Source organism: Coffea arabica, chromosome 8e (assembly GCF_036785885.1).
Source record: "Coffea arabica cultivar ET-39 chromosome 8e, Coffea Arabica ET-39 HiFi, whole genome shotgun sequence".
In the NCBI taxonomy this organism is placed as follows: domain Eukaryota; kingdom Viridiplantae; phylum Streptophyta; class Magnoliopsida; order Gentianales; family Rubiaceae; genus Coffea; species Coffea arabica.
In genome coordinates, this window is record NC_092324.1 from 32,076,280 (window position 1) to 32,148,368 (window position 72,089).

The 72,089-nt window shown below is 35.8% G+C and overlaps 1 protein-coding gene and 1 long non-coding RNA gene across 2 annotated transcripts; one reads left to right on the top strand and one right to left on the bottom strand.

Moving 5' to 3' along the window:
• Positions 1-24,796: 24,796 nt before the first annotated feature.
• LOC113703441 (uncharacterized) lies at positions 24,797-29,236 on the bottom strand. Its single transcript, XR_003451453.2, has 3 exons — positions 28,789-29,236; positions 26,288-26,366; positions 24,797-24,971 (listed from the first exon to the last, which is right to left on the bottom strand). It is a non-coding gene; the product is annotated as an uncharacterized lncRNA (long non-coding RNA).
• Positions 29,237-54,362: 25,126 nt separating this feature from the next.
• On the top strand, positions 54,363-54,968 carry LOC113704717 (uncharacterized). The gene has a single exon (XM_027226593.2). It carries the CDS (start codon positions 54,363-54,365, stop codon positions 54,966-54,968), a length of 606 nt encoding a protein of 201 aa, XP_027082394.2.
• The last annotated feature ends 17,121 nt before the right edge of the window (positions 54,969-72,089 follow it).

Here is a 72,089-nt window from a genome sequence, read left to right on the forward strand (position 1 = left end):
CACGCCTAGTGGCGATGCAAATGAAAATGCCTTGACAATCGGTCAGTGGGATTAAACCCGAGCCTGCCGTGATGAACTTGATTTGATTTTTGATTTTGATTTTTGATGTTTTTTGATTTTTTTTTATTTTTCTGACTTTTGATTTTTGATTTTTTTGGATTTTTCTGATTTTTTATTTTTCTTTTCTTCTTTTTTTCTCTTCTTTTCTTTTTTTGATTTTTCTTGTTCTTTTTTTTTTTGTTTTTTGTTTTTTTGATTTTTTCATTTGGGGGAATCTTCTCAAAATAATTTGCCACAATTTCCACCAATTATTGTGCAGCCGATCATTTGATTTGCATTACAGCAGGTTTCTCCCCCTTAAGGCCTTGATTCGCAAAATTCTGACTTACGCTTCTTCATCGATTTCAAGCAATGGATTCCTGTATAGGGGGCTTAACAAAGTACACATGCACTTAAACTTCTCTCTTTTCTTGCTTTTTGGTCTTTTCCTGATTTTTCTGATTGAGGGAAACTTGTCAAAATAATTTACCCCAGTCTCCACCAATTATTGTGCAACCGATCATTTGATTTGCATTATGGCAGGGTTGCTCCTCCTTAAAACTTTGATTCACCTCTTCTTTGGTCTGAACCCTTCAATTCTTGGGTGAGACTCCACAGTCATATGAAAATTGCCCCAATATGTTGTTATTGGACCATTGGACCTTTTATTTTTTCTCCCTTTCTTCGGCATCGGCCTTCCATATCACCAGACGCTTTTTTGTCGATTTCAGCCATAAATACCTGCACAGGGGACTTACCAAAGTATGACATGCACTTAAATTTCATGAAAAGAGTAGCGTTGATTGATTTGAAAATGTATTATTTGATTTTTGGACGAAAACCTCAAATGTGTTACAAAAACATTTTTTCCCAATGTGGGCCCAATTTGCAAAATCTTGTAAACGAAAATTTGCCCCAATATGGGCCTATTTTACAAAATCCCTCAAATGAAAATTTGCCCCAGTGTGGGCTTATTTTTGTGAAAACCTCACAAATAAAAATTTGCCCCAATATGGGCTCATTTTACAAAATCCTTCAAATGAAAATTTGCCCCAGTGTGGGCCCATTTAATTGCAAAAAAAATTGTTTGGATGACACTCCATTTATTTGAATAATGTAAGAAACTGTGTTTCCTATACAATGTGAAGAAATCTAAGCGTCTTGCTTAAACTCATACAAAAAATTTCATGATGAATTTCTCAAAATAATACCAAATTACAAGGATTCCTTCCTCATTTTAGCATCGATGCTTAGAGTAATGGGCCACCACTTTTTGTTAGGTCGTCTTTCAGGACCAAACAAGGGATCTTATTTCTGATTTTGAGGTGGCTAAGGAAAATGAGAAATCGAGATTTGTCTTGTTTTTGTGCCCAAATTGTATGTAATGCATTCAATGTCACATCTTAGTGAAAGCAAAGAGTTTGTCACCCTTATTTCTTAAGAAAATTTAGTCAACATATAAGCTTTAGGCTTGCAACGTGTGGGCAGAAACGACAGCTAAACATGTGAAAACAAGTTATAGCCGTATGATCACAAATAATTGAGGGACTCCTCAGAAGCATAGCCCTCACTTCAAGTTGTCATGAAGGATAAGTCAACGATGGACTTTATGAGCTTGTAATGTGGCTTGAAACGATAGTTAAAGAGTAAGACTTTCAAGGACATTGCACTGGAGATCGCATTTTTCCAAAAATTGCCCTAATCTTGGACTCCAAGATCTGGAACTTTGTTTGACTTTTATCACCACTCAACAGGGACTTTACCATCGAATCTTTTGTATTTGCATTTACTTTCTTGTCTTTTCCTTTCTTTTCTTTTCTTTTCAAAGGTGCCCTTGTGGTTTTCAGATGATGAGTACTATCGACCTCCAACAAATCAATTCAGAAATACATTCAAAAATTTTCTGGCATCAGTATAGGAGCATCACTTGCCAATTAGAAAATTTCTTTGGCAGAGATATTGCAAAGAACAGAAGTCAGGACTTTCGGTTTTTGTAATGGGGTCAGGTGAGGTGCTATAAAAGTTAAGGCTTGAAAGCGGATTTTTCGAAGTGGTTTAAATGATCGGAGATCGCATTATTGTGCCAACTCTCTTTTTGGGGTTAAATTATAACTTGCCCCGGTTTATTCTCAATTTGAGACTCTTTTCTTTTCCATTTCTTCTCTTTTGATTGATTTTTCCTTTGGCTTTTTGCCATTCTTTTGAACTTTTTCAAAAATTTGCCCCAGTTTATGCTCAACCGAGGTTCTCTTTTCTTTTGATTTTGTTGCTTTATCACTTTTCACCTCTTGGGACTTTTCTTTCTTTTTCAACTCAAACTTGTCCCCAGTGTGGGGTTTGCGATTCTCAGGGTTTGTCAAACAAAATATTTACTCTGAAGGCTCAAAAGGGATAACTAGAGATAGAATGTTAAATTGAAAAAGAAGAGGGCCTGACTTTTATTCCGTTCCTTACATTAACTTTGAAAGGAAACTTTCATTAATGCGAAATTTCTTGCCTGTATCTGAATTAACTGACTGAGGAAGACGCTTGTTCATCCATATAGGTGAAAACATAGGCGATCCGCCGGACAAAATTCTTCCTTTTCTTTTCACTTTTTTCTTCTCAAAATTGAAGCCCAGATATAATCAAATTTCCCCAAATTGCGGTTCACTCTTTTCTTTTAATTTTAGCATTTTTGCTTTTTCTCTTCTCTTTTTGAAATTTCTCCAATCTCCTTCCCCAATGTGGGGGGCGATCATAAGTGCTTTGAAAAGAACCACCAATTTTAGCTCAAATGAGGATGCAAGGGGTAAATAGTGTTTAGATTGTAGAAACGATGGCCAAAACATCATTCTTACACCTCATGACAACCAAAGTAACGAAATGCTCATTGAGAATCCATTCCCTTTTGATATTTGAAAATTTTCCAATGTAGGGTAGTGAGCTTTAAAACTCTTATCTGAAACGAAATTATTCTTTTAAAGGCTCAAATGGGAGAGCAAATGATAAAAGGTGTATGGATAGAGAAACGAATGCTTGAAGTATCATTCCAAATTTTCAACACAAACAAGGATAATGCACATTTTTTTGCTTTCACTTAGATGTGAATTGAATCTAATTAGACCCCATGGACATTTTTCCAAGCAAAGGTTGCCCAAATTTGCAATTTATCAATCAATGTGACTGATTTTATTTTTGGGGTCAATAGAAGTGAGAAAATATGAATTGTACATTGAAGGAGAAAAGGTATCTCATTGGGTCTTTTGAGTGACCTCTTTTAATTTTGAGCACTCTTATTGTGTGGCTCGGATCACCAATCTAGTGCATGCAAGGACTTTAGAAAGCATACACTTGTGAATTTTCAGGCTGGAGGTTGAGGAAATCTCAATTTAGTTGTATTTCTTAAAATTCATCATTAAATCTCCAATGAGCAAAAGCAAAGAATGAAATGTACATGAATATACAAAACAATAATTGTCCAGAACTTTATTGCTGACAAAGTTTAAAACAAAATTTCTCGTTCAATTATAATACAAATGAGAAGAGAAAACTTCTAAAAAGCTCCACATATATACACTTTTTGTTTCTTTTGGAACAAGAATGTATTAACAAATCCAATATACAGAATTTTCTTTGAAAAACAATTATGAAATCTCTTAGAAGCTCCTAGCCTAGAGCTTTCAGATGGATCTTTCATGTTTCCATTGTTGGATCTGCCCAAGAATCAAATAATACTTGTAATTTTCACACTTTATTAGATCAGAATTGTTATCAAATATAGAAAAATATTTTCACCCTATTGAAATATTTTTCATGAATGCAGGGGAAAGGGAAAAAATAAAAGAAAAATACCCAAAATTAGTAGGCAAGACTACAAAATCGGTATGCATGTCCTATGGGGGGAACCCTTTTTGTGCCAAGGGTAGGCCTAGAATGAGAATGCAATCCTCTAGGGTAGGCACCATACCATACCTGATGAATCCGATCAACTGATTGAGTGAAAAAAATGATTTGAAAAATTGGCCAATTGGAGTGAGAAGAGACATTTGTCTTAAAAATGAGGACAAAGTCCGAATGGATTGCTTGTTTTGATCGACACATGATGTGAGAAAGAGCTTGCTCTTGAAAGGATTGCAATGTATTGACTAAGTCATTCAGTGAACTTTAGACTTAAACCCTAAAAAGGAATAAGCGGGTCAAGAGGATAGGATGAAATTGACGATTTATTCAAAATTGACTAGATTACCTTAAAAAGGGTAAAATGATCAAATGTATTGAATGAAATTTGAATATTTATTCAAAATTGAATGGATAACCCTAAAAATGAATTAAACTTATCAAATGAATTGAATGAAATCAATTGATCAAACAGATCGAGTGAAATGATGATTTATTCAAAACCAACCGAATTGCCCTAAAAATAGGTAAATCGGTCAAATGGATCGAACGAAATTGATGATTTATTCAAAAATCGACCGGATGACCCTAAAAAGGGTAAATTGGTCAAATGAATTGATGATTTAAAAAATGAATGAATTGACAGAATGGATTGGATGAAATTGATAAATAACTTGATCAAATGAATTGAATGGAATTGATGATTTATTCAAAAATGGACCGGATGACCCTAGAAAAGGGTAAATTGATCAAATGATAGTTTATTCAAAATTGATTATAAATTGACAAAATGGATCGATTGAATCGTCCGGCCATTGGTGGTTTCAAAAAATTAGTCTATGAGCCTTCTAAAATCACGATTTGACCTCAATTTATTAATTGTTTCAACGATAAGGAATTATTTGTGAATTTCTTCAAATTAATGTCCTTTACGCAAGGGATTTTTACCAGTTAGGTTTAAAAATGGCCAAAAAGTGATTATTAGACGCTCATATTCTAATGTGCAAAAGTTGCTTTATTCTCTTCAAAAAGATCGGATCCTTACCTTATCTTGTGCACTACCCCTCGGATGGTACGAGAAAGGTAAACGTGCAAGTCTCATTGGATTATATATCCGAGACATGGGGTGGCTTATTCCTAACATGGAATTGCCTAAATGGCGTTCCTTCTAAGGTTTAATGCATGATGCCATTTATTAAAGCGATGTAAATATGCGACAAAGATGGCCTAAAGGACATAAATAATGCATTGGGGGGAAAAGGTCTAAAAATGTAAATGTACTTATTGAAAATTAAGTGTGATGACTGAAATTTAAACATGTGAGTTATCTAGTGGGTAAGTCACTAAAAGAGTGCCAAAGAGGTCTCTTATTGCTAAGGCACATGAATGCAAGCCAAGAAAACAATGAAATGGTTAGTGCAATTGATAGTACATATAACATATTGGGAGCAATTAAGAAAAGAAATACAATAAAAGCAAATAAAAGGGGTGGAACCCCTTCCCTCGTGCCTAATGTGCTTAAAAAGGGTGAGCCTGACTCTAACCTAGGAAAACTCTAACATGGATGCATGAGGTTGGGGCTCACTAATGCAACTAGACTCGATAAGGCTTCGGCTCCCAAGCCTTCAGACCTAAAGGCAAAGGGTCATCACTCCCAAGGCCTTCGATCGGTGGCTCGAGTAATCCCTTAGGTAGCGCTATGGACGCAGTGCACACCATCCGCCTACCCAAGGCAATCGATCCTAATCCTACAAGGAGGTGTGGGATAGCGCCCACGAAAAAGAAATAAAATGGGATAGCAGTAAATAAACGTGCACGTATGAAATGTTCCCTATTTTGAGGGAAGGGGTTGAGAACCAACGCGAGGCTCTAAAGGTGACACACCCCCCCAAATGCAATGCAAAGCGCGAGATAAAACAAGTAAAACATACATCCAAACAACCAACCATACATACGTGAGTGAGGGAGTAGTTTGATACGCGCGTGAGGCAAAAGGTCCTAAAATAGAAAATGCAACCCTAATATCCAAATGTTATGCATAATAAGGGTAGAAAACGGAAAAGAATGGCTAAATCAAATGCTTGGACCCACTTAGGAGGTCCCCAGTGGAGTCGCGCCCCACTTTTTGAAAGGTGTGAAAGTAGTGTGTGAGATATGTATGTGAACGTGTGTGAAAGTGAAAAATAAAAAGCCGTGGGATTGTGAAATGCGACGGTTTGGCCAAATAAAGTTCAAAAAGGGTTTTTTGGATGAAAAATGGAATCGCCACTTGGTATAGAATTAGGGTGTACCAAGTCATCCAAAAATGATTTTTCTTTTTTAACGAAAAAGTAAACAAACCCTTTTAAAGAACTTTTAGGTCTACGCAACCAAAGAAAGGGATCGGAGGTCACATTTGATAAGGGAGAAGGCAAAGGCAAAGCCTAAGGCACTCCCTTATCCTAACCAAAGCTAGTTGCGTGACTTAGCCCCACTTTTCCTAATTCTTCTACCCAAAATATGCGTTGCATGTTGGATATGACTAATGGATATGAAAAGGAAAGAAAAATGCAATCCTAAATGTAAAATGTCTCTTATGAGGCTTTTTGGTCCCAACCACATGAGTTGTGATGGCCAATAAGGAAAGCCCTCATAGAGGTCATGAACAATGCAAATGAAGACTCAAATATGAGTGTAAGTGTGCAAATGTAAGAAAAGTGCAATTGTGCAAATGTAAGAAAAGTGCAAGTGTGCCAATTGAGAAAATAAAGGTGTTTGTGTGCTAATGGATGAAAATATGGTAGTATATACATATAAGTACGATTGTGTGCAATTTGTGAGGTAGAAAAAATAAATGATAAAAGAAGAAAAATGTGCAAACATGGCATGTGGATTGAGAAAAATATAAGTAGTGAAAGAATGTGGATAAAGAAAGTGAGGAAGTGATGTGATAAAATGAGAATGTATGAACCTAAAGGAATGCATCAAGTCGGGTACGGGAATGACTCCTAACTTCACGACTTTGATTTTCCCTTTGATTAGAAGGAAGAACTAGCGTGCTAAGGCTATTTTGTAGCCACACTCGCTCGTTTCCCTTATCGGAAGGGGACTCTCAAGCAAATGTACTCTATGACTAGCATGAGGATGCAAAAACCAAAAATGAAGGGGAAAGGATTGGAGGAGCATGCCAAATGCTAGAAAACTAAGAAAAATGCATGAAATGTAGTGAAACATGCAATTATGAACTAGCGAGGGAGATCCCTAAGGGTCTAGCATTGGATTAGCCCATATCTAGGAATTCCTACTAGCGTTGGACTAGTGGAATACGGGACAATGAGCCACAACTAGCGTTGGACTAGTGTGGTGACGTGCATTCATCCATCATATTCATTTACGACTATAGAAAGCAAGTAGACATGCAAATCACCTATAAACACGTAGCACATAACACTTAGCATGCTCGACTAAATGCAAGAACCTAATAAAGCAAATTAACACGGAGCAACAAAAACAACCAAGCTAGTGAACCTTTTACATTGGCTAACTAAAACAAATGGGGAAGGGGAAAAGTTGAATAAAAATGCTCTCCAAGCCCTATCTATTACAAGCCAAGAGGTGTACACATACCCCATAAATAAAGAATGAAAAAGACTTAATAAAGCAAAAGTAAATGAAATAAATGAAAGGAATTAAAGAAAAGCCAAGAAAGCAAAGTAGACATGCAATTCTCACTTAGCACGTTGGATCACATTGGGGAGAGACGAAAAAGATAAAAGAAATTATACCTCCCCGTTTGTGATGCTAGTAAAGTGAACAAGACTTAACTTGGGCTAAAGTCACCAGAGAAAGAGATAACTTGAGATAAAACCCATCAAAGCAAGGGATTAATGCACCACTTTAATTAATGAATAATCACATGAAAATGGGGATAAGCAAGAAATTGAGTCAATCCAAGGCGTTTAAAGGAAGGTGAACAACCCGTGCAGCATTAAAACAAGTAATGACTTAAATGCGAAAACTAAAGACATTTAAGGGGTCAAATTGATTGAATTTTTCAATTGCTTGGGCCATAGTAAAACAAAGGGAGACTTGGTGGGCCAACGTGTAGTTTTAGAAAGTTATTTCATGCAATCTTCATGCAAGCACGTGAGAAACATTCTGCAATCAAGTTTCAGCAAGCTATGAAGCCTTCGGCAATTTCCAACTTTCTTGCTGCAGTTTCCTTAGCAATCTATTGAATACAGGTATTCATGCAATCAAATTAAATAACAAAAGGCTGATTGATTTGTTAACCAAACTGAAAATACTTGATCTTAGAGCCAAAAGAGAAACCACAGCATACATCCAGATAAGGCTTGCAACAAGCTAATGTTCATTTTCCAGCAAGCATTGAATCATGATTCAAGTGTTTTAGGAACTCAAACATGCAAACTGAAACCAATCTTCTACTGCCCCTTTCCACACAAGATTAACTAGCAAATTAGGATGGCCAAAGCTTGGTGAGTGGTTGCGGAGAAGAAAACAGCAAAGCAGATGCTGCAGCCTTTGCTCTGCTGCAAATTTTGCAGCTTCATACTCGCATGGATGAAATGCCGAAAACATTGTACAAAACTCATTATTTAGTCACCAAACTCACACACATCTCCCAAACATCAATTTTAGCAGGGAGGAAACAAAAGAAATGCAGCAAAGAAAGCATCAACATTCACTTAAGATGTTGAACCAAAACATTCGAGAAAACATCTCAACTCTCGGACCATGAAGCAAAGAAAGAACTAGACATCTACACAGGGCGTTCCGAGACAACATCTAGCAATCATGAAGGCTTATACGCAAATATCAACCAAATATGAAATAAATCATAAGCTTCAAACAAGCCAAAACTTGAACAAGCAAAGGAAACAAATCTGTCCAGGCTGCTGCAACAACTCTTAATCACAAAAACATTCCAGAACCAGGCGACAGATTTGCTTGCTATATCACAACTGAATTCTACTTCAAAACATGGCTTTACCTCATGGCGTACATGCACACGGTATCCCAATCAAATAGCAACAAATCAAACACTTCAAACAATATGAAAACTTCAGCAGCCGAAAGTGCAGGCCTGCTGCCTTTTTATTTCCAAACTCAAATTTCAGACTCCAATACACGAAGTTTGGTCCTAACATTTCTCAATCCAACATTCAAACTTTAAAAGAAGTAACATAACACATAACTTTGACATCTAAACAAGTAAAAAAAAACATAGCATGGAAATAAGCAAATCTTGGAGAAAACTTTCAAATGTGTTCATGATATCCTAGCTAATCAACAAGCAAAAATCAGATTATTAAACCCGACAGCAATTTAACAGCCCAAAGAAAAGAAAAGCTGCTGCAACAAGCCAAAACATTCAAACTTGTTGCAGCAAAACTTCCAAACGGATTCCAAAGACTCTAACAGACCCAAGCTATGCAAATAGGGACCAAAGATACAGCCCTTGGCTCGCTAGATTGCAGAAAGCCATGATCTTCCAACCAAAGAGCAAGCAAACTATCACACAAACGCTATCTTCAGCAACCGAAAAGAACAAAAACTAAAAAAAACAAAATACTGCCACAAATCTAAAGGGTCAATCTTGCTGCAGCCAACCCTTAGTCTAAAGATCTTAGCACAAGACTCAAGACCATACTTACAAAACAACCTCAACATCAGCTATCAAAGCACCGAACAACATCCAGGTTTCTCACAGTCCCATCATTAATAGAAACTATCTATAAAGCAAAACAAAAAGAAAGCCTTACAGTCACGTTCTTGGTAAAGCTCTCGGCAATAATGGTGGTGATGAATTCCTCGTCCGTGGTTTTTCTTTCCGCCGTTACACACAGATTCTCCCCACAATTCCTCTCTTTTTCTCCTGAAACTCTTTCTTTTCCGTTCTTTTCCTCTAACTATCTCTCTCGCTTCCTTGTTTTCTCCCTCAGCCCTGCCGTCATTCTCCTCTCAAACCCTCAGCTCCTCTCTTACTTTCTCGCTTTGCCCATAGCTTTCCGTGTCCTTTTCTTTTCATCGGCCATTCTCCCTATCTCTCAGACTCACTGTTTTCTTCCTTGCCTTTCGCTGTTTTTTTCCCGCCGTCAGGCACACTCCCCCCTCCTCATTCTCTCAAACTCAGTCGCCCTTTTTTTCATCAGCCGTCACCAACCTTTGTCCAGTTTTCTTTCTCTCCCTTTCGAGCTTGCTATCTCACCCGCAACTGTTAGCTCCTTCGTTGCTGTTTTCGTTTCTTCTCCACCTCCACTCTCTCTCGGTTTCTCCCTTGAAGCTCTCTCTCTGGCTTAGTCTCCTCAGCCGTTGTTCATTCTATTCTTCAGCCGTCAAAACTCTCAGCAATTGTTACCAACCAACCCCCCCTCTTCTGCCGCTGTTTTTTCCTTTTATATGGAAACCTATATCTCTAGACCCTCACCTCAATGGTGAGGATGAAAGGTTTTTTCCTACCCTATCCTCCAGCCATTCGATCCATTGAGCCAAGAATCCTCCGGCCCTCTCTTGTGAGAAATGATTTTTTATGCCGCATGCATGTGCGGCTCTTTTCCTTTTTTTTTTTTTAAATCACTTAATTAAACAATAATATAAAAAAAATGACAATTTAAACGTAAATAAAATGTACAAACTAGCAACAAAAAGATGAAACAAAAACTAAGATTTTTCCTGTATTTTTCTCTCTTTTTCCGATTAATAAACAGTAAAAGGAAATAAACATATTTTATGAATGATTTTCTTTTTTGACAAATTTCATGCCGAAAAGACTTATAATAAAACCAAACAGCTAGAAGGGCGAAAAATGAATGCAAAAAATAAATCTAAAATAATAGATAATAGCTAATGATAATCTAAAAATACTGAAATGCTATACAAATGCTAAAAGCTTAAGAACTAAAATCATGGAATTGAAATAAAAATGGATTTATTTAAAAATTTGGTGTCTACAGTTTGCCCCTCTTTGTCTGAGTTTTGAAAAAATTTGAGACAAAGAAATAGACACCAAATACCTACCTGTGTTATTTGGCCGCAAACTGCTCAAACAATTGAGGACTGACCCGTTTTAAACAAAATTTTAAAATGGAATTGACTCAGACAAGAAATTTAAAGCGGGACTGACCCGAACAAGAAATTGAAAACGGGATAGACCCGAACAAGAAATTTAAAACGGGATAGACCCGAACAAGAAATTTAAAACGGGATAGACTCGAACAGGAAATTTAAAACGGGATAGACCTGAACAAGAAATTTAAAACGGGATAAACTCGAACAGGAAATTTAAAACGGGATAGACCCGAATAGGAAATTTAAAACGGGATAGACCCGAACAGGAATTTAAAACGGGATAGACACGAACAAGAAATTTAAAACGGGATAGACCCGAACAGGAATTTAAAACGGGATAGACCCGAACAGGAAATTTAAAACGGGATAAACCCGAATATGAAATTTAAAACGGGATAGACCCGAACAGGAAATTTAAAACGGGATAGACCCGAACAGGAATTTAAAACGGGATAGACCCGAACAGGAAATTTGAAACGGGATAGAGCCGAACAGGAATTTAAAACGGGATAGACCCGAACGAGAAATTTAAAACGGGATAGACCCGAACGAGAAATTTAAAACGGGATAGACCCGAACGAGAAATTTAAAACGGGATAGACCCGAACAGGAATTTAAAACGGGACTGGCCCGAACAGGAAATTTAAAATGGGACTGGCCCGAACAGGAAATTTAAAACGGGACTGGCTCGAACAAGAATTTAAAACGGGACAGACCCGAACAAGAATTTAAAACGGGACTGACCCGAACAAGAAATTTAAATGGGATAGACCCACGGGATAGACCCGGACAGAAATTTAAATGGGATAGACCCACGAGATAGACCCGGACAGAAATTTAAAAATCGATGAAGTGAAGTGAAATGAAGTGTTAATGGGACTGACCCATGTTTATTAGTGACAATGTAAATGAAATGCTCACCAGTGGGACTGACCCACGTTCACTGGCAGTGAAAATGAAAACGCTCACTAGTGGGACTGACCCACGGCTAGTGACGATGCAAATGAAAAATGCTCACTAGTGGGACTGACCCACGCCTAGTGGCGATGCAAATGAAAATGCCTTGACAATCGGTATGTGGGATTAAACCCGAGCTTGCCGTGATGAACTTGATTTGATTTTTGATTTTGATTTTTGATTTTGATTTTTGATGTTTTTTGATTTTTTTTTATTTTTCTGACTTTTGATTTTTGATTTTTTTGGATTTTTCTGATTTTTTATTTTTCTTTTCTTCTTTTTTTCTCTTCTTTTCTTTTTTTGATTTTTCTTGTTCTTCTTTTTTTTTTGTTTTTTGTTTTTTTGATTTTTTCATTTGGGGGAATCTTCTCAAAATAATTTGCCCCAATTTCCACCAATTATTGTGCAGCCGATCATTTGATTTGCATTACAGCAGGTTTCTCCCCCTTAAGGCCTTGATTCGCAAAATTCTGACTTACGCTTCTTCATCGATTTCAAGCAATGGATTCCTGTATAGGGGGCTTAACAAAGTACACATGCACTTAAACTTCTCTCTTTTCTTGCTTTTTGGTCTTTTCCTGATTTTTCTGATTGAGGGAAACTTGTCAAAATAATTTACCCCAGTCTCCACCAATTATTGTGCAACCGATCATTTGATTTGCATTATGGCAGGGTTGCTCCTCCTTAAAACTTTGATTCACCTCTTCTTTGGTCTGAACCCTTCAATTCTTGGGTGAGACTCCACAGTCATATGAAAATTACCCCAATATGTTGTTATTGGACCATTGGACCTTTTATTTTTTCTCCCTTTCTTCGGCATCGGCCTTCCATATCACCAGACGCTTTTTTGTCGATTTCAGCCATAAATACCTGCACAGGGGACTTACCAAAGTATGACATGCACTTAAATTTCATGAAAAGAGTAGCGTTGATTGATTTGAAAATGTATTATTTGATTTTTGGACGAAAACCTCAAATGTGTTACAAAAACATTTTTTCCCAATGTGGGCCCAATTTGCGAAATCTTGTAAACGAAAATTTGCCCCAATATGGGCCTATTTTACAAAATCCCTCAAATGAAAATTTGCCCCAGTGTGGGCTTATTTTTGTGAAAACCTCACAAATAAAAATTTGCCCCAATATGGGCTCATTTTACAAAATCCCTCAAATGAAAATTTGCCCCAGTGTGGGCCCATTTAATTGCAAAAAAAATTGTTTGGATGACACTCCATTTATTTGAATAATGTAAGAAACTGTGTTTCCTATACAATGTGAAGAAATCTAAGCGTCTTGCTTAAACTCATACAAAAAATTTCATGATGAATTTCTCAAAATAATACCAAATTACAAGGATTCCTTCCTCATTTTAGCATCGATGCTTAGAGTAATGGGCCACCACTTTTTGTTAGGTCGTCATTCAGGACCAAACAAGGGATCTTATTTCTGATTTTGAGGTGGCTAAGGAAAATGAGAAATCGAGATTTGTCTTGTTTTTGTGCCCAAATTGTATGTAATGCATTCAATGTCACATCTTAGTGAAAGCAAAGAGTTTGTCACCCTTATTTCTTAAGAAAACTTAGTCAACATATAAGCTTTAGGCTTGCAACGTGTGGGCAGAAACGACAGCTAAACATGTGAAAACAAGTTATAGCCGTATGATCACAAATAATTGAGGGACTCCTCAGAAGCATAGCCCTCACTTCAAGTTGTCATGAAGGATAAGTCAACGATGGACTTTATGAGCTTGTAATGTGACTTGAAACGATAGTTAAAGAATAAGACTTTCAAGGACATTGTACTGGAGATCGCATTTTTCCAAAAATTGCCCTAATCTTGGACTCCAAGATCTGGAACTTTGTTTGACTTTTATCACCACTCAACAGGGACTTTACCATCGAATCTTTTGTATTTGCATTTACTTTCTTGCCTTTTCCTTTTCCTTTCTTTTCTTTTCTTTTCAAAGGTGCCCTTGTGGTTTTCAGATGATGAGTACTATCGACCTCCAACAAATCAATTCAGAAATACATTCAAAAATTTTCTGGCATCAGTATAGGATCATCACTTGCCAATTAGAAAATTTCTTTGGCAGAGATATTGCAAAGAACAGAAGTGAGGACTTTCGGTTTTTGTAATGGGGTCAGGTGAGGTGCTATAAAAGTTAAGGCTTGAAAGCGGATTTTTCGAAGTGGTTTAAATGATCGGAGATCGCATTATTGTGCCAACTCTCTTTTTGGGGTTAAATCATAACTTGCCCCAGTTTATTCTCAATTTGAGGCTCTTTTCTTTTCCATTTCTTCTCTTTTGATTGATTTTTCCTTTGGCTTTTTGCCATTCCTTTGAACTTTTTCAAAAATTTGCCCCAGTTTATGCTCAACCGAGGTTCTCTTTTCTTTTGATTTTGTTGCTTTATCACTTTTCACCTCTTGGGACTTTTCTTTCTTTTTCAACTCAAACTTGTCCCCAGTGTGGGGTTTGCGATTCTCAGGGTTTGTCAAACAAAATATTTACTCTGAAGGCTCAAAAGGGATAACTAGAGATAGAATGTTAAATTGGAAAAGAAGAGGGCCTGACTTTTATTCCGTTCCTTACATTAACTCTGAAAGGAAACTTTCATTAATGCGAAATTTCTTGCCTGTATCTGAATTAACTGACTGAGGAAGACGCTTGTTCATCCATATAGGTGAAAACATAGGCGATCCGCCGGACAAAATTCTTCCTTTTCTTTTCACTTTCTTCTTCTCAAAATTGAAGCCCAGATATAATCAAATTTCCCCAAATTGCGGTTCCCTCTTTTCTTTTAATTTTAGCATTTTTGCTTTTTCTCTTCTCTTTTTGAAATTTCTCCAATCTCCTTCCCCAATATGGGGGGCGATCATAAGTGCTTTGAAAAGAACCACCAATTTTAGCTCAAATGAGGATGCAAGGGGTAAATAGTGTTTAGATTGTAGAAACGATGGCCAAAACATTATTCTTACACCTCATGACAACCAAAGTAACGAAATGCTCATTGAGAATCCATTCCCTTTTGATATTTGAAAATTTTCCAATGTAGGGTAGTGAGCTTTAAGACTCTTATCTGAAACGAAATTATTCTTTTAAAGGCTCAAATGGGAGAGCAAATGATAAAAGGTGTATGGATAGAGAAACGAATGTTTGAAGTATCATTCCAAATTTTCAACACAAACAAGGATAATGCACATTTTTTTGCTTTCACTTAGATGTGAATTGAATCTAATTAGACCCCATGGACATTTTTCCAAGCAAAGGTTGCCCAAATTTGTAATTTATCAATCAATGTGACTGATTTTATTTTGGGGTCAATAGAAGTGAGAAAATATGAATTGTACATTGAAGGAGAAAAGGTATCTCATTGGGCCTTTTGAGTGACCTCTTTTAATTTTGAGCACTCTTATTGTGTGGCTCGGATCACCAATCTAGTGCACGCAAGGACTTTAAAAGCATACACTTGTGAATTTTCAGGCTGGAGGTTGAGGAAATCTCAATTTAGTTGTATTTCTTAAAATTCATCATTAAATCTCCAATGAGCAAAAGCAAAGAATGAAATGTACATGAATATACAAAACAATAATTGTCCAGAACTTTATTGCTGACAAAGTTTAAAACAAAATTTCTCGTTCAATTATAATACAAATGAGAAGAGAAAACTTCTAAAAAACTCCACATATATACACTTTTTGTTTCTTTTGGAACAAGAATGTATTAACAAATCCAATATACAGAATTTTCTTTGAAAAACAATTATGAAATCTCTTAGAAGCTCCTAGCCTAGAGCTTTCAGATGGATCTTTCATGTTTCCATTGTTGGATCTGCTCAAGAATCAAATAATACTTGTAATTTTCACACTTTATTAGATCAGAATTGTTATCAAATATAGAAAAATATTTTCACCCTATTGAAACATTTTTCATGAATGCAGGGGAAAGGGGAAAAATAAAAGAAAAATATCCAAAGTTAGTAGGCAAGACTACAAAATCGGTATGCATGTCCTATGGGGGGAACCCTTTTTGTGCCAAGGGTAGGCCTAGATTGAGAATGCAATCCTCTAGGGTAGGCACCATACCATACCTGATGAATCCGGTCAACTGATTGAGTGAAAAAAATGATTTGAAAAATTGGCCAATTGGAGTGAGAAGAGACATTTGTCTTAAAAATGAGAACAAAGTCCGAATGGATTGTTTGTTTTGATCGACACATGATGTGAGAAAGAGCTTGCTCTTGAAAGGATTGCAATGTCTTGACTAAGTCATTCAGTGAACTTTAGACTTAAACCCTAAAAAGGAATAAGCGGGTCAAGAGGATAGGATGAAATTGACGATTTATTCAAAATTGACTAGATTACCTTAAAAAGGGTAAAATGATCAAATGTATTGAATGAAATTTGAATATTTATTCAAAATTGAATGGATAACCCTAAAAATGAATTAAACTTATCAAATGAATTGAATGAAATCAATTGATCAAACAGATCGAGTGAAATGATGATTTATTCAAAACCAACCGAATTGCCCTAAAAATAGGTAAATCGGTCAAATGGATCGAACGAAATTGATGATTTATTCAAAAATCGACCGGATGACCCTAAAAAGGGTAAATTGGTCAAATGAATTGATGATTTAAAAAATGAATGAATTGACAGAATGGATTGGATGAAATTGATAAATAACTTGATCAAATGAATTGAATGGAATTGATGATTTATTCAAAAATGGACCGGATGACCCTAGAAAAGGGTAAATTGATCAAATGATAGTTTATTCAAAATTGATTATAAATTGACAAAATGGATCGATTGAATCGTCCGGCCATTGGTGGTTTCAAAAAATTAGTCTATGAGCCTTCTAAAATCACGATTTGACCTCAATTTATTAATTGTTTCAACGATAAGGAATTATTTGTGAATTTCTTCAAATTAATGTCCTTTACGCAAGGGATTTTTACCAGTTAGGTTTAAAAATGGCCAAAAAGTGATTATTAGACGCTCATATTCTAATGTGCAAAAGTTGCTTTATTCTCTTCAAAAAGATCGGATCCTTACCTTATCTTGTGCACTACCCCTCGGATGGTACGAGAAAGGTAAACGTGCAAGTCTCATTGGATTATATATCCGAGACATGGGGTGGCTTATTCCTAACATGGAATTGCCTAAATGGCGTTCCTTCTAAGGTTTAATGCATGATGCCATTTATTAAAGCGATGTAAATATGCGACAAAGATGGCCTAAAGGACATAAATAATGCATTGGGGGGAAAAGGTCTAAAAATGTAAATGTACTTATTGAAAATTAAGTGTGATGACTGAAATTTAAACATGTGAGTTATCTAGTGGGTAAGTCACTAAAAGAGTGCCAAAGAGGTCTTTTATTGCTAAGGCACATGAATGCAAGCCAAGAAAACAATGAAATGGTTAGTGCAATTGATAGTACATATAACATATTGGGAGCAATTAAGAAAAGAAATACAATAAAAGTAAATAAAAGGGGTGGAACCCCTTCCCTCGTGCCTAATGTGCTTAAAAAGGGTGAGGCTGACTCTAACCTAGGAAAACTCTAACATGGATGCATGAGGTTGGGGCTCACTAATGCAACTAGACTCGATAAGGCTTCGGCTCCCAAGCCTTCAGACCTAAAGGCAAAGGGTCATCACTCCCAAGGCCTTCGATCGGTGGCTCGAGTAATCCCTTAGGTAGCGCTATGGACGCAGTGCACACCATCCGCCTACCCAAGGCAATCGATCCTAATCCTACAAGGAGGTGTGGGATGGCGCCCACGAAAAAGAAATAAAATGGGATAACAGTAAATAAACGTGCACGTATGAAGTGTTCCCTATTTTGAGGGAAGGGGTTGAGAACCAACGCGAGGCTCTAAAGGTGACACACCCCCCCAAAATGCAATGCAAAGCGCGAGATAAAACAAGTAAAACATACATCCAAACAACCAACCATACATACGTGAGTGAGGGAGTAGTTTGATACGCGCGTGAGGCAAAAGGTCCTAAAATAGAAAATGCAACCCTAATATCCAAATGCTATGCATAATAAGGGTAGAAAACGGAAAAGAATGGCTAAATCAAATGCTTGGACCCACTTAGGAGGTCCCCAGTGGAGTCGCGCCCCACTTTTTGAAAGGTGTGAAAGTAGTGTGTGAGATATGTATGTGAACGTGTGTGAAAGTGAAAAATAAAAAGCCGTGGGATTGTGAAATGCGACGGTTTGGCCAAATAAAGTTCAAAAAGGGTTTTTTGGATGAAAAATGGAGTCGCCACTTGGTATAGAATTAAGGTGTACCAAGTCACCCAAAAATGATTTTTGTTTTTGAACGAAAAAGTAAACAAACCCTTTTAAAGAACTTTTAGGCCTACGCAACCAAAGAAAGGGATCGGGGGTCACATTTGATAAGGGAGAAGGCAAAGGCAAAGCCTAAGGCACTCCCTTACCCTAGCCAAAGCTAGTTGCGTGACTTAGCCCCACTTTTCCTAATTCTTCTACCCAAAATATGCGTTGCATGTTGGATATGACTAATGGATATGAAAAGGAAAGAAAAATGCAATCCTAAATCTAAAATGTCTCTTATGAGGATTTTTGGTCCCAACCACATGAGTTGTGATGCCCAATAAGGAAAGCCCTCATAGAGGTCATGAACAATACAAATGAAGACTCAAATATGAGTGTAAGTGTGCAAATGTAAGAAAAGTGCAAGTGTGCAAATGTAAGAAAAGTGCAAGTGTGCCAATTGAGAAAATAAAGGTGTTTGTGTGCTAATGGATGAAAATATGGTAGTATATACATATAAGTACGATTGTGTGCAATTTGTGAGGTAGAAAAAATAAATGATAAAAGAAGAAAAATGTGCAAACATGGCATGTGGATTGAGAAAAATATAAGTAGTGAAAGAATGTGGATAAAGAAAGTGAGGAAGTGATGTGATAAAATGAGAATGTATGAACCTAAAGGAATGCATCAAGTCGGGTACGGGAATGACTCCTAACTTCACGACTTTGATTTTTCCTTTGATTAGAAGGAAGAACTAGCGTGCTAAGGCTATTTTGTAGCCACACTCGCTCGTTTCCCTTATCGGAAGGGGACTCTCAAGCAAATGTACTCTATGACTAGCATGAGGATGCAAAAACCTAAAATGAAGGGGAAAGGATTGGAGGAGCATGCCAAATGCTAGAAAACTAAGAAAAATGCATGAAATGTAGTGAAACATACAATTATGAACTAGCGAGGGAGATCCCTAAGGGTCTAGCATTGGACTAGCCCATATTTAGGAATTCCTACTAGCGTTGGACTAGTGGAATACGGGACAATGAGCCACAACTAGCGTTGGACTAGTGTGGTGACGTGCATTCATCCATCATATTCATTTACAACTATAGAAAGCAAGTAGACATGCAAATCACCTATAAACACGTAGCACATAACACTTAGCATGCTCGACTAAATGCAAGAACCTAATAAAGCAAATTAACACGGAGCAACAAAAACAACCAAGCTAGTGAACCTATTACATTGGCTAACTAAAACAAATGGGGAAGGGGAAAAGTTGAATAAAAATGCTCTCCAAGCCCTATCTATTACAAGCCAAGAGGTGTACACATACCCCATAAATAAAGAATGAAAAAGACTTAATAAAGCAAAAGTAAATGAAATAAATGAAAGGAATTAAAGAAAAGCCAAGAAAGCAAAGTAGACATGCAATTCTCACTTAGCACGTTGGATCACATTGGGGAGAGACGAAAAAGATAAAAGAAATTATACCTCCCCGTTTGTGATGCTAGTAAAGTGAACAAGACTTAACTTGGGCTAAAGTCACCAGAGAAAGAGATAACTTGAGATAAAACCCATCAAAGCAAGGGATTAATGCACCACTTTAATTAATGAATAATCACATGAAAATGGGGATAAGCAAGAAATTGAGTCAATCCAAGGCGTTTAAAGGAAGGTGAACAACCCGTGCAGCATTAAAACAAGTAATGACTTAAATGCGAAAACTAAAGACATTTAAGGGGTCAAATTGATTGAATTTTTCAATTGCTTGGGCCATAGTAAAACAAAGGGAGACTTGGTGGGCCAACGTGTAGTTTTAGAAAGTTATTTCATGCAATCTTCATGCAAGGACGTGAGAAACATTCTGCAATCAAGTTTCAGCAAGCTATGAAGCCTTCGGCAATTTCCAACTTTCTTGCTGCAGTTTCCTTAGCAATCTATTGAATATAGGTATTCATGCAATCAAATTAAATAACAAAAGGCTGATTGATTTGTTAACCAAACTGAAAATACTTGATCTTAGAGCCAAAAGAGAAACCACAGCATACATCCAGATAAGGCTTGCAACAAGCTAATGTTCATTTTCCAGCAAGCATTGAATCATGATTCAAGTGTTTTAGGAACTCAAACATGCAAACTGAAACCAATCTTCTACTGCCCCTTTCCACACAAGATTAACTAGCAAATTAGGATGGCCAAAGCTTGGTGAGTGGTTGCGGAGAAGAAAACAGCAAAGCAGATGCTGCAGCCTTTGCTCTGCTGCAAATTTTGCAGCTTCATACTCGCATGGATGAAATGCCGAAAACATTGTACAAAACTCATTATTTAGTCACCAAACTCACACACATCTCCCAAACATCAATTTTAGCAGGGAGGAAACAAAAGAAATGCAGCAAAGAAAGCATCAACATTCACTTAAGATGTTGAACCAAAACATTCGAGAAAACATCTCAACTCTCGGACCATGAAGCAAAGAAAGAACTAGACATCTACACAGGGCGTTCCGAGACAACATCTAGCAATCATGAAGGCTTATACGCAAATATCAACCAAATATGAAATAAATCATAAGCTTCAAACAAGCCAAAACTTGAACAAGCAAAGGAAACAAATCTGTCCAGGCTGCTGCAACAACTCTTAATCACAAAAACATTCCAGAACCAGGCGACAGATTTGCTTGCTATATCACAACTGAATTCTACTTCAAAACATGGCTTTACCTCATGGCGTACATGCACACGGTATCCCAATCAAATAGCAACAAATCAAACACTTCAAACAATATGAAAACTTCAGCAGCCGAAAGTGCAGGCCTGCTGTCTTTTTATTTCCAAACTCAAATTTCAGACTCCAATACACGAAGTTTGGTCCTAACATTTCTCAATCCAACATTCAAACTTTAAAAGAAGTAACATAACACAAAACTTTGACATCTAAACAAGTAAAAAAAAAACATAGCATGGAAATATGCAAATCTTGGAGAAAACTTTCAAATGTGTTCATGATATCCTAGCTAATCAACAAGCAAAAATCAGATTATTAAACCCGACAGCAATTTAACAGCCCAAAGAAAAGAAAAGCTGCTGCAACAAGCCAAAACATTCAAACTTGTTGCAACAAAACTTCCAAACGGATTCCAAAGACTCTAACAGACCCAAGCTATGCAAATAGGGACCAAAGATACAGCCCTTGGCTCGCTAGATTGCAGAAAGCCATGATCTTCCAACCAAAAAGCAAACAAACTATCACACAAACGCTATCTTCAGCAACCGAAAAGAACAAAAACTAAAAAAACCAAAATACTGCCACAAATCTAAAAGGTCAATCTTGCTGCAGCCAACCCTTAGTCTAAAGATCTTAGCACAAGACTCAAGACCATACTTACAAAACAACCTCAACAACAGCGATCAAAGCACCGAACAACATCCAGGTTTCTCACAGTCCCATCATTAATAGAAACTATCTATAAAGCAAAACAAAAAGAAAGCCTTACAGTCACGTTCTTGGTAAAGCTCTCGGCAATAATGGTGGTGATGAATTCCTCGTCCGTGATTTTTCTTTCCGCCGTTACACACAGATTCTCCCCACAATTCCTCTCTTTTTCTCCTGAAACTCTTTCTTTTCCGTTCTTTTCCTCTAACTATCTCTCTCGCTTCCCTGTTTTCTCCCTCAGCCCTGCCGTCATTCTCCTCTCAAACCCTCAGCTCCTCTCTTTCCTTCTCGCTTTGCCCATAGCTTTCCGTGTCCTTTTCTTTTCATCGGCCATTCTCCCTATCTCTCAGACTCACTGTTTTCTTCCTTGCCTTTCGCTGTTTTTTTCCCGCCGTCAGGCACACTCCCCCCTCCTCATTCTCTCAAACTCAGTCGCCCCTTTTTTCATCAGCCGTCACCAACCTTTGTCCAGTTTTCTTTCTCTCCCTTTCGCGCTTGCTATCTCACCCGCAACTGTTAGCTCCTTCGTTGCTGTTTTCGTTTCTTCTCCACCTCCACTCTCTCTCGGTTTCTCCCTTGAAGCTCTCTCTCTGGCTTAGTCTCCTCAGCCGTTGTTCATTCTATTCTTCAGCCGTCAAAACTCTCAGCAATTGTTACCAACCAACCCCCTCTCTTCTGTCGCTGTTTTTTCCTTTTATATGGAAACCTATATCTCTAAACCCTCACCTCAATGGTGAGGATGAAAGATTTTTTCCTACCCTATCCTCCAGCCATTCGATCCATTGAGCCAAGAATCCTCCAGCCCTCTCTTGTGAAAAATGATTTTTTATGCCGCATGCATGTGCGGCTCTTTTCCTTTTTTTTTTTTTAAATCACTTAATTAAACAATAATATAAAAAAATGACAATTTAAACGTAAATAAAATGTACAAACTAGCAACAAAAAGATGAAACAAAAACTAAGATTTTTCCTGTATTTTTCTCTCGTTTTCCGATTAATAAACTGTAAAAGGAAATAAACATATTTTATGAATGATTTTCTTTTTTGACAAATTTCATGCCGAAAAGACTTATAATAAAACCAAACAGCTAGAAGGGCGAAAAATGAATGCAAAAAATAAAATCTAAAATAATAGATAATAGCTAATGATAATCTAAAAATACTGAAATGCTATACAAATGCTAAAAGCTTAAGAACTAAAATCATGGAATTAAAATAAAAATGGATTTATTTAAAAATTTGGTGTTTATAGTTTGCCCCTCTTTGTCTGAGTTTTGAAAAAACTTGAGACAAAGAAGTAGACACCAAATACCTACCTGTGTTATTTGGCCGCAAACTGCTCAAACAATTGAGGACTGACCCGTTTTAAACAAAATTTTAAAATGGAATTGACTCAGACAAGAAATTTAAAGCGGGACTGACCCGAACAAGAAATTGAAAACGGGATAGACCCGAACAGGAATTTAAAACGGGATAGACCCGAACAAGAAATTTAAAACGGGATAGACCCGAACAAGAAATTTAAAACGGGATAGACCCGAAGAGGAATATAAAACGGGATAGATCCGAACAGTAATTTAAAACGGGATAGACCCGGACAAGAAATTTGAAACGGGATAGACCCGAACAGGAATTTAAAACGGGATAGACCCGAACAAGAATTTAAAACGGGATAGACCCGAACAAGAAATTTAAAACGGGATAAACTCGAACAGGAAATTTAAAACGGGATAGACCTGAACAAGAAACAAGAAATTTAAAACGGGATAGACCCGAACAAGAAATTTAAAACGGGATAGACCCGAACAGGAAATTTAAAACGGGATAGACCCGAACAGGAATTTAAAACGGGATAGACCCGAACAAGAAATTTAAAACGGGATATACCCGAACAGGAATTTAAAACGGGATATACCCGAACAAGAAATTTAAAACGGGATAGACCCGAACAAGAAATTTAAAACGGGATAGACACGAACAGGAATTTAAAACGGGATAGACCCGAACAAGAAATTTAAAACGGGATATACCCGAACAGGAATTTAAAACGGGATATACCCGAACAAGAAATTTAAAACGGGATAGACCCGAACAAGAAATTTAAAACGGGATAGACCCGAATGAGAAATTTAAAACGGGATAGACCCGAACAGGAATTTAAAACGGGACTGGCCCGAACAGGAAATTTAAAACGGGACTGGCTCGAACAAGAATTTAAAATGGGACTGACCCGAACAAGAATTTAAAACGGGACTGACCCGAACAAGAAATTTAAATGGGATAGACCCGGACAGAAATTTAAATGGGATAGACCCACGAGATAGATCCGGACAGAAATTTAAAAATCGATGAAGTGAAGTGAAATGAAGTGTTAATGGGACTGACCCATTTTTATTAATGACAATGTAAATGAAATGCTCACCAGTGGGACTGACCCACGTCCAGTGGCAGTGAAAATGAAAACGCTCACTAGTGGGACTGACCCACGGCTAGTGACGATGCAAATGAAAAATGCTCACTAGTGGGACTGACCCACGGCTAGTGGCGATGCAAATGAAAATACCTTGACAATCGGTCAGTGGGATTAAACCCGAGCCTGCCGTGATGAACTTGATTTGATTTTTGATTTTGATTTTTGATGTTTTTTGATTTTTTTTGATTTTTCTGACTTTTGATTTTTGATTTTTTTGGATTTTTCTGATTTTTTAATTTTCTTTTCTTCTTTTTTTCTCTTCTTTTCTTTTTTTGATTTTTCTTGTTCTTCTTTTTTTTTGTTTTTTGTTTTTTTGATTTTTCCATTTGGGGGAATCTTCTCAAAATAATTTGCCCCAATTTCCACCAATTATTGTGCAGCCGATCATTTGGTTTGCATTACAGCAGGTTTGTGGCGACCCCACTTCCCTCTAAGGCGAACCAGAGGGTTGGCGGGCCGTCTGCCCAGCTCTCGCCAGGACTCACGCAAGCAGCTAGCAAAAGTCCTTCCGAAGTATAACCTAATCTATTGCAACATCGTTTCCCTCCAAATAGGCCGGTCTCTAGAATCACATTAACTTCAGAGATAGCAGTGCCTTAAGATAGCTAACGTCGATTCTTAAAATACCTTCCCGATTACAACCCAAGAAACAAAACATATAACTCAAATACATCCTTATAAGCCAAGTAACAAATTTCATACAAGCCACATACAAATTCAAGGGTTACACTTTTCCAGCCACCTGTGGCGACCCGAAACAAAAGCTACATTGTTTAATTCAAACTACATGCTTAAAGTACAAGTAGATCTCAAGTCTTCCTCAGTTGTCAGAACCTGTAAAAGAAAACCACAACGTGGGATGAGCTACACAGCCCAGTGAGGTTCCAAAATGCTGTAACAGTTCAAATAGGTCAAGTAAATTATGCATATCGTATGCATGATTCTAGATTACACAATGGCATGTTACCATGAGGTGATAATCATTACACGGGTAATTGCTACTTTGAAAACACATGTAGAACTAGTACTTTTGGAATGAATGGCCATATAAATATATTTTCATAAATTTTCAGTCAAACAAATAGTGGCTCGTCCGACTAGAAGGACATTACAAGGATTGCTTCATCTCAGAGGTTAATGCTCATGAGGAGTCTTACCCGAGAATGCCAACTAGGAGAGCAATAACATTATTAATAGCAAAGCAAACACAAAAGGATACGGTGTTCCAGTGAAACTTTGTCGGTCATCTGCACCTTATAACTCCCGGATCTCCACGGTTGACTGGCCATCACCTTATCCCTCCAGTGGTAATACTCGAGTATACCGAAACGGTTGTCCAGGGTTCCAACCTACCCGACCGAGCCCAGTCCTGGCTCGAGTAGGTCAGTAACCGAGGCGGGGCCCAAGTTCAGCTTATAGCTTACAACATGCACAGGTAACAAGGTAATTCGACAAAAGTAAAATTCATCATTTGAATAGGTCGAGGGAGGTAAAGTACACACTCGCCTAACAATGATGGACAACTTCATATGAGCATATAATTTATGATAATCAAGTAATCAGTAACCACATATATTAGAAAATGGTAAGTAAACACGGTTAACGGTAAACGGTAAACGGTGGTAATTACGGTTAATTGGTAGACATATGTCGTTTTAATAGGCCGCCATTGGCCGTTTTGCACTTTTATCACGTAAGAGTCGAGGAGATTCACTTCAACGACGCAACCACATTTAGATTCACAGATTCATTAGTTATGGTAGTTGATTCACGAGTCGAGGGATTCTCCCAACGACGCAACCACATTTAGATTCACAGATTCATTAGAAAATATTTCACACACTTCACCACTCGAACGGCTAGTGTGATAAAGTACACACTGCGCACTTCGATGGATCGGAACTCATTTTCCAAATTGTCACATAACGAGTCACAAGAGCACTTTAACCAAATAAGCATAAATAAGCAGGCTAAGCACATATTGAGATTACAAGATTATTTGATAGGGTTAATCATTTAACCAATTCATGTCGATATGCAATGCATATATATATTTCTTAAATAGGCATGAGTATGGTAAATACTTAACGATCATGAAATGAGCATGTCCTAGACTTACTCAATTACGTATTCTTATATGGAACACTCACCTAGTCAAACAAGGGCAATAGGTTCAATTTGAAGTTCAAGCGTCCTCTGTCGGATCCTCTTAAAGGTCCTTGCGTGCGCCTGAACGAATAGTAATAGTCTATCATTTGCAATTCCTACTATTGTTGAAAATCGTGTCATAGTACAAACTTAGGAAAAATCTCGTGAACAAGTCTTAATTATCCTAAATCTAAATTCTCAAGCGGGGTTTCAAGGTACAAGAGAAATTAAGTCTACATCATGAAATTCAAGGATAAGACATTTGAATATTATCGAAGGAATAAGGAGTACTTGAAAAACTCCATTTCCTTGGAATACGGAAAATTTCAGTTTTGATGCAATACTTTGAAAAATCGTAGCTCACCTTTTACATGTCAAAGATTGAAAAACTTGGTACCGTTGGAAACTTCCTTCAAAATGCTAAAAGTTCCTAGGATACACTTTTTCATGATTCTAAATGGAAGATAGTCAAAATGGGCTCAAAGTTACTCTTTTGGTTCATAAGGCAGATTTAAGTTAGTTTTTGGCCAATTTTGGAAATTCGGCAAAATTCACTTGTTTGGAAATAGCTTTTAAAATTTGGAACTCTATTAGTGTTGTAATTCAAGAGTATAACAAAACAAACGGAATGAGGAACGGAGTTTTGAGCACCAAGATACGGTAGCTCAAAGTTACTAAAATTTTCTTGTTAAACAAGGGTTTTCCAAAATCAAGTCTCGAACTTTGGTAATTTATTTGACCCATGAATCGGTCTCGGAATAACACCATAATTAGCAGTATAATACTACCATATAAGGGTTGTTCCTCTACCAAATTTCATGGAAAAATAACTTCGGAAAGGTGGTCAATCAAACACCTAAAATTTCGCAAATACTAAGACAAAACTGCCTTGAACCTTTTGTTTTTCCATTTCAGACATTTGGTCAAAGAAAATTCCTCCAAACCTGGTTCATTTGTTTAGGCAAAACTTAAAGAATGTTCATGGTGCATTTGGTAAGTGTTTAGCATCAAAATATTCAGTTAGCAAGTCTTTGCCAAACCTTGCATCAAATCTGTCAAAAAAAATCAGGGTTTTCAAGGACAGAGCAGGTTTCATATTTTGATCACAGATCACTCAAATTAACTCGGAATTTGGCATGGTTTAAGGCGTTGGAAAACACATTCATAGAGCTATAATTTCATAGAAGAAATCATTTTGAAATTCGGCACACAACTAGCTCGAATTCGAGTCACAAGTTGCAGCCTCAGCATTTTGTTCTTGTAAAGCAGAGAAACAGAACAACCGACTTAAAATAGTTGGTTTGGCTCACATACATGGAACCAGAATGTGAATTTTATATCGTCGGAAAGGTTGGAATGTCTAGTTTCAAATGCCGCTGACGGCACTCGATTTCGACATCGGAGTTCAAAATTATGGCCGAAATACGAAAGCTGGTCAGAGCATATCGGAAATAGTTCCAGATTTACTAGCTTTGTTAAATCGATTTATTTGACCAACCAAACCTCGATATTTTTAAATGAAACTTTGTACACCATATATTCAACATATCAACATGATATACAAGTCATGAAACTCTCAAAATTTTGCAAAAAGGGTTGCGATTAAAACAGGGCAAATCTGAACATTTTTGAACGATGCATCTTTTGGAGTCTAGACTAGCTAGGTATCATTAATCTACCTATTTAAACACTAAACTAGCATTATATCCATCATCAATCCAAGGGTGGAAGTTCATAGAGCCCACCATCAAAATTTTCCGACACGAAATAAAACAAATAACATGTAATTTTGGCAAATAATTCCACCACAATAAATCTGTCATCGGCTAAACAGAATTTCCAGCAGCTAATTGGTCATAAAACCAACTTTTTACTCGGCTAATACATGATATTAAGTACTCAAATCCGACAAGCAAATACTTGACTAGCTAATCAGATCATCCAAGTCATTGTGGGAATTCATAGAGCCCACTCACCAAGTTTCCATTAAAACTCAAAAGAGCCACCATCGGCTAAGCTGGAAAAATTGCAGCAAATAGATAGTTTGGTATACGAACCTTTCCCTAACAAAATTCATTACTTTGTTCACTCAAACTCAGCATGCATACGGTGATTATTGTGTTATGAGTATATTGAACTACAATACGAAATTTGCAGCCAAGATTTGAAGAGAAAAACTGGAAATTCTTTCTTTCCCTCTCTCGGCCAACTCAACAGATTTCCAGCAATTAGATTGGTCATAAATCCAACTTTTCCTTCGGTTAATTCATGGTATTAATCTTCAAGTTTTCATTCGGCTAAGTACACTTAGATGCTCAGATTGACCCAGAAAATTGAAAATAAAACTGCATTATTGGCTCAACTTCTCGGCAGAAACATCAACATCCAAAACAGAAATTTTCTAATGGCTTAATCTCATTCATCCGACTGTACCATAGTACATGCATGCCCCTAGATAGCTCAAACTATCTCTGATTAGTCATAAAATGAATCCAGAAATTACCTCACAGCAAGCTAAGCTCACGCAAGAAAATCTGGAAAATTTCTGCTCCCTCTCGGCTCTCACGCACACTGGTTGGTCCTGGTTCGATTTGCAGCTGGAAATGGTGTTGTGGTGAAGATGGTTGCAGCTGGGAAATGTTGGTCTGAAGTGAACGAAAATGGTGATGATCAGTAGCTCCTCCGACTTCCACTTGCTCTCCCTGGCTTCACTCCAACTCACGGCCAGAACCAAAAACATTCAATCCTGCGGTTTCTTTTCTTCCACTCGGCTGCAGAGTGCAGCTCGGCCTCTCTCTCGCTCTCTCGGTTTGTCGACACTAGCAAGGCAGAATGAAATGCAGTTGTGGTTTGAGATGTGAAGTGGAAAGGAAATGAAGATGGTGCCGTGGTTTTTGAGAGGTGTTTGTGGTTAGAATTGGTTGAGTGTGGAGATGGTTTACGTATGGAATTGGAGAGAATGGGATTGGTCAATTTGGGCGGTGATGGAAATGTTGTCAGAAGGGGTGTTTGGCCGTGCATGGTGATGGTTGTGGTGTAGTGGGGATTTTGTGAATTGTGAAGGGCATTTTGGTCCTTTCACTTTGCTCCCTAACCTCAACTAAAATCTCAATTCTAACTTAATTCCAACAATTATCCCCAAGTACAATTGATCGCCTAGTAATATGCTAATCTTGCAAGGCTTTAATTATCGAATTTTTCACACCTTAATTATGTTTAGTATACTTGTATCATGTTTATCTAAAATTTATAGGCTTTGTCTCATAGTGAACATTCTTATTAGTGTTTAACGTTATTCACTAATTTAGAATTAGTTATAGAAATTCAAGAAATTTTATATACTTAATCTACTCAGGTAACATTAATTTTCAACATTAAGAAAACTAAGTATTTTAGTATTTTATTTTAAGGCGATAAATTAATCTAACTCAAGAAATATTAATTTAATATAGCAAAACCGAATAATTCAATATTGGCACAATTATATTATTTATTACTTAAAAATTATCTCTACACTTTTATTTCAAAACAATTAATTACCATTCTAGAATTTGAAGAAATTAATGATTAGATCAATGAAATAGTTTACCATCGAAATATGAAGTTAATGTAACAAAACCACGAAGTTTAGTAGTTTAGCACAATTCTTTTATTTTGTACATAACGTTTAATTCTACATACTTATTTAGAAACAATTTGACTTCGTGCTAAAATTTATTAAAGAATTAAAATGCAAATAAAATATGCACTGATATTTATATGTCTATTTTTCAGGGTTCTCACAAGGTTTCTCCCCCTTAAGGCCTTGATTCGCAAAATTCTGACTTACGCTTCTTCATCGATTTCAAGCAATGGATTCCTGTATAGGGGGCTTAACAAAGTACACATGCACTTAAACTTCTCTCTTTTCTTGCTTTTTGGTCTTTTCCTGATTTTTCTGATTGAGGGAAACTTGTCAAAATAATTTACCCCAGTCTCCACCAATTATTGTGCAACCGATCATTTGATTTGCATTATGGCAGGGTTGCTCCTCCTTAAAACTTTGATTCACCTCTTCTTTGGTCTGAACCTTTCAATTCTTGGGTGAGACTCCACAGTCATATGAAAATTGCCCCAATATGTTGTTATTGGACCATTGGACCTTTTATTTTTTCTCACTTTCTTCGGCATCGGCCTTCCATATCACCAGACGCTTTTTTGTCGATTTCATCCATAAATACCTGCACAGGGGACTTACCAAAGTATGACATGCACTTAAATTTCATGAAAAGAGCAGCGTTGATTGATTTGAAAATGTATTATTTGATTTTTGGACGAAAACCTCAAATGTGTTACAAAAACATTTTTTCCCAATGTGGGTCCAATTTGCGAAATCTTGTAAACGAAAATTTGCCCCAATATGGGCCTATTTTACAAAATTCCTCAAATGAAAATTTGCCCCAGTGTGGGCTTATTTTTGTGAAAACCTCACAAATAAAAATTTGCCCCAATATGGGCTCATTTTACAAAATCCCTCAAATGAAAATTTGCCCCAGTGTGGGCCCATTTAATTGCAAAAAAAATTGTTTGGATGACACTCCATTTATTTGAATAATGTAAGAAACTGTGTTTCCTATACAATGTGAAGAAATCTAAGCGTCTTGCTTAAACTCATACAAAAAATTTCATGATGAATTTCTCAAAATAATACCAAATTACAAGGATTCCTTCCTCATTTTAGCATCGATGCTTAGAGTAATGGGCCACCACTTTTTGTTAGGTCGTCTTTCAGGACCAAACAAGGGATCTTATTTCTGATTTTGAGGTGGCTAAGGAAAATGAGAAATCGAGATTTGTCTTATTTTTGTGCCCAAATTGTATGTAATGCATTCAATGTCACATCTTAGTGAAAGCAAAGAGTTTGTCACCCTTATTTCTTAAGAAAACTTAGTCAACATATAAGATTTAGGCTTGCAACGTGTGGGCAGAAACAACAGCTAAACATGTGAAAACAAGTTATAGCCGTATGATCACAAATAATTGAGGGACTCCTCAGAAGCATAGCCCTCACTTCAAGTTGTCATGAAGGATAAGTCAACGATGGACTTTATGAGCTTGTAATGTGGCTTGAAACGATAGTTAAAGAATAAGACTTTCAAGGACATTGCACTGGAGATCGCATTTTTCCAAAAATTGCCCTAATCTTGGACTCCAAGATCTGGAACTTTGTTTGACTTTTATCACCACTCAACAGGGACTTTACCATCGAATCTTTTGTATTTGCATTTACTTTCTTGCCTTTTCCTTTTCCTTTCTTTTCTTTTCTTTTCAAAGGTGCCCTTGTGGTTTTCAGATGATGAGTACTATCGACCTCCAACAAATCAATTCAGAAATACATTCAAAAATTTTCTGGCATCAGTATAGGAGCATCACTTGCCAATTAGAAAATTTCTTTGGCAGAGATATTGCAAAGAACAGAAGTCAGGACTTTCGATTTTTGTAATGGGGTCAGGTGAGGTGCTATAAAAGTTAAGGCTTGAAAGCGGATTTTTCGAAGTGGTTTAAATGATCGGAGATCGCATTATTGTGCCAACTCTCTTTTTGGGGTTAAATCATAACTTGCCCCAGTTTATTCTCAATTTGAGGCTCTTTTCTTTTCCATTTCTTCTCTTTTGATTGATTTTTCCTTTGGCTTTTTGCCATTCCTTTGAACTTTTTCAAAAATTTGCCCCAGTTTATGCTCAACCGAGGTTCTCTTTGCTTTTGATTTTGTTGCTTTATCACTTTTCACCTCTTGGGACTTTTCTTTCTTTTTCAACTCAAACTTGTCCCCAGTGTGGGGTTTGCGATTCTCAGGGTTTGTCAAACAAAATATTTACTCTGAAGGCTCAAAAGGGATAACTAGAGATAGAATGTTAAATTGGAAAAGAAGAGGGCCTGACTTTTATTCCGTTCCTTACATTAACTCTGAAAGGAAACTTTCATTAATGCGAAATTTCTTGCCTGTATCTGAATTAACTGACTGAGGAAGACGCTTGTTCATCCATATAGGTGAAAACATAGGCGATCAGCCGGACAAAATTCTTCCTTTTCTTTTCACTTTCTTCTTCTCAAAATTGAAGCCCAGATATAATCAAATTTCCCCAAATTGCGGTTCCCTCTTTTCTTTTAATTTTAGCATTTTTGCTTTTTCTCTTCTCTTTTTGAAATTTCTCCAATCTCCTTCCCCAATGTGAGGGGCGATCATAAGTGCTTTAAAAAGAACCACCAATTTTAGCTCAAATGAGAATGCAAGGGGTAAATAGTGTTTAGATTGTAGAAACGATGGCCAAAACATCATTCTTACAGCTCATGACAACCAAAGTAACGAAATGCTCATTGAGAATCCATTCCCTTTTGATATTTGAAACTTTTCCAATGTAGGGTAGTGAGCTTTAAGACTCTTATGTGAAACGAAATTATTCTTTTAAAGGCTCAAATGGGAGAGCAAATGATAAAAGGTGTATGGATAGAGAAACGAATGCTTGAAGTATCATTCCAAATTTTCAACACAAACAAGGATAATGCACATTTTTTTGCTTTCACTTAGATGTGAATTGAATCTAATTAGACCCCATGGACATTTTTCCAAGCAAAGGTTGCCCAAATTTGTAATTTATCAATCAATGTGACTGATTTTATTTTGGGGTCAATAGAAGTGGGAAAATATGAATTGTACATTGAAGGAGAAAAGGTATCTCATTGGGCCTTTTGAGTGACCTCTTTTAATTTTGAGCACTCTTATTGTGTGGCTCGGATCACCAATCTAGTGCACGCAAGGACTTTAGAAAGCATACACTTGTGAATTTTCAGGCTGGAGGTTGAGGAAATCTCAATTTAGTTATATTTCTTAAAATTCATCATGAAATCTCCAATGAGCAAAAACAAAGAATGAAATGTACATGAATATACAAAACAATAATTGTCCAGAACTTTATTGCTGACAAAGTTTAAAACAAAATTTCTCGTTCAATTATAATACAAATGAGAAGAGAAAACTTCTAAAAAGCTCCACATATATACACTTTTTGTTTCTTTTGGAACAGGAATGTATTAACAAATCCAATATACAGAATTTTCTTTGAAAAACAATTATGAAATCTCTTAGAAGCTCCTAGCCTAGAGCTTTCAGATGGATCTTTCATGTTTCCATTGTTGGATCTGCTCAAGAATCAAATAATACTTGTAATTTTCACACTTTATTAGATCAGAATTGTTATCAAATATAGAAAAATATTTTCACCCTATTGAAACATTTTTCATGAATGCAGGGGAAGGGGGAAAAATAAAAGAAAAATACCCAAAATTAGTAGGCAAGACTACAAAATCGGTATGCATGTCCTATGGGGGGAACCCTTTTTGTGCCAAGGGTAGGCTGTAGACACCAAATTCTTAAATAATTTGTATGTTGCATCTAATTCATGATTTTGTTTTAGATTATCTGCATTTTAGTTGTTACCTTTTTATTTGTCTTTTATTTGCTAATTATTTGTCATATTAATTTTGTTCACGTTTTAGTCTTAGTTTTAGTTTTAAGTTTTAACGTAAAATTTGTGAAAAAAAAAAGGAAAGAAAAGAGGAAATTGATGAAAAATGGAAAATTGTGCTTTCGTGGATTCTAGTTTATTTAGATTTAGTTTCTATCCAATGTTAATTAAATTTTTTTGTTGTTTTTGTTGTTTGTTATCTATTTTTATTATCAGTTTTATTTAATTAATTAAAAAAAATCAAAAAAATCACAATCCTATTTCTGCCGAATCCATTTCCACTTCACATTCTAGTATTTTCTATCCTTAGTGCCGGTTTCTTTCTCCACTACCACACACTACTATATCAACTACTAATTACCACAACACTTCCGGATCTCTAGAGGACACACATCCATTTCCATTTGCTGCCGTGAGCTAGGGAGAGAGCAGTGTCATTGGAATTAACGACTGAAAGAGAGCCGAGCCTTTTGCTTTTTTTTTTTCCTGTCCGTGAGCTAAAAAAAAGAAAAAAAAAGAAACCTGCTGCTTTGTATCCTTGTACCCGTGAGCTGGTGAAGGGTCTGAAAACCAGGCCTCCTCCATCCTAGTCGCAAGTTGGAGCAAGGGAGAGGAGGAGCTGGCAGGCGGCATTTCTGGATAGCCGAGAGGAAGAAAAGATTGCAGCTGCTAGTCGTGGGTTTTAGGCTTCAAGCCAAGGTAAATTCTGGACTTAGATGAATTGTTTATGGGTTGACGCAGCTGTCTATACGCATGCATGTGGGTTTGTGAGGTTAGATGAGGAATTGAGACTTAAGAAATCTGGTTTGGAAGAATTGGAGCTGCCGAAAGTTTGAGCTGGAATTTGTAACTCTAATTAGCTAATCTGTGATAATCTGAGCCTAGATGCACATTTAATCAACTAAAACCTGGATGATTAAGATTTGCATGAAGGTAGTTAACCTTGATTAAGTCAGAAAATTGAAAAGATACAAAATCAGGTTGCATGCAAGCCAACCGGGAGCAGGATTGTTTGAATTCTGGTTGAGTAATGTTTTGATGTTGTCCGAATTTGCTTATGGATCAAAATTGATAGATAGTTTCTTATTTGATGTTGCATGTAAGCTACGTGGTCTGAATTTCGGTTACATGGCTGGAAATTTTAATGGAATTTGATGGATTGCTGAAACAATTTTTCCAGTTTAGCCGTTGAAGTTGTTTTGGAAATTGCATGGGTATTTTAGCATGAAATTTGCTGGAAAGTGGTTGATTTTCACTTGGTTAGGTGTTTGACTAATTAAAATTAGATGATTAAGCTTTGCAGGAAGTTTATTGGTTCGGCTAAGCAAAAAAAAAAAAAATGAAATAGTGAGCGGCTACATGCAAGTTCATCCAAGAATGGTGAACAGAATTTCTGGATTTGTGGATGTTTATAGTAGCTGTCCGAATTTGATCTGAACTAGAAATGATAGTAATTTCATTAAGTAGCCTTGCATGTTAGTTTTGGGTACTTAACACAATGATTCAACCGAGGTAAATTCGGATTCATGCCCAAGCACTTGCTGGAAAATGCATTTCAACTTGCCAAATCAGTTTTATATGTTCCAGATTTTTCAACTTGCTGAACGTATTTTATTTGTGTTTGCACTGGATTTTGCTCAGTTTTTCTTTCTATTTGTTTGGATGATGGCTTGCTGCCTAGTTTAAAGCCTTGTGTTTGGATTTGATTGTGTTTGAAAGCTGGATTTTGTAAAGTGCCGAATTGCAGAAAGTTTGCTGCGTTTTTTTTCTATTTCATTCTTTTGCTGTTTAGTTTTCTTTCTACCTTTGATGATTAGCTCCTTCGTTGTTCTTGTTGGTTTGGAGTTAAGTTAAGCAGCTTGTTGATTAGTTAGAGTTAAGATGTTGTTTTGAGAAATATCTAATCAAAGCTTTGTATTTGAATTATAAATCTGGTTTGCACGATTGAAATGGAAAGAAAAGCTGCGGCTGGAAAAATATGCTGAATGCATGAGCTGCCTTCTGTCTTTGCATCAGTTTTCTTCTATATTTGAGTTTGTTTGAATTCTGAATGTGTGTGTTATGATGTTTAGATTAACTTTGAATGTTTGGTTGAAAGATTTTTGATCAAAATGAGTGTTGAGGTTGATATCTGTTCGTGAGAATGCAAGTTGCGATGGTTTCTTGGCTGCAGAAATATTTGTTTTGGTTGCAGAATGTTTGCTCACGTAGCTTGCATGAACCTGCATGGAAATTGTTTCAAAATTGCCTTTGAACCCCCCAAGTCCCCCCTAGCTCACTATGGCCCAAGTAATTTGAATACTTAATCAATTTAGTCCCTCAAGCTTCTCCATGTTCCACAAAAGCCCAAGCATGTTCTCATTTCTTTACAATTAGGTCCTAAGGTGGGTGTACTTTGAGTCATCATTTGGCCTTTCATTGTTTTTTTTGGGATTTTTGAAGCTCTTAAATTTTTCAATTAGTTTTATTTGGTTGATTAATGGTGGCTATCGAGTTTTCAAAATGCATGTTTAAATCATTCATGGACCCTTGTTCACTCTTGGACCTTCAAAACTCCATAATGTTTGTTTGAATCTTGTTATTTACTTGGGGAACTTTTTGTGTTTTTAAAGGTTTCAATTAGGTTCAAATGATTGAGTAGTGCTTGCTTTTGGGTCTTTAGTAGATGTTATGCTTAGGGATCGGATGATCATGCCTTTTGCCTTGGTCTTTAAGTAGTTTTGACTTCATTGAGTTGCAATTGAGGGAAAGTTTGATGTTTTGATGGATTCAAATTGTTTAGTTTATATCTTATCACTAAATTGGTGCATTAATCTTTTGTTTTTGGTGATTTTAGCCTAAGTTAGTCTTTTCTTGGTTGAATCTAGCCAAGTTGAGTTTGTTTACTCCCTTAGTATCACCAACGGGGAGGTATAATCTCTTTTACCCCTTTTGTTTCTCTCCTATGTGGACTAATGTGCTAATTGAGAATTACATGTTTACTTGGCTTTCTTAAATTTGCTTTAATTCCTTTCATTTTAAGTATTTCTTTTATTTATTCATGGGGTATGTGTACACCTCTTGGCTTGTAATAGATAGGGCGTAGCAAGTAATTTGGTCCATTTTCCCTTTCCCCTTTGTTTTAGTTAGCAAATGTAATGGTTGCATGCCTATGTGTTATATGTTAAACGCTTTATTAGGATCTTGCATCTAGTCGAGCATGATAAGTGCTACATGATTTAGGTGATTTGCATGTCTACTCGCTTTTTGTAGTATAGATGAATGGAATGGATGAATGTACGTCACCACACTAGTCCAACGCTAGTTGTGGCTTCTTTTATCGTTTCCACTAGTCTAACGCTAGTCGGAATTCATAGAATGGGCTAGTCCAATGCTAGACCCAATAGGTTCCTTTTTTCCTTTTTTCATTAAGTGCATGATCACCACATATCACGCATTTTTCCTTAGTTTGTCATTTGGTATGTTCCTCAAACCCCTTCCCCTTCATTTTAGGACTTGCATCTCATGCTAGTTAGGGTTCATTTGCGTGAAAACCCCCCTGGGTAAGGGAAACGAGCGAGTGTGGCTACTCAATAGCCTTAGCACGCTAGTTTCGCCTTCTAATCAAAGGGAAAATCGAAGTCGAAAAGTTAGAAGTCAACCCCCGTACCCGACTTGTTGTATTCCCCTAGGGTCATACTTTCATTTTTATTACTTCCATACTCTTTTAATCACATTTTTTTACATTTCTCAATCCATATTTTATTTACTTTACTTCACAAATGAAATTCAAGTTTCACTTATATATGTACTATTCTATCTTCATTCATTTGCACACACAAACACTTTGATTTTCATACAAATTTACACATGCACTTTCTTTACACATTCGCACACAAACACTTTGTTTTTTTACACCATTTCATACATGAATCTTTTCATACACTTGCACACTTGCACTTGAGTCACCATTTGCATCAATCGACCTCTATGAGGTTTCCCTTTATTGGCCGCCACAATTCATGTGGTTTGGGACCAAAAACCTCACGAGAGACATCGTAGAATTTAGGATTGCATTTCTCATTCATTAGTCTTTGTCCAAATTGCAAATACATACTTTGGGTAGAAAAATTAGGAAAATAAGGGTTAAATCGCGCAACTAGCCTTGGCTAGGTCGAAGGGGTGCCTTGGATTTTTTTCCTTGCCTTCCCCTTCGTCAAATGTGACTCCCGAACCTTTTTCTTTGTTTGCGTGGACTAGGAGTCGTTCAAAAGGGTTTCTTATTTTTTTCCCTTAAAAAATTCACTTTTTGGGTGACTTGGTACACCCTAACTCTATACCAAGTGGCGACTCCATTTTTCATATAAAAAAAACCCTTTTTGAACTATTTTTCTTGGGTCAAATCGTCGCATTTTCAAAAGTCCCATTTAGACCCATTTTTATTTTTATCAAAAATTTCACTTTTTCCAAACCAATAAAATTCAACAAAAACAAATTATTTTATTTTTTCCAAAAAGTGGGGCGCGACATAGGCCTAGAATGAGAATGCAATCCTCTAGGGTAGGCACCATACCATACCTGATGAATCCGATCAACTGATTGAGTGAAAAAAATGATTTGAAAAATTGGCCAATTGGAGTGAGAAGAGACATTTGTCTTAAAAATGAGGACAAAGTCCGAATGGATTGTTTGTTTTGATTGACACATGATGTGAGAAAGAGCTTGCTCTTGAAAGGATTGCAATGTCTTGACTAAGTCATTCAGTGAACTTTAGACTTAAACCCTAAAAAGGAATAAGCGGGTCAAGAGGATAGGATGAAATTGACGATTTATTCAAAATTGACTAGATTACCTTAAAAAGGGTAAAATGATCAAATGTATTGAATGAAATTTGAATATTTATTCAAAATTGAATGGATAACCCTAAAATGAATTAAACTTATCAAATGAATTGAATGAAATTAATTGATCAAACAGATCGAGTGAAATGATGATTTATTCAAAACCAACCGAATTGCCCTAAAAATAGGTAAATCGGTCAAATGGATCGAACGAAATTGATGATTTATTCAAAAATCGACCGGATGACCCTAAAAAGGGTAAATTGGTCAAATGAATTGATGATTTAAAAAATGAATGAATTGACAGAATGGATTGGATGAAATTGATAAATAACTTGATCAAATGAATTGAATGGAATTGATGATTTATTCAAAAATGGACCGGATGACCCTAGAAAATGGTAAATTGGTCAAATGATGGTTTATTCAAAATTGATTATAAATTGACAAAATTAGTCTATGAGCCTTCTAAAATCACGATTTGACCTCAATTTATTAATTATTTCAACGATAAGGAATTATTTGTGAATTTTTTCAAATTATTAGTCTATGAGCCTTCTAAAATCACGATTTGACCTCAATTTATTAATTATTTCAACGATAAGGAATTATTTGTGAATTTTTTCAAATTAATGTCCTTTACGCAAGGGATTTTTACCAGTTAGGTTTAAAAATGGCCAAAAAGTGATTATTAGACGCTCATATTCTAATGTGCAAAAGTTGCTTTATTCTCTTCAAAAAGATCGGATCCTTACCTTATCTTGTGCACTACCCCTTCGGATGGTACGAGAAAGGTAAACGTGCAAGTCTCATTGGATTATATATCCGAGACATGGGGTGGCTTATTCCTAACATGGAATTGCCTAAATGGCGTTCCTTCTAAGGTTTAATGCATGATGCCATTTATTAAAGCGATGTAAATTTGTGACAAAGATGGCCTAAAGGACATAAATAATGCATTGGGGGGAAAAGGTCTAAAAATGAAAATGTACTTATTGAAAATTAAGTATGATGACTGAAATTTAAACATGTGAGTTATCTAGTGGGTAAGTCACTAAAAGAGTGCCAAAGAGGTCTCTTATTGCAAAGACACATGAATGCAAGCCAAGAAAACAATGAAATGGTTAGTGCAATTGATAGTACACATAACATATTGGGAGCAATTAAGAAAAGAAATACAATAAAAGCAAATAAAAGGGGTGGAACCCCTTCCCTCGTGCCTAATGTGCTTAAAAAGGGTGAGGCTGACTCTAACCTAGGAAAACTCTAACATGGATGCATGAGGTTGGGGCTCACTAATGCAACTAGACTCTATAAGGCTTCGGCTCCCAAGCCTTCAGACCTAAAGGCAAAGGGTCATCACTCCCAAGGCCTTCGATCGGTGGCTCGAGTAATCCCTTAGGTAGCGCTATGGGCGCAGTGCATACCATCCGCCTACCCAAGGCAATCGATCCTAATCCTACAAGGAGGTGTGGGATTGTGCCCACGAAAAAGAAATAAAATGGGATAACAGTAAATAAACATGCACGTATGAAGTGTTCCCTATTTTGAGAGAAGGGGTTGAGAACCAACGCGAGGCTCTAAAGGTGACACACCCCCCCAAAATGCAATGCAAAGCGCGAGATAAAACAAGTAAAACATACATCCAAACAACCAACCATACATACGTGAGTGAGGGAGTAGTTTGATACGCGCGTGAGGCAAAAGGTCCTAAAATAGAAAATGCAACCCTAATATCCAAATGCTATGCATAATAAGGGTAGAAAACGGAAAAGAATGGCTAAATCAAATGTTTGGACCCACTTAGGAGGTCCCCAGTGGAGTCGCCAAACTGTCGCGCCCCACTTTTTGAAAGGTGTGAAAGTAGTGTGTGAGATATGTATGTGAACGTGTGTGAAAGTGAAAAATAAAAAGCCGTGGGATTGTGAAATGCGACGGTTTGGCCAAATAAAGTTCAAAAAGGGTTTTTTGGATGAAAAATGGAGTCGCCACTTGGTTTAGAATTAGGGTGTACCAAGTCACCCAAAAATGATTTTTGTTTTTGAACGAAAAAGTAAACAAACCCTTTTAAAGAACTTTTAGGTCTACGCAACCAAAGAAAGGGATCGGGGGTCACATTTGATAAGGGAGAAGGCAAAGGCAAAGCCTAAGGCACTCCCTTACCCTAACCAAAGCTAGTTGCGTGACTTAGCCCCACTTTTCCTAATTCTTCTACCCAAAATATGCGTTGCATGTTGGATATGACTAATGGATATGAAAAGGAAAGAAAAATGCAATTCTAAATCTAAAATGTCTCTTATGAGGCTTTTTGGTCCCAACCACATGAGTTGTGATGGCCAATAAGGAAAGCCCTCATAGAGCTCATGAACAATGCAAATGAAGACTCAAATATGAGTGTAAGTGTGCAAATGTAAGAAAAGTGCAAGTGTGCAAATGTAAGAAAAGTGCAAGTGTGCCAATTGAGAAAATAAAGGTGTTTGTGTGCTAATGGATGAAAATATGGTAGTATATACATATAAGTACGATTGTGTGCAATTTGTGAGGTAGAAAAAATAAATGATAAAAGAAGAAAAATGTGCAAACATAGCATGTGGATTGAGAAAAATATAAGTAGTGAAAGAATGTGGATAAAGAAAGTGAGGAAGTGATGTGATAAAATGAGAATGTATGAACCTAAAGGAATGCATCAAGTCGGGTACGGGAATGACTCCTAACTTCACGACTTTGATTTTCCCTTTGATTAGAAGGAAGAACTAGCGTGCTAAGGCTATTTTGTAGCCACACTCGCTCGTTTCCCTTATCGGAAGGGGACTCTCAAGCAAATGTACTCTATGACTAGCATGAGGATGCAAAAACCTAAAATGAAGGGGAAAGGATTGGAGGAGCATACCAAATGCTAGAAAACTAAGAAAAATGCATGAAATGTAGTGAAACATGCAATTATGAACTAGCGAGGGAGATCCCTAAGGGTCTAGCATTGGACTAGCCCATGTTTAGGAATTCCTACTAGCGTTGGACTAGTGGAATACGGGACAATGAGCCACAACTAGCGTTGGACTAGTGTGGTGACGTGCATTCATCCATCATATTCATTTACGACTATAGAAAGCAAGTAGACATGCAAATCACCTATAAACACGTAGCACATAACACTTAGCATGCTTGACTAAATGCAAGAACCTAATAAAGCAAATTAACACGGAGCAACAAAAACAACCAAGCTAGTGAACCTATTACATTGGCTAACTAAAACAAATGGGGAAGGGGAAAAGTTGAATAAAAATGCTCTCCAAACCCTATCTATTACAAGCCAAGAGGTGTACACATACCCCATAAATAAAGAATGAAAAAGACTTAATAAAGCAAAAGTAAATGAAATAAATGAAAGGAATTAAAGAAAAGCCAATAAAGCAAAGTAGACATGCAATTCTCACTTAGCACGTTGGATCACATTGGGGAGAGACGAAAAAGATAAAAGAAATTATACCTCCCCGTTTGTGATGCTAGTAAAGTGAACAAGACTTAACTTGGGCTAAAGTCACCAGAGAAAGAGATAACTTGAGATAAAACCCATCAAAGCAAGGGATTAATGCACCACTTTAATTAATGAATAATCACATGAAAATGGGGATAAGCAAGAAATTGAGTCAATCCAAGGCGTTTAAAGGAAGGTGAACAACCCGTGCAGCATTAAAACAAGTAATGACTTAAATGCGAAAACTAAAGACATTTAAGGGGTCAAATTGATTGAATTTTTCAATTGCTTGGGCCATAGTAAAACAAAGGGAGACTTGGTGGGCCAACGTGTAGTTTTAGAAAGTTATTTCATGCAATCTTCATGCAAGGACGTGAGAAACATTCTGCAATCAAGTTTCAGCAAGCTATGAAGCCTTCGGCAATTTCCAACTTTCTTGCTGCAGTTTCCTTAGCAATCTATTGAATACAGGTATTCATGCAATCAAATTAAATAACAAAAGGCTGATTGATTTGTTAACCAAACTGAAAATACTTGATCTTAGAGCCAAAAGAGAAACCACAGCATACATCCAGATAAGGCTTGCAACAAGCTAATGTTCATTTTCCAGCAAGCATTGAATCATGATTCAAGTGTTTTAGGAACTCAAACATGCAAACTGAAACCAATCTTCTACTGCCCCTTTCCACACAAGATTAACTAGCAAATTAGGATGGCCAAAGCTTGGTGAGTGGTTGCGGAGAAGAAAACAGCAAAGCAGATGCTGCAGCCTTTGCTCTGCTGCAAATTTTGCAGCTTCATACTCGCATGGATGAAATGCCGAAAACATTGTACAAAACTCATTATTTAGTCACCAAACTCACACACATCTCCCAAACATCAATTTTAGCAGGGAGGAAACAAAAGAAATGCAGCAAAGAAAGCATCAACATTCACTTAAGATGTTGAACCAAAACATTCGAGAAAACATCTCAACTCTCGGACCATGAAGCAAAGAAATAACTAGACATCTACACAGGGCGTTCCGAGACAACATCTAGCAATCATGAAGGCTTATACGCAAATATCAACCAAATATGAAATAAATCATAAGCTTCAAACAAGCCAAAACTTGAACAAGCAAAGGAAACAAATCTGTCCAGGCTGCTGCAACAACTCTTAATCACAAAAACATTCCAGAACCAGGCGACAGATTTGCTTGCTATATCACAACTGAATTCTACTTCAAAACATGGCTTTACCTCATGGCGTACATGCACACGGTATCCCAATCAAATAGCAACAAATCAAACACTTCAAACAATATGAAAACTTCAGCAGCCGAAAGTGCAGGCCTGCTGCCTTTTTATTTCCAAACTCAAATTTCAGACTCCAATACACGAAGTTTGGTCCTAACATTTCTCAATCCAACATTCAAACTTTAAAAGAAGTAACATAACACATAACTTTGACATCTAAACAAGTAAAAAAAAACATAGCATGGAAATAAGCAAATCTTGGAGAAAACTTTCAAATGTGTTCATGATATCCTAGCTAATCAACAAGCAAAAATCAGATTATTAAACCCGACAGCAATTTAACAGCCCAAAGAAAAGAAAAGCTGCTGCAACAAGCCAAAACATTCAAACTTGTTGCAGCAAAACTTCCAAACGGATTCCAAAGACTCTAACAGACCCAAGCTATGCAAATAGGGACCAAAGATACAGCCCTTGGCTCGCTAGATTGCAGAAAGCCATGATCTTCCAACCAAAAAGCAAACAAACTATCACACAAACGCTATCTTCAGCAACCGAAAAGAACAAAAACTAGCGTCAAAATTTTATTGCATTAGCAGGTCCCACGTCCAATATACGCTACTAACGTCACATAGACTAATTTGTACCAAAAAAATGTCTTAACAACTGAATTTCCTTGTAAAAATATCTCAAAAATTAATATAATAAAGAAAGGTATAGAAATTGTATGCAAGAAAATAAAATAATGACTAGAAAATAAAGAAATTTTTGGGTTCTCACAGTAGCAAAACTTCCTAACTTGATCGAGTAGAACTTGGGGCACGGAGGAAGTGAGCCTTTCTTTGTATACAAGATTGGTTGTATTTCATCAACTTGAAGAAACTTGTTTGAATTGATTTTCAAGCTCAAGAGGAGCTTGGTAGTCAATTGGTCAATTCCTTTCTTCTTATTTACTTATTGTTATCTTGTGATCTTTAAATTGCTTATATCCTCTACTTCTCTCAAGTGATATATTGTTCATTCATTGATTGATTCATCGTGTGATCATTTAGAAAAGAGGGTAAATTTCATATTGAGCAAAAAGTGCCCATAACTTGATTAGCTTTTTAATCAATCTAATTCACCCCTCTCTTAGGTTATTTTCGATCCTTACAATTGGTATCAAAACTTGGTCTCCTAGAGATTAAGTTCAATCGATTTAGGAGTAAAGATGACAACTAACAATGCCATATTTTTTGAAGGACAATCTGTCATTAGACCACCTATGTTTAATGGGTCCAATTACATGAGTTGGAAAGAAATAATGATTATTTTCTTGCAATTTATTGATATTGAACTGTGATTTATTATTAATGAAGGTCCATATGATGCCTCTATAATAGATGAAATTACTCATAGACCAAAATTAAAAATCAGAAATGAATTGACTGGTAATGATAGAACCTACCTTACCTTAAATGCAAAGATCATGAATGTGTTGTATAGTGCTTTAAATTCAAATGAATACATTAGGGTCAAAGGTTGTAAGTCGACTAAAGAGATTTGAGACAAACTGAGAGAAATTCATGAAGGGAGTGAGAATATAAGAGAACAAAAGAAATCTATCTTAGTTACCAAGTATAAATTATTTAAGATGGAACTTTATGAAAATATTGACAAAATGTATTGTAGATTCAATGATCTCATTAAGAAGTTAGAAGTGTTAGAAAAGAAATACTCCTTAGGAGAGAAAAACAGAAAAATCTTGAATACTTTGTCCAAAAATTGAAAAAGTAAAGTGACTGCCATTGAAGAGGTTAAATATTTGAATTCTATGCCTATTGAATCTCTTATAAATTCTCTAACCTCTTATGAGTTGAAACTTAAGATTAAGGTCCAAGAAGAAGAAGATGCAAAGGTAAGAAAGAACATTGCTCTAAAAGCATCTCAAGATGAAAATGACTTGATCTCATTAGATGAAGAAGATTTGGATGTTGATGACAATGATCTTGTTCTCATCACAAAAAGTTTCAAAAGAATCCTCAACAAAAGAAGATTAAAAAAAGAAGGACCTAGCAATTCAAATTCCAATCAATTCAACAATGCAAGAAATAAAGAAAAGTTAGAGGCCAACAAAAAGTAAGGTGACAAATGCTATGAATGCGGCCAATTTGGATACTACATGAGTGAGTGTCCAATGAAAAAGAAGAAAGAAGAAAAAAAATCAAGATTAAAAAACTTTTAATTCACATGAAATGAGTGCAACTCTGATGGTGAAATTGAAAAGGAAGAAGAATCTGCTCAATTGGCTTTTATGGCCATTGGAGATAATGAGGTAACAACTTTTAACCCTTAATTTGAAAGTGATGATGAAACAGATGATAATTTTGAATTTTTCATTGAAAAATTGCATGATAGTTTGAAAAAATCTTATACTAGAAACAAGGAATTAAAACACAAAATTAATTTTTTTCTTCAGGATAATACACGTATTTTTCAAGAAAATAAGAAACTGAAAACTAAAAATGATTTCTTGAAAAAGAATGAGATTGATTTACAAAATAAATTTGATAGAAAAACAAGACTTTGTGAAATGTTCAAAGAGGAACAATTGATTTGAAAAGAAGAATGGATAATTTAAAATGAATTTCTGCAATATAAGAAACAAAATTGCTTTCAAGAAAATGAAACAATACCTCATCTTGACACTTATGAGAAGAAGATGTAAATGATTTTGCTGTTTATAAGAGAACAGAAATAAGATTTATTAAACCTATTTATGCAAATAACTCGTTAGCTATGTGTAATTTTTATTGTCAAAAAGGTCATATGAAAAGCAATTGTTATGTGAGGAAGAACATGAAAAGAGACATGAAATGCATATAGATAGTTAGACATGATACTAACTCTCAAGAATCCAAAAATTAAAGGGTACCAAATATTTGTTTCTGAACTCTTAAGTAGGTGAATTTGGTGAACATCATTAAGAAATTAAAATAGTTCATAGACAGTAAATATTCAAAACACATGACCGGTGATCCATCACATTTCATCAAAGTCAAACCAAAATCTATTGGCAAGTGACATTTGGAGATGACATGAAAATTAAAACAATTCGAATAGGAGATATTGGTAAGATTAGTGAGATTGTTGTGCATAATGTTCTTTTGTAATTTTTTTTTGATATTTCTGATATTTTGAACTGAGTTTTCCTTGATGTTTTTGAGTATTACTGAATTTTTATGATGACAAAGGGGGGAGAAAAGAATAATGCTGATCTAATGATGCTGATCTAATATTGATTTGTTTTGATAATTATTTTGATTGTTATTTCTTTGTTTGGTACTTCTTTTAGTATGAATTTTCTATTTTTGGCTGATGATTGCTGAATGTTGGTATGTTGGTGATTGCTGAACTCTGGTATCATTTTTCTATTTTTGTTTGGAACATTGTATTCTCTGTTATTGTTGTTGGATTATGATTGCTGATTTTTACTCCCATCTTATGATAATAAAAAGGGGGAGAAGTGGATGCTATGTATAAGGGAGAGTTATTCTGAGATTATAAGTTTGACACTTCAAAATTTTGGATGCAATGAGTAAGAGGGGGCTTATGCTATATTTTTTTTTTCTTTCTTCCATCCATTGCTTTGTCATCATCAAAAAGGAGGAGAATATTGATCTTGATCCCTAACTTTTGATTATTACAAAACAATTGGATGATACTAATATCTTTTCAAGAAATACTTTCAACTACGAAGTAAATCTGATTCAAATATCAAGAGCTTTTGAAAGAGATAAAGGAAGTTGAAAACTATCAGACGCTCACGAAGACGATATCGGACGTCCGATAAACAATGCAACTCTTCGAACGCATGAAGAACTCCATCACTGGATGTCCGAAAGAATTAAGATATTCCCTCTAATTCACTGATTTCATTCGGACGCAAAGTAATAGAGCACCGGACGTTAGATAAACAATGCGGCACTTCGGACGCAAAGCATTAGAGGTACCAGAAGTTCGAAATAACTAAAGAAGATTTCTCACATTTATTATCTGCTTTCGGACGCAAGCATCAGAGACTTCGGACGTTCGAAAGAATTAAAGAAGTTTCCTCAAACTCACTGCCTGCTGTCGGACGCTTGTATCGATAGTATCGACAGTCCGATACTCCCAACAGCTAGTTGACTTTTCAACTACTTTCTATCCGTTGGAAGCATTAATGAAGCACTTTTTTGGTCCTATATAAATAGTGCATGATCAGAATCTTCAAACAACTTTTGCACATTGAAGATACAAAAGATATAGATTAGTTTTAGTGAGAAAACACTCTCCAAGAAAGATTTGTAGTTTTGGTGGAGTGAAATTCATTGTAAACTTTTCATTTGTGAGTGAATACTTCAATAATGTAGCTTTGTGAAGGTTGTCTTGAGGGATAGTAAAACTTTCTAATTTGACCAAGTGGAGCTTAGGGCAAGGAGGAAGTGTGCCTTCCTTTATACACAGGATTGATTGTATTTTATCAATTTAAAAAAACTTGTTTGAATTGATTTTCAAACTCAAGAGGAGTTTGGTAGTCAATTAGTTTGCAATTCCTTTTTTCTTATTTACTTATTGTTATCTTATGATTTTTAAATTGCTTATATCTTCTACTTCTCTCAAGCAATTTATTGTTCATTCATTATGTGATCATTTAGAAAAGAGGGTAAATTTCATATTGAGCAAAAAGTGCCCATAACTTGATTAACTTTTTAATCAACCTAATTCAACCCCCTCTTAGGTTGTTTTCGATCCTTCCAACCTAATACTCACTCTTATTCACCAAATTTAGTGCACACACCTCACTAATCGATCACATTGTCAAAATACACAAAAACTCTAATTTACTCTAATTTTAAAAGTAAAAATAAAACTCTTGACTCAACTAATGAAATCACCATGAAATTTAGGGCTAGTAAATAATTAAATAGTCAAAATAAAGAAATCTAGAAGGAAATATAAATTAATTTTTCAAAAATAGGAGAAAATTCTAAAGGAATTTTTGGGTCCTCACACTCTCTCCCCCTTAAGAAAATTTCATTCTTGAAATTTTTACCTTCCATCGTCTCAGATGACTACGGAGCCTGTTGCTTGTCTAAGGCATATACCCTTGCTGGAACTTTCGATCGGTTCCCTTTTTCATTAGCTTCTCTAGGTTTGGTACTATCTACTTGTTGAATATTATTCCCTCATGGCTGCTTTTTCGGACAGTTGTTAATTTGATGATCGCTACTCCCACAAATCAAATACTTTCGCCCTTTTACCCAGCATTCATTCTCAGTATGATTTGTCTTCCCACAATATCCACAAGCCAAACGAGGAGCCGCCATTTGACCTTTTCGAGAAATTTTCTCTTGTTGCCCTTTTCTATTTGAACTCCTCTTGAAGAATCTCCTTCTAATTGTGCTAATGTCCGTGGTGGGTAGTGCGGAAAGTCCGCTCTTCTTATTTTAGAAGGCATTACATTTTTTCTAAATTTCTCAGGTGTACTATTAGGTGCACTCCTTTTTCGTGCTTGAAAAGTTTTTACTTGTGCCTTTGCGTTCTCGATCTTTTGGGCCTGCTCAAGAGTTTCAATAAAAGTATTAAATTGAGTTGCTGCTAAAGTTTCTTGGATCTCCAGATTCAATTCCTGTATAAATCGTCTCACTCTCCTCTACTCCGTAACCACCAATTCCAGAGCAAATTTGGACAGTTTAGTGAATTGTGTTTCATATTCAGTCACGCTTAGGGTTCCTTGGCGTAATCTAATGAAATCATCATCTCTTTTTTCTTGGACCAGAGGTGGGAAGTATTTCTTATTAAATTCTCTCATAAAATTTACTCAATTCCATGCCATCGGTTCTATCTCCCACTTTACCCTAATAACATTCCACCATATCCTAACTGGTCCTTCAAATTGAAAGACGGCAAAAGCCACTTGTCTTTCCTGCGCATAATGCAAGGCTACAAAAATATTTATCATTACTTCCAACCAATTTTCAGCTACTTCCGGGTCAAACCCTCCAAAGAATTTCTGTGAGCACTCGAATTTTTACTTACTTTTAATTCTATTTTATTGACTTATTTAATTACTTATTCACCCATTTTCTCTGAATAATTTATTTCAATCATTTTAAATCTATTTACATGGAACAATGTCTCATTTATATTTTTAAAACGTCCCATTAGTAAATTTAATTTTTCTGCGACTCGTTTAATAAGTAATAGCGAATACACATTTTTTAAGACAATATTCGATCCGAGAGTGCAATAATCTTGAAAAATTAAGAATGATCAATAGTAGGCTAAGAAAAGTTAATTGAGGGATTAGATATGAGTGAATTAAAATTTAGCTTTTATGGCACGCACGTCGATAGTTTCTCGAAAGTCGCATCGGTATGACTAATTGGAGATTTGAGAATTTAATACTAGACTCGTAAGTATGAGTAATTACAGTGTTAAAGGAATTACCCTGAAGAATTAGTGAATAAATGTACCAAACAAGAGAAAGTGGTGGTACGAAACCCTATTTGAGACACTATTAAGAGTTGACTTTTGGTACAACTTTAAGTTAGCTTCCTCAACACATTTCTTCATTCTTTCTCTCCAAGAATCAAACCACAAAACCCTCTCTCACTCCCTCATTCTCGGCCGACCAAGAGGAAAGAAAAGGAACAAAAGAAAACTTCAACTTTTGCTCCAAGTTTGCTTGCTTTTCTTCATCCAACTTCCGAATCTCTTGGAATTTCACTCTAATAAGAAGAAAGGTGAAAGTGTGAGGTGTTGCTTGGTGATATTTTGGTGAAAAAATCTGATTTTCATCTAGGGTGAAGGAGTAATTCTCTTCATCTCTTTAATCTTTCCATTTATAAAAGGATTAGTGGTTAGTTTTCATAAGTTTGCAACCCTAATTGCGTTCATAGGCTAGCGACTTGAGAAAACATTTATCTTGCTTTAAATCCTAGGCTAGATGTCTTGAGTAGACCTTAAGGCAGCTGACTTGAGGATACATTGCTTGATTGTGGTTGTTTATGTGATTTATAGCTTGATTATGGTTTGATAGTGGTGACGAAGTGGAAGAAACCGTGAGGAAGAGAGCTAGCCGAAATTTTGTTTTGATATCCTATTTTAAATTCGAAATTTTGATGCTTATATAGCTGCTAAATTGATTGATATATGTTGTATTATGTGTGTAGAAAATGTCTTTCAAAAATCATGTTAATTAGTTGTATAAAACCTGAGTTTTGGAAAAGTTCGAAATTTGGAAATTTGCTAGCAGGATGGCCAACCAGTGGTTCTTTGTTTGAACATAACTCTTTGAAAAAAAGTTAAAATTAAGTGGGGTTTGCGGCATTCAGAACTAGACGTTTAGAGCTTTCAAACGGTATAAAAATCCCCTGCTAGTTCGTTTTGAGGAAACCGTAGCATATCAGCAAAGTAGACTGTCCTGTTATGGCTGTCTGTCTGAGAGAAACCGAGAAGCTGCATCTTGTGGCTCGTTTTTGTTACACTTGTGAAAAGATTTTTAAACGATATCTTGTGATGAAATGTAGAATTTTGAACATAGTTTCTAACGCCATAAACCATTCTCAATTTGGACTTGTGTAGAGTCAGATATGGTCTGATTTCCAAACTATGTCAAAGCTGATAACTGGAAACTTTTCCCTTCCCTGCTGATCGAATGGTCAATTATATTTTGGGGTGTTTTATTTCGAAAATTTTAGTGTCATTTACCCTTCAATTGCTCATTAAATGTTCTGGAACCTTGGTTTCAAAAATTGGAGCGAATTGGGGCTGATTTTGTTGGACAAAATTTTTGAAAAGAAAGAAAGATAGGGTTGGCAGATTAGCTTTGAAGAATTTCACAAACTTTGGTTGTTTCGTTAGCTGCCTTCCCGTGCGATTTTTTGCCTAAATTTTGAGAGAGAGGTAGTCCGCATATGGAAGTTTAAGTGTACCAAATTTGGCATAATTTCAATATCATTTCGAGGCGCAAATAATGCCCCAAATATTGCTCTTCAATCTGGAAATCCACTAATCAGGTTGCAAAAATCAGCCGACTTCAAATTGTTATATCTTGTTGCTCAAAACTTCTAATTTAGTTCCGCTTGTTATGTTTGAAACTTGGTTTGAAACTCTTATTGTGTTATAAATTTCAGAGGCTGATTCACTTTTTGTGAATTTTACCGAATTTCCAAACATTACTGAAAACCAAGATTGGTTCTGTCTTGTCTTCTTGAAACTGCAACTTTAACCTGAAATTTGAATGCTTTCTGGTTGAAATCTTGAAAAAGTGTCTTCTGAGAAATTTTAGTATTTTAATCTAGTTTCCAACGGTATAAAGTTTTACATTTTTGGACATACGAAACTCAAGATCTAATTTTGTAAATTTTATCGCGTAAAGCGAAAAATTTCCGATTTCATAGAAAATGAGCTTTTAAGAACTTTTCACTTTCTTTCGATATTGATAGTTCGTTTTAAACCCGACTTCATGGAGGATACAAGTTTCCCTTGTGACTTTAAATCCTTACTTTTAAATCTCGATTTTTGATGGATTAAAACTCTTCTATGACATTGTCTTAAATTTTAACCAAGTGTACTTCTTCCTTGTATGATAAGTGGACGTGAGTATATGTGAGTGATGGTTGATCACTATTTCTTCAGACGCTCAAAAGGATATTGAAGGAAACCTCGGAGTGGACAACTAAAGACTTTATTTGCTCACTTACTTTTGACTTGGTAAGTGTCAAGTGCATGATTTGTTGCATAATACTTGAAATACTTCTTGTTAAATATGTGAATTATACTTGTCAAGACGAGTGTGTACTTTATCGCACTTGTTCTCTTTTACTTGATTAGACAGTTAACGTGCTCATACTTGAAAATTATACTTATGTTGATTCAATGTCGATTGGGGTAAATCTCATCGACTTATACTCATAATCGTGGGGAACGCCCAAACTCATTGGCCGACCTTACGACTCGAGCCGGCATAGATTTGGTCGAGAAGTTTGGTGAGTCATGAAAAAATCATAAGTTTGATCTATTTGAGAGATCTTGCTGAGCATACTCGCATAGTATTTCCATGATATATTCGAGTAATATCAAAATTTTTATCGTTCGTGCCCGGTTAGGGGTGCAACGATGGATGAAATTTGGTGAAAGTGAAATCTACGGATTTGTACTTATTCGGTTGATGGAAAGTCAACGTGGAATATTTTGATCAAAACCTTGGTCAAGCTGCGTGGATTTAGCTCCTGAGAGCTATAGTATCCTTAATTGTTTCTGCCTACTTTTTCTACTTGAAATGTTAATTATTTGAAACTGCTAGTTTTACTATTGTCTCAATCTTTCTCGTTCATGCTATCTTTTATTTGCTCTATTATGTGCTTGCATGTTTTTTCTTGGTCTCACTGAACGTTAACTCACCCCATTAGTTTATTGTCCTTAACAGGAGCTCGGAATGGAAAGATTTTGGAGAAGCCAATCTGATTACTTTTTATTAGTATTTTGGATGTAATCGATTAGTCGACTTATGGTAGTTGTGTTTTGGAAAAAATTGATGTACTTTTGATAACTTGTGATGTAAGATTTGAATGTTTAATTAAGGAAGTGACTTTTCTTTACTTCGACTTTTATTACTGGTTGTTTACACTTAAATTTGAATTGGATTCGGATCGAGTTCTGGCGAGAGTTAGGCAGGCGTTCCGCTGATACCCTTGGATTCGCCCTAGGGAGAAGTGGGAGCGTCACAGTTGGTATCAGAGTTTAGGTTTCAGATCTTTGTAGTGTATCTTAGACTTGAAGTTTATACCGGACTGTGCGATTAACTTGAATATTACGTAAACCAGGGAACCTACTGTATTCTAGTGGTTAAAGAGAATGGGTACTTGAGAGTTTCTTATATGACATTGGTGGAAAAGAGTCTAGATTTAGAGATTTATTTGGAAGATGTTTTAGAGGTTTTACTCTTGACAATAGGAATGAGATAACTTAGTTATACCTTAAGTTGATGTTTGAGTGAATTAGTGACCTTAAGTTCTTACCTTGAGTTTTGTGGTTGTATTATAGGAATGGAGAACGGTAATGGATGTCATACTGCTACTGGTAATGGAGCAGCTAATGGTCATGAGGAGCCTCTTAGTCCTATCCGGTATCGAGTATTGGGTGGAAGGCCCCGTGTCCGATACTCGCATTCCACTAGTTTTCCTCATTATCCTTGTAGGGAGACACATGCCTACTCTAATGATCTTGTATTGTCCATTGACAATGAGCGCTGGCAGTTGGTGGTTACTAATCGGGCCTTAATTCAGGAGATTGAGGAACTGACCGCTATGGTGGATGCCCAGGGTGCTAGGATCGTAGAACTCGAGGGGACAGTGATAGATGAGCGAATTAAAGTTGAGGCTGCTTGTGACGAGTTTCAGAGAATTAGGGCTCGACTGGTTAGGGTAGTCGAGAAGGTCTGGGATAGGGCCGCAGTGATTTTAGCTGATACTACCATGTTGATAGAGGAGGTGATGGACGCCGTCGAGAGATCGGCTCGTGAGGGCACTCCTAATGAGGAGCCTTTCAAGGAGAACTCGGAGGAGGAGGTCCAAGCTAACAGTTCGGATGCGAACTAGGTTAGGATTAATGAATCTTTTGAGCTTTGTGACTAGGATTAGTTGGGGTGATGCTTGTAAAGCTCTTGACTTTTACAGCATGACTAATTGTACTTTTATGGCATATGTGTGCTATATTTTTGTAATTGTCCCATGACTTATTGATTATGTATGAACTTTAAAATGTTAATAAATGTCAGTTATCATTATTTCAAATGTTTTTCAAATTGGCTTGTACTTTAAGTATTTTCTAGCGTAATTATTTCATTTCTTACATTTAGATATAATTGAGATCATGGATGGCCGAAAAAGTGGTAGGGACTGAGGGTGCGGGTTAGACAACCCTAAGCTTAAGGAGATGAGCAAGGATTGGCAACTGGACCGAGCCAATGGCAAATGAACGAGGGGAATAACCAAGTGGCTACTGCCATTAACCGAATGACAGATATTTTAGAGAGGTTAGCAGAGCGACAGGGTCCCGGACCTATTAACCAACCCGAGGCTCAAGATAGAGGGGAGGATAGAGTCTTGGAGAGATTTTTGAAATTTGACCCGCCTAAGTTTATTGAGGGACCTGACCCAGAGTTAGCAGAAAACTGGATGGAGAGAATGACTAATATATTTGCCGCCTTAAATTATACTGAGGAGAGACGAGTGACGTTTGCTGCCTTTCAAATTGAGAGTGCGACACTTGCTTGGTGGGATGTGATAAGGGGAAAATGGAAAAGAGTGCAAATCCCTTGGACTTGGGAAAACTTTATAAGGGAGTTTAATGAAAAGTTTCTTCCACCTTTGATTCAAGAGAAACGGGAGGATGAATTCATAAAGTTGAGACAGGGGGCTTCTAGCATGGCTGATTATAAGGAGCGATTTACTAAACTTTCTAAGTACCCTCCGAAATTGGTGGCTATTGAGCGGAGAAGGATAAGGCGTATTGTACAAGGACTTAATGTGGAGATTCAAGAGGAATTAGCAGCAACCCAAATTTCTACGTTCACTGAAACCTTAGAGAAAGCTCAGAGAGTTGAAAGTACAAGACTGTAAATTAGAGACTTTCATGCCAAGAAAAGGGACACTCCTAGTAACCCTTCTGAACAAGCGGATAAGGGTGTCCCACCTTTCAAAAAGGAAAAAGGAACGGGAGGAGTAGAGATATCTAGCACATCAAAAGGGACTCAATCAAGAGGAGGTCACAATGGACGAGATCAATCGAGAGGGACACCTCCAAGTGGTCAGGCTGTAGCTCTTCAAGTTATTTGTGGTTATTGTAGTAAGGCCAACCATACAGAGAATGAGTGCTGGAGGAAATCGGAAAAGTGTTGTATTGTGGCAGTACCGAGCATCAGCTCTCGAGATGTCCAAGTGTACCAAAAGGAGGAGGTAGTACTCAAAAATCAGAGAATTCAGCATCTAAACAATTTAGTGCTGGAGGAAGTCGACCTAAGGCGTCGGTTAGGGTTTATGCATAAAACCATCAACAGGTTTCCAATTCCACTAAGGTCGTTGAAGGTATGATTCTTGTTTTCTATTGTTTAGCTAAGGTTCGAAGTGACCTTGGTACGACACACTGTTTTGCAAACCCTAGATTTATGAGTGAGGTAGACGTGAGGCTGATTAAGTTACCCTATGACTTGAAAGTTAGAACGCCCTGGAGATCAAAGTTTGATCGCTAATTGGGTGGATAGAAATTGTGAGATATGGGTTGGAGAGTGTAAGTTGTTGATCGATTTGATAAGCCTAACTATTAAGAGACATGATGTTATCCTAGATGTGAATTTCGAGAACGAAATTCCTTTTAAGGAGGGAAGGATGTGAGGACCCGAATTTTTACTTACTTTTAATTCTATTTTACTGGTTTATTTAATTACTTACTTACCCGTTTCTTCCGAATAATTTATTTCAATCATTTTAAATCTATTTACATGGAACAATGTCTCATTTATATTTTTAAAACGTCTCGTTAGTAAATTTAATTTTTTTGCGACTCGTTTAGTAAGTAATAGTGAATACACGTTTTTTCAGATAATATTCGATTCGAGAGTATAATAATCTTAAAAAATTAAGAATGATCAATAATAGGCTAAGAAAAGTTAATTGAGAGATTAGATATGAGTGAGTTAAAATTTAGCTTTTATCGCACGCGCGTTGATAGTTTCTCGAAAGTCGCACCGGTATGACTAATTGAAAATTTGAGGATTTAATACTAGACTCGTAAGTATGAGTAATTATAGTGTTAGAGGAATTACCCTGGAGAATTAGCGTATAAGTGTACCAAACAAGAGAAAGTGGTAGTGCGAAATCCTATTTGAGACACTATTAAGAGTTGACTTTTGGTATAACTTTAAATTAGATTCCTCAATACATTTCTTCATTCTTTCTCTCCAAGAATCAAACCACAAAACCCTCTCTCACTCCCTCATTCTCGGCCGACCAAGAGGAAAGAAAAGGAACAAAAGAAAACTTCAACTTTTGCTCCAAGTTTGCTTGCTTTTCTTCACCCAACTTCCTAATCTCTTGGAATTTCACTCTAGCAAGAAGAAAGGTAAAAGCTTGAGGTGTTGCTTAGTGATATTTTGGGGGAAAAATCTGGTCTTCATCTAGGGTGAAAGGGTAACCCTTTTCATCTCTTTAATCTTTCCATTTCTAAGAGGATTAGTGGTTAGTTTTCATGGGTTTGCAACTCTAATCGCGTTCATAGGCTAGCGGACTTGAGAAAACATTTATCTTGCTTTAAATCCTAGGCTAGATATCTTGAGGAGACCTTTAGGTAGCTGACTTGAAGCTATATTACTTGATTGTGGTTGTTTATGTGATTTATAGGTTGATTATAGTTTGATAGTGGTGAGGAAGTGGAAGAAACCGTGAGGAACAGAGCTAGCCGAAATTCTGTTTTGATGTCCTGCTTGAAATTCAAAATTTTGATGATTATATAGCTGCTAAATTGATTGATATATGTTATATTATGTGTGTAGAAAGTGTCTTTCAAAAATCATGTTGATTAGTTACATAAAACTTGAGTTTTGGAAAAGTTCGAAATCTGGAAATTTGCTAGCAGGTGGCCAACCAGTGGTTCTTTGTTTGAACATAACTCTTTGTACAAAAGTCAAAATTGAGTGCCGTTTGTGGCATTCAAAACTAGACGTTCAGAGCTTTCAAACAGTATAAAAATTCCCTGCTAGTTCATTTTGAGTAAACCGTAGTGTATCGGCAAAGTAGACTGTCCTGTTATGGCTGTCTGTTCGAGAGAAATCGAGAAGCTGCATCTTGTGGCTCGCTTTTGTTACACTTGTGAAAAGATTTTTAAACAATATCTTGTGACGAAATGTAGAATTTTGAACATAGTTTCTAACTCCATAAACCATTCTCAATTTGGACTTCTGTAGAGTCAGATATGGTCAATTGGAATGAATCTCATCGACTTATACTCATAATCGTGGGGGACGCCCAAACTCATTGGTCAACCTTGCGACTCGATCCGGCATGGGTTTAGTCGAGAAGATTGGTGAGCCATGAGAAAATCATAAACTTGATCTATTTGAGAGATCTTGCTTGGCATACTCGCGTAGTATTGCCACGATATACTCGAGTAATATCAAAACTTTTGACGTTCGAACTCGGTTAGGGGGTGCAACGGTGGACGGAATTTGGTGAAAGTGGAGTCTACGGATTTGTTACTTACTCGGTTGACGGAGAGTCAACGTGGGATATTTTGATCAAAACCTTGGTCAAGCTGCATGGATTTCCTGAGAGTTCCAGTATCCTTAATTGTTTCTACTTAAAATGTTAATTACTTGAAACTACTAGTTTTACTATTGTCTCAATCTTTCTCGTTCATGTTATCTTCTACTTGCTCTATTATATGCTTGCATGTTTTTTCTTGGCCTAACTGAGTATTAGCTCACCCCATTAGTTTGTTTTCCTTAACAGGAGCTCGAAATGAAAAAATTTTGGAGAAGTCGATTTGATTACTTTTGATTAGTATTTTGGATGTAATCGATTGGTCGACTTATGGTGGTTGCATTTTGGGAAAAGTTGATATACTTTTGGTAACTTGTGATGTAAGATTTGAATGTTTAATTAAGGAAGCGACTTTTCTTTACTTCGACTTTTATTGTTGGTTGTTTATCCTTAAGTTTGAATTGGATTCGTATCGAGTCTTGGCGAGAGTTAGGCAAGTGTTCCGCTAATACTCCTGGATTCGCTCTAGGGAGAAGTGGGAGCGCCACAATTTTGGTAGAGAAAACTTTTGGAAATGGTCTAAGGCCCTGTCCTCTCCTATCTCAAGGTTCCTAGGCTGATTCACTGGAGCTCGGCCTTGTTGCTCTACCAATTGCATTAAGATATTAGCCATTTGTTGTATTGTCATTGCTACTTGGTCCCCTGTTCCGACCTTTGGTTTCTGTTGCTGCTCTGCCTCCGCGTCTCTTGTTTTTCTTGGTTCTTGTGCTTGCCTACCGCCACGTCCACGGTTGGCCCCACGTCCCCGACTAGCCCCTCGTCCTTGACTTCATCTACCCTCCATACCCTTCTCTCTCTCTCTCTTTTTTTTTCAAAAGGTTATATAGCACATAAACAAAATCAATCGACTATAGCAGCAAAAGAAAGATATTTTTAAATCACACAGTCAAAGATAAGGAAATGCACTTAGTACATGTATAACATTTCAAGTTCATTCATTGATCAAAACCAAGTGCGTAAAACAAAGCAGAAACCATACATATTAGTATTGACACGTCACTAGCAGCATACATACAGTGGTAGAACAAGAAATGGCTTGTCATCCCAGTTACCTACACCCACGTTTTGCATTCTCGAATCTCTAACGTAGGTCTTTATCAAACCAACTAATTCTACTTCTCCCTCGACTGTAGGTTGCCCTACCTTAGGCTCAAGATTAAATTCATTAGGGCCTGCATACCCTTGACCTCCCTTGGCTACGTTCACTTCTACTATCTCAATCACAAGCATCTTAAATTAGTCAAAGTGTAAAACTCTTCAATTGCATGTACAAATTCAAATATATCATTAGTAATACCAATCCAAGGTAATAACCTACTCTTTCGATCTAGAAACAATTCATATAAGTATGACCTAATCGCATCTTTCACACTTACCTCAATTTCATTCGTAACTGTCATAAAAGTATCAACTCTTTGGTACTCGGGTACAAGAATCCAAAATAGGGTAATTCAAAACTCGAGCCGGCCAGTTCCAAGAGTAAATCACTTATATTAGAGATTCCTACCTGACATACATATCTATCTTCTCCAAGTATCATGATAAGGGTTTTACGCCTATAACATTCATGATTCACAGCCTATGCACTAAAGAGTACTTAATCCATTACTCATTCATATAATAGGGACCATAACATCACTTGGCCCAAGCTCACTCTGCGCAGAAACCACGCGAAGTGGCTTTGATACCACCTGTGATGACCCTACCTTTCCCTAGGACGTACCCAAGGGTTTGGCGGACCGCCTGCCCAACTCTCGCCAGGACTCACTCACTCACTTAATCAAGTGTCAAGATTAATCATTCAAGTTTTCAAAATAACATTTAAGTTCTACAATTCAATCAAAATGTAAACTTATTTACAACCGAAAAGCCAAACATATGAGACAACATCAAATGTCAAAATACATCCTAGCAACCAAAAGTATAAGTACAAGAGGGTTATATACTTTAGTTCACACTTAATTGCTTCGGACCCCCATTCCTGTAAAGAAAACAAAAACTAAATGAATGAGGTAAAAGTCCAGTGAGATTCCTAAACAAGCAATCAGGTAGAGAAACCATGTAAATATGGCATTTAACAGTTTGAACACTTTGCACAATAATATCCAGTCATTCAAGAAATAAATATTCAATCATTGGAAGGGTACGTGTTCACTTGGAGCCATTCATTAAAGTCATTCATTCATTCATTCGCCAACCATTTTTCTTATCTCTCCGACATTAGAAAATATTTACAAGTGAAAACTCCTTCAGTGATCTTGTCATTCATACATTGATATTATTGCATTGAATTCACTGGCCAGTTCTCCACCAGATTTCGTGGTAATACTCGAATATACCAAACATTGTCCCGGGGTCACCAGCTGCCCGATCGAATTCGCTTTTGGCTCGAGTCGACTGGCAACAAAAGGCAAGGGTCCAGTTCAGTCAAAAGGCTTACATTCATGCACAGTAGCATTTAATCATTGAAAGTTCACTTTTGCTTGGGTTGAGTACGATAAAGTATACACTCGCCCATCGAAAATCCATTTAACAATCATTAGAAAGCATTTAACATTCCAGCAACATACACAACATCTCACATAGTCATTTAAAGCACCCATATGCAAGGAACACTCACCAATTTAAGCAAAATAACGTCAAAAGTTCATCCCCGAGTTATGCTCTTGATCACCAACAAACCCTAAGAACAATCAAGATAAAGTATTATGGTTCAACCATTCAAAACTTAGGTGAACCAAAGAAAATCCAAGTAACCACTAGTACAAAGGTGCAAATATGGTTTTGGAGTGAAAAGAGAACATTTAGACCCAAGAGACACGAGTAACCAAGAATTTCCTCATTCCAATCATAAACTAAGTTCAAAAAGGTTTAATAACTCCAGCTTAAAGTTGGAAATGAAAGTAAGGACAGTTTTAGAAAAATAGAATTTTTTCAGTTTTACGCGATGCTATTTGAAAAATCATATCTCAAGTTTCTTAAGTCCAAAATTTATAAACTTTATACCGTTGGAAAATAGATTCAAAGAGTTACAATTTCTTAAAAGATGTCTTTGCAAGATTCTGTCCATAAGTCAGTCAAAATCCAATCTCAAGCAGCTGCTTTATTCAGTAGAATGACAGACCAGGAATGGAAATTCAGTTAACTTTGGAAAATCACAGATATTTATAGGAATTGAGAAAAATTATGAAATTTTCATGGTAGAAAGTACTCTGAATCTAGTTTCAAACACAATAAGAAGAACTCAATTTGGATTTTTCTACACCAAGATATGATAGATTTTCCAAGACTGCTTAGAGTCTCCTGCGGTAAAAATTTCAACAGCACTTCCTTTGTATTTACCAATTTTTCCAGTCACTTCAAGGCTGCACTTTTACCACAAGACAGCCCCAATCAAGTTCACAAGATATAGGTCACATAGAGTACTTATTTTAGTCACAAAACTAGCTATAACCAACATATACCTAAGCTGGAAATTAACTAAACCCTAGCAAAACCATGAAATTACCATAAACATGCTTCCTTCAACTTCAATCATAACATATTTTGCATAAATCTCAAGAAACAAGTAAAAAGAGATTTCTTTTAGAAATTTTACCTCAAAAACCCCAAGATAACAAGCAATTCAAGAGTTTTCTTTCCCAAGTAACTTCACAAAAAGCTTCCCTCCAAGCTTAATTCAAGATTAATCGGTATAGATTAGGGTTAGTGTTTGAATTTTTCACAAATCAAGAAAGGAAATCAAGATGGAATTTGGAAGCTTTTTTTCTCTCTTCCTTTCCTCTCTAAGGTTTGGCCTTCATGGAGCAAGAAAGTGATGGTTTTTCTTCAATTTTTCCAAGATAAATACAAAGATTAATCTTGGTCAACATTTGGTTTGATGGTTGACAAGTGTTACCCAACTATTTTGTCTTTCTTTTCCTTTTCCTTAGTCAATAATGATGGTTGACTTAAGGGCTGGTTTAGGAGAAATTAAATGAAACAAAAACAAGGAGATTAGGGTAAGAAACTATTGGTCAAGCTGTGTACTCAACCGGTAACAAACGACGCACGTCGGTTCAAGCCTATTTCCCTTAACTCCCTTGTACTTTTGTTTTAACTTATGATTCACTAACTTATTATTTGCACTTCTAATCACACACTTTCTCTTACCTAATACTCACTCTTATCCAACAAATTTAGTGCACACACCTCACTAATCGATCACACTACAAAAATGCACCAAAACCCTAACTTACTCTAACTTTAAAAGTAAAAGTAAAACTCTTGACTCAACTAATGAAATCACCGTGAAATTTAGGGCTAGTAAATAATTAAATAGTCAAAATAAAGAAATATAGAAGGAAATATAAATTAATTTTTCAAAAATGGGAGAAAATTCTTCACACAATTGGTCATGTATTTCTTTCAAATGTGAAGCTAATTCCTCAATTCTTCTTTTTACCCTGTCAATACCATTGAAAATTGCATTAGTTAATCTTTCTATATCTAAATTCACTTGATTAGCAAATTTTCTATAGCAAGCTCTCATTCATTCATTTTTTCTTCTATGGCTAACTCCCAAGATATCAGTGCATTAACTAATCTTTCAATAGCTAATTCTTAAGATGGTTTAGACTCATATTGGACATATTGGGGTTGGTAATCATAAAATAAGGAGAATCATTATAAGCACTTGATTATCCCAACCATAGCCAGAAGAATTACCACAATTAGGACCATATGGATCAAAATAAGAATTGTAATGCCCAAATTCACCACATTGACCCACATGTTGTACTTGTACATATTGATAATTAGCATTGCAGGCTCTACACAAGTCACAAATCACATGGTTGGAATTCAAAACATCAACACTCCTATATTGCTCAATCAAATGCATCAAATTGTCCAATTTTGCACTTAGCATGATATAGTCAAATTTAGCATTTAAACTCCTCAAAACATCATTAAAAGACATACCTGCGGCTCTTCTTTCATTTTACCCCTATATATTGCGCATTGAGGAAACTGTGGATTATAGATCCAACTTCTTTCTCGCAAACATTGTTCGCCCATTTGATCTAACATTCTCATGTCCTAAAAATGTTTTTAAACAACTTGAGAGTAAGATTAATCAAGAAAAATAGATGATAAAATACATAGATAAACTAAACACAAAAATAAAAGACAAATACATATAAGATTCACAAGACTCAACACACAAAAGCAACTAGATTCAACAAGCTCACAAAAGACTAGATTTAGACAAAACATCAAACACAATGCATGCAATAAATATAACTAAAATGTCTAAACTAATAAAGTTTCTTTTCACGTTGATATTGCCACATATCTTCCCCGACAACGGCACCAAAAACTTGACGAACGCGGGATATACATATAACAATTAGCTCATCTATAGTCAAATTTTACATTTATAAATTCCTAAATACCCCACACGCGATTTTCCTTAAGTATACAGGTCGTAAACTAGTAGAAGGTATTAAGGGTTGAACCCACAGAAAAGATGGACAACTATCGGCACTACTAAAGTTTCACTATTATTTAAACTATCCACAAATTTAAAAACAATAAACTAAGTTAAAATGGATAGACAAATGTAAAAGAAAACTTCCTAGGTAAAGAAATCCTTATCTACTCATGCTAGTGCAACTCCCTAACCAAATGAGTACCAAAATCTCAGTTAAATTATGGCGTAATTTCTTAATATACATGATACCCACTTTTGCCGGTGTACCAACTATACCTACTTTTGCCGGTTTATCAACTATACATATAGTTAATTTATGATTACTTTCGTGGTTATGAATTCAACTACAAGTTCATTAACTTCTATAAAATTACATGGAATAAAGCCACAAAAGCCACAAATATACCTCTACTTTCGTGAGTGTATTGCCTAGGTTTAACACTTCTATGAACTAGTGTCAAATTCTAATTTTTATTGCAAATCTAATACCTTTAAGTGATCATAATCAATGGCCAGTTAATCATGATTATAAGAGTAAAAGTGCTAAATAACTCAATCAAGATAATAGCAATCAATTAACCAAGAAATCAACACTAAATAATCATAGAAAGTTCAACCAAATACCTAAGGCATATACTTTAAATAACATTACTAACATAAAATTCAAATCTTGCATTAACAAATTTAGAGTTCAATACAAAGATAAAAAAAGTGGAGAGAAAAAAACCCTTGTCACTAGAGTTTCTTGAGCTTCTCTTTCTTCATCTCCCTTGGCCTCCTTGTTGACCCAATACTAGAATGGATAACAATAACTAGATTATCCTACAATAACTTACACTAAAAATAAGAGAAAATAAAAAGAGTTATATTTGTTAAGGGCTTGTGTCTTGCCGTTTGGTTCTTCTTCTTTGTCCAAACTCTCTCTCTTTTCTCAAATAACTTGAACTAACTCCCAAACTAGAAGAACCAGGTCATATATTCTTGGTCTTGCATTATTGGAGCCAAAATATCAAAAAGAGAAGCTCCTAGAACCCCCAAAAGTTGATACAAGTTGTCCTTTTTTGTCTTGTCAAAGATGGAGAAAGAAAAAAAATCATGCAAGTTGGCAACTTGCAGCTGCCAGGAATCCCTCAAAAGAATCCCTCAAGGGATTCTCCCAGGGATTGGGTAGAGCATATGAGAAACGACATTCCAGCCACAAACCGTAGGAGAAACCTTGGGCGGATTCTTCGAGGGTTTCCTCTCTCTCTCTCTATTTTTTTTTTCTTGCGCCACTTCTTTTAGCATTTGTTATGACTTCTCAAGTTTCTATCCTCGCATGTTTTGGTTTCAATTGAGCTCGATTATTTTACCTACAAAATAACGAAATTTTGCAAGTAAAATGACAAAATAACAACTAATTTATTTATCAACTTAAGGTGCAAATTAGTGACCCAAAATGGACAACTTAAACCATTGGACCTTACAAATTTACTAAAAAAATGTGAAACACATTCAAAAATATCACAATTTAGCCATTATCACACGCTAAGTCTCTTTAATTGAACCAAGGGTTTTACACTCCTCAACCTCTCTTTATTGCAAGGTTACCTCTCCATTCTCACATTTGAAGCTCACAATTGAAGGTCACAATCTCAAGATTACAAAGAGATCTTATCTTAGCTAAACTAGTTTCTCTATCAACTATGACAATCACAGCCAAAAAACTTCTTTATTTGAGTGTCTACCCTGAACCTTTTATAGATGTGAGAAACAAAGAAAATCATTCCTGTAATGGTAACAAATATAGTTGTTACAAACTAACCATTACGGCGTTAGGACACCGACACTTGGGCACTGCTTTTGAACCTACTGTTCAAAAGGCTTTCGAATGGTTGAATCTCCCAATCTATTTCTGAACCATATGTCTAAAAGAAGTCCAAAGACTAACTTTTTTTTGGATATATTTCAAACAGCTGAACCATTTGATCACTATCTAAAGTTGCATCTTATAGCTCCATTTTGTGATCATTCTCCTTGTTTTCAAGTCACTATCTCATTGATAAGTGCATATTAGTGTGTTTTAATGGTGTTTTTTAGTTAGTTTTAGTTAGTTTTATTTACTTTTATAACTAATTAACTAAATTTCTAGTGAAAATATGCATTTTATGGTTTACGCGGTGAAACTTGTATTTCTATGGATTTTAATGGTGAAAATTTCATGTTTTTATAGGTTTAAGAATTCAATCATCAAATGGTATGAATTGAGAAGATAATTAGATGATTATTGATGATTTGAAGTGATAAAAAGAAGACATGAAGTGCAAAATACTCAAAGGATGAAATGTAAGTTTTCCAACTTTGACACATTTTAGTATTTCAGCAATATCTTGAAATACAAGTATTGGATTGAGGTGATTTATAAATCATTTTGAAGCTAAGAGATAGATCTAAATTTGGTATGAAGACATCAAAGTTCAGTTTGATCGTTTTCATTGTCAAAATGCCGAAATACAGAAGTACATTTTCATTGTCAAAAGCTGAAATAGGAGATTGACCCGTAAAGGGCATTTTGGTGATTTCTTGGTTCATAGAGCTTCAAATTGGATGATTCTTCATGCATTGGAAAGTTAATTCAAAGGGATACAACTTTCATGTTTTGTATAAGAGCTAGTTCATCCTCCATCATTGACGAAATATCAGTTGAATTTGGACAAAAAATAGAGCAAGGATGAAGTCTACCTAGAATGAGTAAACTTGCAAAAAGAGTAAAATCGGGAGGGCGGTATAAAACGCGAGCTAGGTCGTATTTTGGGGCCACAAATTCTCTAATTTTGGCTGTAACTTGCTCTGCAACTTGTGTTCTTTTCACACGACCTTTTTACCACTTTTCTGCATAGATTCTGGCTGGAAATGATCAGATGAGAATTGAAACTTTAAGAAGCAACATTTGAGAGTTTCAAGACTAAAAAATGCCAACTAGAAACAACTCATTTGGCTCTTGAATTTTCTAGAAATAGAGGCCTTTGGAGATCATTTTCACAACTTTGAAAGGCTAGAGAAACTCACAAAAAATGTAGTCTTCACTAGAATCTCCTTAGTTCATTAATTTAGTTTAGTAGTTTAGTATAGAGTAGTATAGTTTTATCCACTCTTATATATTGGCTAAATTAGGATGAAGATAAAGATGAATGAGGGGTTGAAACTCATGTGACAAGAGTTATCTCTTTTTCAACTCTTTATCTTTGTATTGGATTTTTAAGTATGGCTAATATGCAAGTTTTGGATTTGTATTTCAATATGTGTTTCTAAAGTTTATACCTAGAGTTATAGATGAACTTTCTATATTTTGTTAGTGATATCTACTTGGTTATTTGATGATATGATTTGAGCAAGTTATTTATCATTTTTGCTTTTCTAATCATGATTAACCGGCCATTAATTGTGATAATCTTAAGGTGTCAAGTTTGCAATGAGAATTGTGATTTAACACTAGTTCAAGGAAGTGATAAACCTGGAGAGTTCACTCACAAGAGTAGAGGAGCACCTTTGCGGTTTTAGCGACATGTTTCATGTAATAATATAGAAGAAATGATCTTATAATTAACTTCATAATCACGAGAATGGGTATGACTTAGTTATAAGTATAGTTGATTCACTACATGACTTAGTTATAAGTATAGAAGATTTCACATTTATTAGGAAATTATGTCATAACTAACCACGATAATAACATACAAGTAACCGGAAATTTTATTTGCAAAAGTAGTAAGGAATTTCATACTTCTAGGAGCTTTATATTGTTACTTTTATTACTTTTATTTCATGTTTGTAGCATAGATTTAATTTTTTACATTTGTGATAGTTTAAATAATAAAAAAGTTAAAAAATCATCGGTAATTGACAATCTTCTCTGTGGGTTTGACCCTTAATACCCTATACTCAATTACGATTCGTATACTTACGAAAAATCGCGTATGGAGTATTTAAAAATTTATAAATGTAAAACTTAATTGTGGATGAACTAATTGTTATATATATATCCCGCGCTCATCAAGTTTTGTGCGCCGTTATCGGGAAAGATTTTGTCAATATCAATGCTAAGAACAACTTTATTAATTTAAACATTTTTACTTGTTTTTCTTATTTTTGTAGTGTCTAGTATCTTAATTGTTATATTTAATGTCTTGTTGAGTCATTTATTTTGTGTTTAATGCCTTGTTTTTTTTGTATGTGTTAAGTCACCGATTCTTCTTGACTAAACTTGTTTTTGAGTTACTTTGGAGACATGTTTATGGACTCAAGGAGAGTAGTAAGCTTTGGTGGACAATGCTTGAGCAGTGGAAGCTCGGCAATGGATGGTTACCAAGTGCAAAACTCCTTGAATAGATGTAACCAAGATGTGCCCGAATATACATCTTCTAAAGATGGTTTAAGGAGATTAAAAGCTAAACTTGATGTTATAACGTTAAAAGTTCAATTGGACACCATTATGCATGATATTGAACAAAAGAGGAATGTTAATGTTTTTAATTCTAATCATATGATTTGTGATTTGTGTGGAGGTTATCATGCTATTCATACATATAGGTAAGCACAAAATCTGAATTATTTTAATGAATTTGGGCATTGCAATCCTTATTTTGATCAATATGGTCCTAATTGGGGTAATTCTAATGCTTATGGTTGGAATAATTAATGTGCTAATAGAGCTTCTTCTTATTTATATAATTACCAATCCGAATGTGTTCAATATGAATCTAAGCCATTATGGGAATTAGCATAAAACGGTTAGCTAATGTATCTTTACCTTGGAAATTAAAAAGTGAACCATTAGCTAATGATTCTAATGCATCTTGGGAGCTAGTCATAGAAAATTCTTATAATTAATTTGATTTAACTATAGAAAAGCTAGCTAATGCAATTTTCGATTGTTTTGTTAGGGTTGAGGATAGATTAGATGAATTAGCTTCTCATTTTGGTAGAATTCAAGATCAATTACATGCATTGTGTGAAGTTATTTCTTCTAATGCAATTTTCGATTGTTTTGTTAGGGTTGAGGATAGATTAGATGAATTAGCTTCTCATTTTGGTAGAATTCAAGATCAATTACATGCATTGTGTGAAGTTATTTCTTCTAATAATATACAAAATGACCTTAGCATGTTGCATGTGAAAATGGATTGTATTTTGATGAAAATGATGCATCTAATTTCAGTTCCAATGAAAAAATGTCAATTTCTCATGATAATATCTTTGGTGTTAACTTTGAATCTCAAGGGGCAAGCATTAATGACTCATTTTTTACCCCTATTGGGGAATGTGTTGAAAGTATAGTTTTTAAAGGTATTATCGCCCAAGAAGGTTATATGGACATTCCTTTGGTGAGTACTCAAGTGCTACACATTTAAGGTAATATCTATGAAACACTTGAAATAGGTAAGTTTCTTCCATCTCTCATATCATTAGATTATGTGGCTTTTGCTATCAAGCCACCATTTATTGATTCATCTTGTCCTTTAATGGTGGATTATTATTGACAAAACCTCCTTGAAAAATGAGGTAAAATAGTCAAATTAATGACTATAAAGAAGCGCTAGTTGGAAGGCAATCCAATGTTTGTCTAAATTTATGTTATTTTGATGTAATTTTATGTTTAAATCATGTATTTAAGTTAGTTTGTTTTTTTTCATTTGTAGGATTGGGAAATAGAAGCAAAGGTAACCAATTGAGATTAAAAGGACGAAGTCTGATCAATGATCTCAACATCTTAAATTGAGTAATTGTGATTTTTAATACGTTAAAAAAGGGTTAGAATGCATGTTTAGATCATTTTAAATATGTGTGAATGTGTTATTTTGACATAGGAATGATCTAGGGTGTATTTTAGAAATTGGGGTCATGCACACGGCTTTTAGAAAATTTTAGAAATTTCTGCACTAAAATTGCAGAGCATAAAATGCACACACTAAAACGAGGTTGGCCTCGCATTTTATGGTCGTGTTTTATTGAATTTTCAAGAAAATTTGAAGAAAATGCAGGCAAAAACGTGACCTTACTCGCGTTTTTAGTCTAGATCAAAAAAATTGAAAACACGGGCTATGAAATGCGACTAGGGCCGCATTTCCTTTGCCTACGTTTTAGATTCTGCAACATCCAACCATAAAATGCGATCCCAGAAATGCGACCTTTTGTCCCCGCATTTTCACCCTCTTCTTTTAAAAATCAGAAATGCAGGCTATTCTTTCTTTTCTTCCTTTTCTTCTTACCCGTATTTTCTTATCGCTTCACACACACCTTCACAAATTCTCTCTTTTACTCCATTTCTTTGCAAACAAATATCAACCAAACATCTTTTAACCTTCATAAATCCTTTTTAACTGATTAAAATCCAAAAAAAAAAAAAATCTCAAAATTAGCTTTCAAAGAAATTGAAGGTTAGGGTTCATAGTTCTCAAATTCATCAATTGGAGGTCAATTAGAGGGTGTTTCATAGGCTTTTTGCATAATCTCCATCACCAAGTATCCTTCTATTTGATTGAGGTAAGTTTCTTCATCAAATCTTTGCATTTTAGAATTTAATATTATTCAATTTCCTGAGTTTTTTGATATCTTCTATTTTTGAATTTTTAATAATGTTTATTGATATTTTTTTACCTCTAATATGCTTATTAAGGTTGTTTAAACATGTTTACATGTTCAAATATAGCAAATTTATGAACTAGGAGTTCTTAAAATTTAAATTTGCTATATTTGGATAAAATAAAAAAATAACTTGGATTGCTATTTGAGCCTTTTTGATTGATGATTGTGACTAAAAATGGTTGGTTGATGATGTTTTATCATGTGCATTGTGTATAGAGAGTAATTTTGATGAATTTTGTGATTTATGGGGATAATTTTTGCTTAATCGTGTTTATAGCAAAATGTGGATTACCGTTGCTAATTAATGCTTGTTATAAACTTGGCTATTACTAATTTCAATAATTGAAACATATTGTGGCCTATTTTAATAAATTGGTGATTTTCGCCATTTTTGACAATTTTAATGTCATGTCTCTCGTGTTATAATATTGGACATTGTTGAATATTTAATTGATTCTTTATGACATGAAGATGTGAATTTGTGGTTATTTGAGCCAATTTTAACCCGTATACATGAATGATAATTTTATAAAATGCCTACGATTTCTATAAGTGGAAAGATTCTTCTTTTAGGTGTTTTATAGGATTTAATTCTTGTATAATGTGTGATTGTATGATGTTTTAGATAGATGTATAAGAAGTTTAATGATTTTTTCTTTTTAGACACCACGGTAAGAAGAGGCCGAACTATTATTCATGAATCTTCTAGTGAAGAAGAAGTCGAGAGAACACCATCTCCGATGCCCTAACAAAGGAGATTGCGAAGAGACTCATGTAGGTGACCACTTCCTCTGAACTACGATGTCGAACGATTCATGTCAAAAGATAATCAAGATTGGTTTGAGGAGTGCGACCATATGGAATTTATCTACGAGATGCATATAGTTCCAGAGATCGATGCCGTATATCGTATTACGGAAGCTTTTGAACTATTGGGATGGGCACCTATTCTTTCTCTTCCTCACCACATATACCCTGATTTGGTTTGATAATTCTATGTCAATATTGACAACAAAAAGGGTTATGGTGGTGAAGAGATTAGGGCTTCCGTGGTGAAGAGATTAAGGCTTCCTTTGGATGGAGAGAAAAGGACAGAAAAGAAAGTGACCAGAGAGAGCCGTACAATTTCCTTCATTTGGGAGTTTTAACATGGGTAGAAGAGAAGGGAAATGAACGGATAGAACCCCCTCCAATTGGTGAAAATTTTTCCACCCAAAATTGGGAAGAAAAGGACGGAAACTTGTTGGGCGGCAAAAGGTATTTTTAATATGACATTTTTTTCCTTTAAAAGCTGATACAATAATTTATTATTCCCAATATATCCTAAAGTTCATTTGTAAAACCACCGATTCATCTTTTTCTCAACTCTTACTTTCAATACTTCTAACTAGATTCACTTGGCTTTCTTCCGTTCAACACCCACAATTCAATAATAGGTATTTCTTTGACTCAATCTCTTCTTTCTTTCTTTCTTTGCTCAATCTTCTTTAGAAAATTATGGAAAAAGCATTTTAAACTCATCAAATGATCCGTACAGATAATGTCTTGAAATGCCCATGAAGAGAACAAAAACCTTGTCTCCACTGAGAAGGGAGAAGTTCTGATTCCGAGTCCTTGTAATATCAAATTTGTTTAAATATGAAAATTTGGTTAAATAGCGCATTAAATACAAAACCTGCCAGTTTCCCATAAAGAGCTGGTATGTTATGGGCAATTTCTTTCTTTTTTTTTAACTTTCACATATTTAATTTATGCTAAATACAAAATATACTAGTTTTCTTTTGGGCGCTATTTAACCAATTTTTCCTATAAAGAGCTGGTATGCTTCCTATAAAGAACTGGTACAAAACATACTACAAAACTTGTCAGTTTCTCATAAAGAGCTGGTATGTTATGCGCTATTTAACCAATTTTTCATATTTAAACAAATCTATGAAAATTAAAATAACGTATTTGAAAGTTGCGTTTTTATTTGGAAGAATGCATTTCTTGGATGCGTTTTTCACCCTTTGGGAAGAGACTCAAAAATCGCCACCCTTTGGGAAGTTAGTTTAGCTTAGCAAAAACACTAGCTGAAACATGTATAATGGCATTTCCGGTCAATATCAAAATCATATGTCAAGAATACCTAAAAGATACTACAAGGACTTAAGGTGATTTACATGCATGCAAGAGAATTGAAGTCCAGCAAGAAATTTGTTGTATTATTCACCTTGTGGGAATGCATATGCAATTGTTTTAGAAATTTGTCTTGTCCAAATATTCTATTTATGGGAACAAGAAAGCTAATTTTTGGACTTTGATTTACAAATAGAAAGGGCAAATATGTA

What these genes read in the sequence shown, in the direction of transcription:
- LOC113704717 (XM_027226593.2), top strand. Translation starts at nt 54,363, where the DNA reads ATGACAGATATTTTAGAGAGGTTAGCAGAGCGACAGGGTCCCGGACCT.